The sequence below is a fragment of the Sander lucioperca genome, chromosome 22, assembly GCF_008315115.2.
Source record: "Sander lucioperca isolate FBNREF2018 chromosome 22, SLUC_FBN_1.2, whole genome shotgun sequence".
Classification (NCBI taxonomy): domain Eukaryota; kingdom Metazoa; phylum Chordata; class Actinopteri; order Perciformes; family Percidae; genus Sander; species Sander lucioperca.
Window position 1 is genome coordinate 6,772,342 of NC_050194.1, and position 72,089 is coordinate 6,844,430.

The window sequence follows — 72,089 nt, forward strand, 5'->3', positions numbered from 1 at the left end:
TGCGTTATTTGCACTTCAGATGAAGTAATGGAGAGGCTTTTATCCCACCTCCAGATTTCTCTCCTTCCTCTTCGTCTTCCTCGTCATCCTCATTCTTGTAGTAGGCATTCCACTCTGCCATTTGTGCTACTTCTGGTCCTGCCAAATGATTCAGCAGGGTCAATAACACACAACAACAGGAAACATAAAGTAGCTTGAACACTGCTGCAACATTTGATGTTTAAACTGTGTAGTTAGGACCATAGCGTTTGGACTGGATTGTCATTTGTAGCAGAAGGCATCTTGCTGTGCATTTGAATTCCGGAGGAGCAGGCCTAGTTATATACATGATCGATACTTAGGTATTGAGTTAATAAAGATAAGTAATGTTAAAACATGTTTAAGCATATTGCCCAGTTTAAAAGTTTATTTAATGGCTTACTGTGCTCCTCCAACACGTTCACAAAATAGGTATGTACTTAAGGTGGTGCTAATTCAGTAAGAGAACAATAATTGTGCAAAGAACAAAGCTATTCGAACCATTAATTATGTTTAATTAATGTATTATGAATATCTAATTAACGTTAACTGAGGTTTCAACTTCACTCAGGCAACGTTTTAGTTAGCAAACGTTAGCTTAGCTTGTAATTAGCCACTTCATTCAATCATATCTTGGGGTCGCTTAGAGAACAAACGTATCTTTCTTATTATGCACACAAGCTATATGGACTAAACACACTAAAACAATAATCTGAAGAGATATACAATTATTGTAGATGCATACAGTCACTTGCCGTGCTCTGCTTTTTCTGCTCACAAGTCCAGACTAATTTCAATGGCTGGCGCGTTCAGGTAAGACGTGGACGAGCACGCTGAAAATCGTACGCAGAACGGCTCGTCGTCTATTTGACTTTTGTCTGCCAATCCCATGGATGTATTAAGAGAACGGCCAATCCTAGTAAAGTAGGCGGGAATTGTTTGTAGAGAGGTTCGACTCCGGAAGACAGGTTCCCGCCCCCCATGCGAAGCACTTTTTTGACAGTCATGTTTTTGTTTACAGTTAGCTAGACCGTGACACAGCAGCTGTCACCCGGCTTTGGGCTATTACTTTTTATATCTATTACGAGATTTACATTTGCTACTATATTTATTACTTTTTTATGTGAAATAGTCTGTAGCCTATGTTTATATAGGTAACGTTACGTTAACAGTTCCACGATAAACTTTTGTTTTCTAGCTAACGTTAGCTAGCCAGTCGGCCAACTCTCGGTGGATGTGAGTCAGCTAACCCTGTACTAAGTTAGCTCCAGTTGTCATTTGGAAGTTATCCCTTTGTGCTACCATGGATCAAACTGACTCTTACCCAGTGAAACTGTACATTTACGACATGTCCAGAGGCATGGCCCGCCAGCTGAGCCCTCTCTTGCTAGGTGAGTTTTTGACGAGCCAATGTTACCTGTTGCGTGGCTTCATCAAAGCCGGAGACAGGGAGCCCGGGCCCGCGAGAGAAACCAGGAGAGAGCGGGGATGTTACTCAGGCCTAAGACATGCCTTTATTTTCTGCCAACTAATTAGACTGGAATAATTATTATGATTTAATTCTGTTTTTTGTTTTTTTTATTAACACAGGAAGACAGCTTGATGGGATATGGTGAGTGCAGCTTCTTATATACTTACCGGTATTTCAGTCTTCTCACTAAATATCCTGTAAACTGTGGTTAACTAATTCCCTTGGTTGGTTTTATTGGAATAAGGTGTTTTGGTATGTTATAGGCACACTGCTATCGTGGTCCATGGAAAGCAGTTCTTCTTTGTGGGAGAAGGCATCAACAATTGTCCACCTGTAAGAATCAGCTTAGTTCTTTTCTCAATTACAAGCAATGTATAAAAACCTTTGCCATTTTTACTCCTGTACAGGGAAATGAAGTAATTGATCAGGACGTGTTTGTCAAAGTGTTTGGTACCAAGACATACTAAGGGGTGTATGTGTGTTGCTTCCTAGGGTGGCACCTCCTTGGGTGAGCCTGACTCCATAGTGGACCTGGGCTCCACTGAGGTGTCTCTGGAAATATTTATGGCGTACCTGTTTTCACTGGCAGAATCCACATACAGGTAAAGGCTCATCACACAGATTTACATCCCACTGAGATCCATCCTGGAGGTCAGGGTGGGTAGGGGCCACTATTAAAAATGTATTCATTTCATACTACTCCATGGATGTAGGCTACAACTTCTTTCTTTTAGAATGTCTTTAAATACATTAATGAGACATCCTCCTAATACTCAATACAGGTGAAAAACACAAACGGTTGTGAGGCAAATTCATTGCTGCTGCACTAACCTCTCAAAAAAATATAATCAAATTATCACCTGGAAATTGCCCCTGGTTTTACCAAGACATATGGGCCTTAGTTCTTTTATTTTGAAATGATATAGACAGAATACCAGCTGAGATCAGTTGCATTGTTTTTTTAAATCAGGGCAGCAGTTTTCAGATTACATTATATGTTTACATAATTGCAAAGGGGTTCTCGACTGTTGTAGAAAGAATTGGCTGATCTTTAATGCAATATCTACATTGCCCATTATCAGCAATCATTCATCCAATGTTTCAAAGGCACATTCTGTTTACTAATCTGATATCATTTTAAAAGGCTAACTGAGAAAACATTGGAGAACCCTTTTGCAATTATGTAAGCACATAATGTCATCTGAAAACTGCTGCCCTGGTTAGAAAAACAATGCAACTGATCTCAGCTGGTATTCTGTCTGTAATGGAGTGGAATAGAAATTTCTAAGTGACCCCAAACTTTTGACCAGTAGTGTATTTGCATAGGCGTCGATTTCGGTGGGGACGGTGGGTACACGTACCTACCAGATTTCGTCATGAGTCATTTTGTACCCACCACTTTTTTTTAAAACCTCGAGCTCAATTTAGTTAAAAAAAAATAAGTCCATAACACATATAATTCTTGAGCGACAGATGCCAAAAAATCCACAACAATCTCTATCCCCACAGGGCCAGCACCGACACAGCCGCTCTGCTGCTGCGCTGGCTGCACGTTTCTCTGTTCACAACACTGCCTGTCGAGGCATTCTGCTTAACGTGAAAAAGCTTAACGTGGTTTAATGTACCTAAACAACGATCAATGATCACCAAATTTCTCATGGCCATATCTTGTAATGAACACTTAAGCCTGTCAAAAGAACTAAACCGAACTCCAACGATTATATATATCTCACATTAGCATCTTCTTCATTGGCGCCTATGGTGAGGAAAAAGCTTGTACCTAAACAATGATCAATGATTAAATTTCTCTCTCATATTGCTCCTCATAACCACTGAAAACTGTCAAAAAAATCAAACCAGAAATGTGGTGATGATTGATCGTTGTTTAGGTACATTAAACCACATTAAGCTTTTTCACGTTATGACTTTTAAACCCCATGAGAACCGTGGGGAGTCAACCCACAGCCGCTCCGCTGCCCTGCTGAAGATGTGAAGCAGAAACGCTTAATGTCAGATAACATCCATAATAATTGGACTTTGGGTTCAATTTTTTGACAGTTTTCAGTGGTTATGAGGAGCAATATGAGAGAGAAATTTGATCATGATTGATCGTTGTTTAGGTACATTAAACCACGTTAAGCTTTTTCCTTACAGTCTCTAATGAAGCAGAAACGCTTAATGTCAGATAACGTCCATAATTATTGGACTTTGGGTTAGATTTTTTGACTGTTTTTAGTGGTTATGAGGAGCAATATGAGAGAGAAATTTGGTGATCATTGTTTACGTACATTAAACCACGTTTTTATTCATTAGTAAGCTACAGGACAGCGTCTTTCAAAACATGACCTGCGCGAAAGAGAAAAAAAAAAAATGAATGCGTCATTGTACCCAGCACTTCTGGAAATGTACTTCCGAATGCGTCTCTGTCCCCAGCACATTTCAAACCAAACTGACGCCCATGTGTATTTGTATAGTTTTTTAAACATTATTTTGAATCCTCTGTACACGTATTTAAAGTCTCACACTTCTCAGTTCTTTCTGTTATCTCTCACAAAAATGCCTCTATCTATCTTGTCTTTTGCTGCTACGCACCCAACCTTCTCCACCCTATATGACCTCTCGGTCTTCTCTCTAAATGTATGTCTCTGTCTCCTCCTCTTCTCTCTCTTCTTCCTCATCTGGGTGCACAGAGTTGACACGTACAACTTGTTTGAGCACAACTGCAACACTTTCAGCAACGAGGTGGCTCAGTTCCTCACGGGCAAAAAGATCCCGTCGTACATTACAGACCTTCCATCTGAAGTACTATCCACGTAAGTCAACAAGCGCCATGAAGCTGTTCTTACATCACCAATGCTCTTATAATTTTTCTCTGTGTCTTTATCTCTGTATTTGTAGTTAAACTGCATCTTTGCATATGCAACTTTTGAACAATTTTGGCGTCCATCTTTGCAAGTTCTGTACGGTAATTAGCTTCACATTTGGCTCCTGTCACTTAGTTTATGTGGACTTGGATTCTGTTCAGGTAGTGGAGATAGTTGCTTAAGTGCTGTCAGGTGTTCTACACTGGCAGCCAAACCACATTGTAACACCAGAAATGGCCGTTGAGCACACTTTGTGTTCATTTTGAGAACACTTTTTCAAGCTAGGGGAGCCAAGGAAATGCTACATGCACCAACTCAAATAAAAGTAGGAGAGGCAAGTTGGAAAAACAAAATAGGTATAGGGAAATAGTAGATTGCATCACTTCCCTCCCCCCCCCCCCCAAAAAAAAAAGCCTGAGATGTAGTGAACATCCCAGATTGATGATGTCTTGTGTGAGAAGATGTGATGGTGGATTTTCCCACTCATACACCGCATGTACCTCCCTGAATTCACTGAGACATATTGCATTGCCGCGCATCACAACATTTATGAAATATTAATATTACGGAACAATGGCGTGCAATAGTACTGAAGTAAAATTTAAATTGTAGTTATTGTGAACTGAAAGTTTTGTCTGTTATTTGCTATTTCTAGATCTCTCTCCCTGTGTGTGTTGTTCTGAGTTGAAAGGCGGTGGTGTTGTTGTGCTCAATTGTATATTTTCCCCCGTCCTCACATTGTTTAGACTATCTTTAGGCCGTTTTTTTTTTTTTTTGGCAATCTCGGTGTAACAGTACTGTCTGCTGTGTTTCCTCTTTAGGCCTTTTGGCCAGGCTCTCCGTCCCTTACTGGATTCCATCGTCATAAATCCTGGAGGCAACAACATAACTGGACAGCGATAGAAAGGGCTGGGCACGTTCATTTAAGAAAAATACTTTCACTTAAGGGTTTAGGTAAGCGTGGGACACAACAACTGCCACCAGCCAGACCCTGATCACACCTGTGCTATAAGTCCTGTCTGTTCATATTCTGCATATTCTACACATCTGAGGTTTTAAGGTGTTTCCAGCCACTGAGGCCAGGGGACTAAAAAGTAGATTTCTTTTCTGGGTGATAAATAGTATGCAGCCACAAGTTTGTATTCATAAAGTAAGAGTACTTCCCCGTGTTTAACCAAATAATTATATATCCTCCAGATCTTACATTGATTTTTGATAGGCTGAATTTATTCTTTTCTGCACTGGTACTCTTAAGAGGCTTTTTAAATATATGAATAATAATCATGCTTTACCACGGTGCTTCTTATGATAGGCTACTATAAAGTACGTTACAATTAGATGATCAGTACACAACTTCATAATATATATTTTGGCCAAGTTATGCCTCATTCTGTACTTGTAATGTGTTAACTAAATAGGGCTGGGTATCGTTCAAAAATATTCAATACCGATACCAATTCCGTGACTTCGATACCGATTACTAAAAGATAATTTTTCAGTACAGATTTTATAAAACAAAAAGAAATTACAACATTACACATACACAAATCTTTTTATTTATTTTTCAGCTCCTACTACGTGAGCCCCGTCTCTGTGCGTAACGTAGAGTTTTTCCTGCCTGCCTTTATGACTTGTAACGTTAGACAGCCAATCACAAACATTATTAGATCTTGGTAGAAGCATGCTGCATGCTTATTGGCTCACTGTAGCTGATGAGATTTTCTCCTTAAGTATTGAAATTGGGTATTGAATGACGAGGCATTTTTCGATACTATAGAGGCAATTCGGTTGGTTCCTAAACAGTATTGAATTTGGTACCCGGCCCTATAACTAAATCTTAATGTGTCTTTAACTCCATCTGGATCTGTATCAAAATACACATAGTATTACCTGTTCTCCCATCAATCATTCTTCTTTTACCGTGTGATTTTCTGTTTTGATTTTGTTCCTGCGGTCATTAATATGTCAGGACTGCACTCCAAGGGCGAGGCCAGAGTAAGTCAAAGTTACAAGGACAGTTCTGCTGGCAGGTCTTTGTATTCAGCTGTAGAAAATACAGTTTGACCAAATCTAATGGGTTGTCTTTAGTGTACACGTGTGTAACCTCTGACATGCTTCTCTTTATCCAGGATTATCTCCTGACCACATTGTGTTTTTTTTCTTTTTAAAATACAGGACCAATCACTTGTTTATCTTTCAGTTGCTTTACCTGACAAGACTTTGAATTTGTTCAATTTGTAAAGACAGCCTGTTACATATCCAGCAATTGTACCTGGAAGCATTGAATATTGACATTTTGTATAGTTTGTATTTAAACGACTATATAGAGTAAATGATATGTACAGCAGGTGTTGATGCAAACAGCCACTTACCTGCATTACTGCAGGGCCATTAATCTCTCCTTGAAGAAAAACAAATATTTTTGCCATCAGTGTCTTTATTGTCATTTCAGGAGAGTTTCTATGGAATTATTCATTGTTACTTTGAATGTGTATATTGTTTAATATATGGCTATTCCACCTACTTGATAATGCTTAAAGAGTCTGCAGTTTGTTAAAATGTATTAAATTGTCTAGGGCTGTGTATTGGTAAGAATCTGGCGATACGATACGTATCACGATACATGGGTCACGATTCAATATATTGCAATATATTTAGATACTGTGCGTAAGGCGATATATTGGGATTTTTTTAAAGTATAATTTTAGAAAAACTAATATTTACAAAAAGACATGATGTGCATAAAAGTCAAAGAAGTTTTCTTTAGGTAAACAATTCAGTACACAGAAAATCAAACTGCCAGTTTGGGATTGTGGTTCACAGGTTCTTAGTGAGCTAATTGTTATATGCTAAAGTAGGCCAAAGTTCAGCCATAGCTACATTGTTAGCTTCTAGCAAAAAGTCAGGCACTGCTAGGCACTGTTAGGCAGGGACACTAGTGGTGTGTCTCAGCATAGAGATCTAGCGGTAGGGGGTTTAAACACAACATAAATGTGAACCACTGTCTTACATGAATATTTTTGCACGTAAACTTAAAAAAAAAAGAAAATCGATGTTGCATTTTTGAAAATCGATACAGTATTGCTAAATAGAATATCGCGATACTCCAGTGTATCGATTTTTTTCTTACACCCCTAAAATTGTCTCTAATGTAATTTTATATACATGCACAAGGGCTCTAAAGTCACTTATAATTCTCATAAATCGGACAATGAAAGTACTTAATTTTTATTAAAATATTTAATCTAAAGAAAGAATCATTACTGCGATAAAAATGGGGTTGAATAAAGAATTAAAAATGTCAGGACATATATCAGCAGACACTTCCCTTGTTGATACAGTTCTTTCTTTAATCCCATCTCAAAAGAGACTTGTCTCTGCCCTATATGGCAGGATGTTGGATCTAAGGCACAAGATCAAGGCAGCATGGGTAAAAGACCTGGGCTTTGTCAAAAGATACATGGAGTTCCGTTCTTAAACAGATTAATTCCACCTCTCTATGTGCGCGCCACTGCCTTATCTAATTCAAAGTGGTTCATAGGGCTCATATCTCAACAGCCAAACTATCTACTATGTACCCTGACGTTAGCCCACTCTGCGTTAAATGTAAAACTTCAGAAGCCTCTCTTATTCATATGTATTGGTCATGTCCCAGCCTTAGCAAGTTCTGGATGGAGGTCTTCCAAACGTTATCTCAGCTGTTTAACATCATATTGGAACCAAAGCCTCTAATTGCTCTTTTTGGGGTCACTGAAGAGGAGGTTAGATTAACTGCAGATAAACGACGCACTATATCTTTTGCCTCTCTTCTGGCCCGGCGAACAATTCTGCTAAGGTGGAGGGAACCTGCCCCGCCCACTCATACACAATGGCTGACAGGTATTATGTTGGAAACATGTTGGAAAAAGTTCTCGCTTCAGCATTCAAATGCAAGGTTTCGGAAAGCATGGGGACCTGTTTTGAACTCACTCCAGGCTTTATAAATACTTATTAATCAAGCACAGTTTAATGGAATTACAGTCTATCCAGTCACTTATCGTGGATTATCATTGTGACAGGCTGATACTGACATATGCTCACTGGCAGTGATTTGGGAAGGGATTATTTTGAGTATTTTGATCTTTCTTTTATTGTTGTTGGTTTGATATATCTGGCATACACTGTTTTTTTTATTCCTTTCATATAACCTGTCTTTAACAAATTGACAGCTTTGTGCGTTGTCATACTGAAAACTAAATAAAAAGATTTTGATTTAAAAAAAAAAAAAAAAAAAATGTCAGGACGCTAACTACAAAAGCTTTGGGTTCATGTAGTATCAGGAGCAGCCACAGGGTGGCACTACAGGCTCACTACAGCAGTGGCAGCTAGTTTCTGCCAAGATACAACAAGGCAACATACATCTTTAATGTGTTTACATTTGTGCAATTGACGGGTGAATTGGTGGTTACTGGGACATGTTTGTGATTGTCGCTGCTTGAAATCCCAGTTGGGAAAACGTTGCGGATGTCCTCTGTGGCTGACAGTGAAACAGCTCTCAATCTCCTGTCTGTTAATTATAGCACTGTTTACTATTAAAGAGCTCAAATTGGCTCTTAAAGCCATATTGACTAATTATGCTGTTTTGCTGGTAACTTGATCCAACAAAGAGCGACTGACTGCTGTCAAGTTATCATTTTGTTTTTGGCTGCGGGGAGTTTTGTCTCTTCCATGTGTTCAGCATTTAGCCGACCCAGTTAAGGTGTCTGCTGCTTAGTGGAGTGTTTTGCCCCAAAATAACCAAAAGTCCAACATTTCTTTGACACAAACACAAGTCTAACCAAAGCATTACATTGATTTTACAATCTTTAATATTTCATATATTCAAAAGTGGCATCAGTTGCTAAACAATTCTATTTGTAGAACATTTTGGGTATAAATTAGTTTTGTTGTAATTAGAAGTACAGGTACATACAGTATATACACATTTTAGCTGTCAAACCAATACACTTTGGATTTACTTGGCTTTATATATATATTTATATTCTTTTGTTAAACATATACTATAAGGTACTCCAAGACATTAACCTGCAGAGGTTCTTAGTGGCAAAGTGGGATGAGGTCCTTCCTTTGACTTGGTGCAAAGAAACTTTCTTTTGCACAGCCTATCCTTACACAGCACTAAATATCCTTTCACAATCTCCCCTCTGCATTTGCAAACCAGTTTTAAACCAACTGCTGCATGCTCACTGCAAATCAAATTACTATATCAGTCAGTACTGTGTAATCGATAATAGAAACACCAACTTGTCTGCGCAACAGGTTCTCACTCCCATCTCGTAAAATACGGACGTTTGGTCAGGTGCCTTTGTCGTTGTTATTGATGCTAAAAGTCTCCTTTAGCGTCATATAACACACTTTAACTAAACGCGCTTGGTCGGGACTATTGGCGTCCCTTTTGACGCAGTTATGTTAAGAGAAAGGTCCGTGACACGCGGGAACGGGACGGTTGAGTTTAGGAAAAGGTCGTGGGTGGGCTTACACTTCCGTGACACACTGGAATCTCCAGGGTGAAAGTCCTGTGTTTGACCCATCCGCCAACCCAACCAACCTCCCTACGCGGAATTTCCCCCTTACATACTACTCGCTAAACCCCGTGTAGCTGCTGCTCTCCCCGGTACGTTCTACAAACACGCTGAAGGGACGCTTTTTTCATCGCTTCAGACGCTGACAGCCACTGTCCAAACGTCCATATTTACAATTTCGGAGAGAGTGTCACTGTGTTTTGCCACTAATGTAAAAACCCACTGTAATAATGTGACAGACCGTACAGCAGATCTACTTTATCCTCCTCTATTGCACATTAGAAATTTGCACAGCTCAGCTAATGTACAGTAGATCTCTCTATGCATCATGTTTCATGTTACTAAAATCCTTAACATGAAATAATTTGTTAAAATCTGACAGCAATTTTAATAAGTACTCTTAGACTTAAAATGACTTAGTTCATACAGCCCTTATTCAAACAAAATATATATATATATATATATATATATATATATATATATATATATATATATTTTGTCTTTCCAATGATGTTTGCACTACATAAAACCTCACATTCGAAAAGATTGAATCATAATGTACGCAAGATGAGAAACATTTATCACAAACATGACAAGAACAGAGGGGTATCATTATTTTAGGTGGGGAAAATGCATGATTTCATACCAAGAAAAACATTGGACGCACTTGTTCACGGCAAAGAACTTAACATCTATTGCTCATTAAAAAAACAAACAGATTTTGTGTCCGAGCAACATTTGTAACTTACAACATCAAGCATTGAGAGGAAATGATTCCTGCCCAGGATCCTTTGCTGCATTGATAATGACAAAATTACTTTTGCGTCAAATCAGAAGAGATGTGTTCGTGAAAGAGAGTAGTGTTGGTTTTTTGACCAAAAGTATCAGTCACAGTAGTCCTAACGCTTCATTTTCTAAAACTTGTTAAAACGTATGTTGTAGAGTAGAAATCTGAGAAAGACTAGTGATTATAGGTTTGTGTTTGTTAATGAATGAGAAAAATGGGCTCAGTCTGCAGCAAGATGCTCGTAAAACATCACCAGTCGAGATCTGTCTTTGAGACACTGTGTGGTGCGCTATGTGTGGAATTGGGGGGGGGGGGGGGGGGGCATGTTGTGGAGAGGCAGATTTTGGCAGTGAGAAGAAAAACGGATCTTATTCCATTGTAAAAGCTCATATTTTCATATATCTACAGTATGTGTAGTTATCTGGTGCCAGCTAATAGCATTGTTCAAATGTACTTGACATCTTCTAAAAGAGAACCCGGCAGCACCTGTGTATCTGTGCGTGTCAAAGTTGACACCTGAATTTGATTTGGCCAAATATGTTGAACTTATATAATGGGCTTTATGATGTTTATATGGGTGTAGTTTAGCGGCAAAGAGGGGTTTGGTTATTTAATAGTGTTGTGTTATATTGTGTGATTTGTTCTTGGCTCTGTGTCCGATCATTTTGACTCCTAATTTAGCTGTGACAAAAGCACTTCACACAATAACCAAATAAAAAGTTCATCATAATAAAATCCGGTCTGCTCTTTCAGCACAAACATTAGGCCTGTTACAGACCCTTACGGCGGATTTCCACCAACTGCGGAACGGCTGCGTGTCGGCTCCGTGCTCCGCCGTCCTTCGTTACCCACCAGGTCCGTATTTGTTGCGGAACGGCTGCGGCCATGACTGACAGCTCAAGTCACGAGGACCCACGAGCTCTCGCGAATTCACGTGTGATCGCGCGATATAACAGGATGTAGTTTCGATAAACAGAACCACAAAACCAACAACAGTTTGTTTCAGGCCTGTCTCCGCCCATTATGACGTTTTCAAGGTGTAGTGAAATATGATCCGCTGTGAACACGGTGTATTTTATTTTGAAAATTAACCGGATGTTTTATTTTGTTTTCTGTGCTCAACTTCCTGTCCCGCACAATCTGTCCTGTGCTGAATTGCTGAGGAGCTCTCCGGCATCCGTCAAAAATAGAAGCTCTGCGTATCTGCTCCGGAGGTCTGCGGATCGCCGGAGCTGGGACGGAGTCGGAACGCAGCCGTTCCGCAGTCGGTGGAAATACACACATTAACTTTAATGGAAACCTATTGACTCCGCCGCCGTTCCGCAGTTGGTGGAAATTGGGGGTTATGGAAGTGCTTCTGGGCACACATGCAATCATCGTTAACAGTTCACTTCATTGTGCAGTTCCTGAGCGTGTTGCAGCCGTAAACCTTTGCCAACATGTCCGGCTGATGCGTTGCATTAACTGTTGCATGTTCATAGCAGCAGCTCTGCACACACTGTCCTTTGCGGTACGGGCTTCAGAGACAAGATGAGAGATGTGTAACGCTCCAGGCCTGCAAGTGCCTCAGCGAGTTCCCCTGTAATGGTGCCTGGGGGTTTCGCACACAGGCATCCACACACGTCCACACACTCTGAGTTATGACCCAGACAGCTTAGTAGTGAGAGACCCAGATCCACAGTGACTCTGTCCCTTTCCATCCCCTGAGGAAAGAAAACATGCGGCCACGTTCATTTGTTTTTCTATTTTTCTCTCTTCTCTCTTCTCCCTTTCTCTTCTTTTCTAAAGAGTCCCAGCCTCTGGCTCTAGCACTGTCCCTCTTTTTCCTCCTCTCCCTCTCTCTGGACGGGATGGAGGCTGATGGGAGCTGACATGATGGTGGCATTGTCCTCACCGTCGAGTTAATGTGACCCCAGGGATGCTGTCCCTGTATGCTTGGCCTGATGGCACAGAATGCAAAGCGCTTCATCGTGGAAAGACGGTGGGAGAGGCCGAGAGGGGTAAAAACAAAAAACAAAACAGCTGTGCATGGAGGTAGACCGAGAGATGCAAAATAGTATGGATTTTGCAAGAAGAACAGGAGGGAATTCTCAAAGAACTGCACAAAAAGGCATCTACGGGGCCTATGTATAACCTGAACTGTTGAAACCCTTATGTTCCATTCATCCTTAAAATAAGTAGGATGTGTACTGCCCTATACCACAAACCAACCATTAACAATTTTTAATTTTGGCTTCCAAATCAGACTACAGACTAGGGCTGTCCTCGACTAAAGAAATTCTTAGTCGACTAACACTTATATGATTTTGTCGATTAATCGATTAGTTGATGTAATCGACAGAGCTGTGATCTTTGAGAGGTGGTTAAGACTAGAAAAGCACAATATAAATGTAGTTAATTAACCATCTGTAAAACTGACTTTCTCCACAATTAATCCTGCAAAAGCACCACTTTAAATCTTGTGTTTACCAGAAATGTGCTCATAAGTTTCTTGGAAATGAGTAATTAAGCATGAATAAGCATAAAAAATGACTCATCAACTAAAGAAATCTTAGTCGACTAAGACCAAAACGACCGATTAGTCGACTAATCGACTAAGAGGGAGCAGCCCTACTACAGACTAAACCCCACTCACTAGAGTTATTAAGAACTCGTGAAGACCTCCAATAAAGGTAATGTTTTTATCTTTGTAAAACTTAAAACGGGGACACTGCCCCAGGGGCGCCACTAGACCTAGAGCTGCACTGGGGCATAAGTCCCCCTAGGGGGGATCCATGGGCATGCTCCCCTGTAAGAAAATGTTGTCTATTTTAATGTTTAAATGCATCAATCTGGTGCACTTTGAAAAGAAATTCAGAGGTTAGACTTATCTATGGATGGAAATATTTGTGCTTTGGCCTGAACTATTTTGCACTTCAGAATTATAACCATGCACACACAGGTGGAATAGTTTTTTCTTCATATTTTTGCATTAATGTCACTAGGAAGCATACCAGTAGAAATATGTATTCGTATTTGTAAGTGGGATATATATAAGTAAGTGGGATTGTCTGGAATCTGGCAATATAATAACCATTATGGTGGGATACACTGGCTAAGCAATTTACAAAAATGTCTGTGCTGACATAAATAGTTTACATGAGAATACATTATAATTTTGGCCCTAAGTTGGAGACCATGTAGAAATGTGTTGTTGTTGTTAGATATTTCACAGAGAGTAATGGGTGTGCAGAGATTTATGCAGAATGCAAATATGATAACATTTCATGTAAGTTGAATGTTAATTTTCTCGCAAACCATTTGTCACAGCAACTGGCGCTAATATCATTGGAAAGCTTAGATTCCGGTTGAGGATGTTGTGCCAGACTCACGCCTTTGGCTGAGTCTCTATCTGTCAGAGGGAGAGCAGGTGTGCGGTTGTGAAGAAGTTGGTCATTTCATGGCGCAGATTAACACTTTTGCATGCACTATATCCATGTCACATTCTCATAGGGGCTGAGCCCCCCTAAAGGTCTGATCCTAGAATCGCCCCTGCTGCTACTTCATACTTTTACTCCACTACACCTCAGAGGGAATGTGTTGTAATGTTTACTGCACTACATTTATCTGACAGCTTTTGCTTTATTGCTTCATGCTGGGCTTGTTTCTGCAACAGCTCGTTGAGTATCGGATATAATTACAACTATTGAGGAAATATTTTCCTTTGACATTGGTCCAGTATTAAACGAGATCGCTGCAGTCGGCAACGGCGAAACATGCTACATTGTAAGTTAATAGGACGTCAATTGTCCAGCTTGTATTTACGTTCATAAAAGTGCTTGTTTTGCCACTGACTCAGGCTCAGATTAATTAAGTGTCTGACAACATTATGGAAAGGATTTGAAGGAGGTTGACCTTTCTGTTAGAGCAAAAGATCCTTTTTTTAAACATAAAAACATCCGCGAAATTGCGTTCGCTGAAGCCACCGGACTCCATGTAAATAAACAGTAATTTTAGCATCGTAGAAATAATAGACAGTTAAATAAATGGACAAAGTGACATCGTTGTTTTCAACGGATACCAGTGAAGTATATTAGAAGCACTTTTCCAGTGAGCGTTACTGCGCAGCCTCCAACTGAGAGAGACGACATAAATGTGACGTGAGCAACCTGTCTGAAAGTTGTAAGTCTTCTGGTAGCTGTGCCAAGAGAAATCTCAATCATTCTGAATCTTGAAGAGATGGAGAGCGTAGGTATATGTAAGGAGATAAAATGGACACAGGCTAATTATTGCTAACTAAAATGCTAGTTAACATTAGTAATTAAACTTAAACAGCTAATGTAAGTCGAAACTGCCTGCGAGCTTCTCCTGTACTCCTCCTCTACTATGCGACAGTAAGTTGCGTGGTTATGACACAATCGTTAGCCTACTTTTATAAAAATGTCTGCTACGGAGCCATGACGTGAGATACAAGGTATTGGAGCCTTTTATACATTGTCGTGTTTCTTTAGAAATAAACAGTGGACAAATAGAGTCTTTAAACGCTTCAGATGTAAAGTTATTTGCTGTCAAAGTGACGTCAAAATGAATGGCAGTCAATGGAATGCTAACGGTGGGTGAGTGCTAGGTAGCATCAAAATGGGGCCATAGGAGGTACGCTTTGTGGAAGCTGGCTTACCCACTTGGGCATTCAAAAAATACTTTAAATGGGCATTCTAGAACATTTCTGAGCTCTGAGCAGCGCTTGCTCTGGCTGTCTTGAGCCTGCGCGTGTAGGGTGCGCGACTATACGTTTGGTCAATGTTTTCTTTCTTTCATTCCAATTTCGGGTCTGTCAGTCACAGTGAAAACCCAAACTGCACTGCAAAGCATTTTAGTTAAAATATGATCTCATGTCTGTGCCAAAAAGCAAATGATAAGAAGCTTATTATTCCAGTATTTATTAAAGGAATATATTCACTTTTTCCACTTCATGTTTCTGTTGAATTTCTGCTTACAGGTCCCTGTTGTTCCATGCAATGGTAACTTAGTAGTTAAGAGGAACAGTTCAGTATTTTGGAAAATATGTCTATTTGCTTTCTTGCAGTGTTAGATGAGAAGATTGACACCACTCATGTGTCTTTACGGTAAATGTGAAGCAACCGACAGTAGGCCGTTAGCATAGCTAGCATGAAGACTGGAAACAGGGAGAAACAAGATCAGTCAAGACTTCAGGAAGTTACTGCGCTCCTAGTATTTTCCTAAGTATTTTGTAACCGTTGCTAAGCTAAGCTAACTGGCAACTGACAGAAGCTTCACATTTAGCGTACAGATTTGAGAGTGGTATCGATCCTCTCTTTGCAAGAAAGCCTGTACGGGTATTTCCCAAAATGTTGAGTTATTTCTTAAAGGGGACAGAGCAGTGGGTGGGTGTAAAAGGACAACGTGAATGGTTCCTGAGGTCTAAATTTTGTAGGTGAACCACAGAAATGGATCTTAAAGGTAACAAACCACATATACATTAACATAGATGTGAATAGCTGTTTTTAATTGAAAACATTAGGAAGTATGACCTCTGGATACAGTTTATTGTGGAATGTTTTTTAACAACCAAACCTGACCATGAGCCCGGTTGCTATTTTGTAGCAACATCTACCGATGACCTACTGTTCCTAAACTTAATTGGAGTTACCGAAAACGCTCTGTTCATTCCTGCTAAATCTGACAGGAAGCCAACATGTAAAAACTTTTCACAGACAAAATCGAGTGCTCCCTAAGAGCTGGTACATGTAAAAGTGGTTCTGTTCTCCTATCCCTATTCCTGTAAGGTCTGTACAACCACAATGAAACCACAAAAGCTGTAATGGTTGAGAATCTGTAAAGACCTGTAGGATTCTGTAGGACCTATAGGAGCCTGAGAGTGGTTGATTTCCTTTCAGCCACAGTCTATATACTTTATATGAGCAATGCACAAGACCCTTGCTGGAGTCCAATAATAACCTTTAACAGCTGAGTGCATTTTCTGTAAGAGTGGTGGTTCTGCTACGCTGCTTTTGTTCTGAATCGCACTGTTCCCACTTATCAAAACCCCCCTTTTCTTCTTGTAAATCTGAATGTGTCTCCCCGTTTAATATCCCTCACCTGTTGGACCAAGTGTCCCAGACTCTGGCATTTAGCTAAGACCAAAGGTTTTTGTTAGTATGAGACATTTCAGCACGCTGCTCTCTGAAGCCTTGCCGCTCAGACGGTCACCTCAGTCGTACTGTGGGTGGAGTAGCTCTTCTGCCTGTTGTGGTGGTAGTAGGAGGGTTGAGATGGGTGTTGCCCCTGTACATGCTGCCCCTGCCCTGCCCCCCCTCCAGCTCCTCCGTGCATCCCTCCATAGGGCTGGCTAAAGAGATCCGGCATGTTCTCTATGCTCCCGTGCCTCCGGGTCGAGTAGGCGTGTCTCCGGGTGGAGTTGTGCATGGAGGAGGAGGCGTGCCCCGGGGCAGAGGCCTGTCTGTGGATGTGGCGGCTATTCGGCTCCCAGGCTTTGAAGGCCGAGCTGGAGAGCAGCGGGTGAGTGGTGGTCTTGGGGAGGCGCGAGTGCTCCAAGTGGTTGGAGGGGATGGAGATGGAGAGGGGGGCGTGGAGATCGTGGTGCGCCGACACGGGCTGGTGGACGTATGACTTCTCTTTGGGCGGAACAGGCACAGGCTGGAAGGCAGGAGGTGCCACAGGCTGGTACTGGGAGAAGTCCATGAGCGGGAAGCTCTTGTAGTAGCTACGAGACGCGCTGTGCGCTGTAACCAAGAAAGGGGTGGGTGAGAAGAAGTAACATCTATCAGAAAGTGATAGAAGAATTTCACTTTATTACAACTTGGATCTTTTTGAAGTTTCGGATAGAGATGTTCCGATACTATTTTTTCCTTCCCGATACCAATTGCGATACCTGAACTTGCGTATCGGCCGATGCAGAGTACCGATTCGATACCAGTGCGTTTAAAAAATAATAACATAATAATATTTTTTAACAGCTGTATACTGCTTTCATTGTATGGCCTGGCTCAGGTTAAAGTGTAACTCGCGCCAAAATGCAACCTAGGGTCTTTTTGTGAATGTACCCGAGTGCTAGGGGCACTTTTATGCTAGCCTCAAAATAGCTATTTTTAAAACACTAAGAAGGCTCGACACAACATGAAACTTGCTCGAAGTATGACCAGGGCATAGATATGGACCAGGGTCTCTACACCTTAACGAAAGCATTAACAACATTGTTTGTGTACACAGAGTTTACTAAAAAGGAAGGTTTTGAGCAACTCACTGTAGCTGTTGTTCTTCCGGTCGCCGTCTATCGAGCCAGTCAAAAATAGTCGAGGGAGGAGAGTAAAGATGGAAAGCTCCAAAAGCTTAGTTCCATATAAATGCACGGATAATTCGTTGTTTTGTCGTTAGTGAAACACAATGTTGACATTGTAGTTGAAAAAGGAGCCTCATATAAGAATGACATTTCCTCCCTATGGAGTCCATTCATTCGCATTCGGAGATCGCCTATTTTTGACTGGGAAAATAGCGGATAGCGTAAACAACAACTGCTAACGTGAGTTGCTCAAAACCTTTCTTTTTAGTAAACTCTGGGTACACAAACAATGTTGTCAATGCTTTCATTAAGGTGTAGAGCCCCTGGCGATACTATGAGCAAAGTTTCATGTTGTGTCGAGCCTTCTTAGTGTTTTAAAAATAGCTATTTTGAGGCTAGCATAAAAGTGCCCCTAGCACTCCCATTCAAACGTATATTAAAAGTGGCGATTCTGTCCTAAATATGCTTTTAAATGAAAGTTTGACTCGGGTACATTCACAAAAAGACCCTAGGTTGCATTTTGGCGAGAGTTACGCTTTAAACATGAACCAATACATTTAGAGAATGAATGCCATAGAACTTTCCTTTATTACCTAGTTTGACAGTCAGTCATAACGGAAAAAGACCATAAATAAACTACTTAAAAGTATATTTTTTTCAGGGCTATATTACGTGGTACCAAATTGTGCGTACTTGGCGTTACCAGCATTTTAGTCAGTATCGGAGGCATTACCGATACTGGAATAGGTATCGGAACATCTCTGCTTTCGGACATCATTTCTACTGTATGTCAGTTCATTTCAAAATGAAACGGAAGCGGCTTTGCCACATAGCCTGACACGTTTGAAAGAAAAAAAAGAATGTGACTGGTTAAATTATTGTAGTCAGTTTTAAACACCCATTACAGTTACTCATGTCCTGGTTGAACGTTGACCTACCGTACTTACTGTAGTTGTGTGAACAGTTTTTCAGTGCAATTGAGGGAGACAGACATTTTAGGTCAGTCAATTTAGATAAGTTTAAAATAATTTAGATTCTCTGGCAAAAACTGTTTAATTTCAACCTGTTTTATCATCTGACCGCTCCTTTCTTGCCCCATCATAGTTCATTGTAACAATGTTGGCATGTTCCTAAATCTCAGCAGTTAATACTATCATAATTGATAGAAACGATTGTCAAAGCGACAAAAAAAAAAAAAAGAAAAAAAAAAAGCGTGGCATTAGGTAATTTATATTTTAGCCCATGAGAGAGAGAGGGAGAAATCATTCTTTGATTTAAAGGCCCAGTGTGTAACGTGTTTAGTTGTTCATTATCAAAATCTGTGTTGCCCGTTCACAAACTTTTCCTTTTTCATGAATATTTACCACCACCATCAATTCCAAGTATTCCTTTTGGCTTGAAATTTTACATTTGCGTTCGCATGAACTGGGGTAGACGCTCCATATTCATGCGTCATCTTGAAATACGTTAGCCGGTAAGGGACATACAGGACATACTGCTCCGCCTTTCATGTTTTTTGCTGTCACATGATAAACTCACAGGTGCTGCTAATGCTGCTAATGGGTATCGTCGCTTCCCGGCCCCGGCAAGTTTGAAGAAGGAAACATGGAGGACCACACGTATTCAAAATCCAAATTTCAGGAACAGGAGTCTTCTTCTTCGCCCAGAAAAAGAAAAAGGATTTTGAAAAGAGCAAGAGACCGGCTTTTTGAAGCGTGAAGGCTACCGTAGCTGTAATACGTACTTTGAACTGCGTGGCGCGAGAGAGTTGATTGCGATATATGATCTCAACGCTAGATGGGAGAAATTCCTACACATTGGACCTTTAATGTAGTATGCTCTGTTTGTAACCTTCAACAATTAGGCCAGTATAGCAAACACATGCTATATTTGGCCTCCTCAAACTTGTTTAGAGTCATTTTGAATTTGTAAGAGTGTGATGCAGTTTTGAGTCACACGCAGACGTAGCCTAAAATGAACTGTCAGTGTGCAAACACCGAGTCTGTCATTGTAAGAACACTGATGACTGAATCACGCTTAATCCATGATGCATTTATGCTAGGACCTCCCGGCTCCAACCTGTCAGCTATGTCATCTTCTTCTGCTCCTCAAAGTATTTTAGAAACTTTTAAAAGGAGACCATGCAATTTTTGAAAAAAGAAACTACACATTCTTCTTATTACAAAGGAAAACTTGAATTTATAAACTGTAAAACCCACTCTCAATTTAATACACTCACTCGGGGCTTTTGCTTCTTCAGCCTCACTTGGTCTGGTATGACCACTAGCTTTTGGCAGCTAATGCAACCAATTACGCAACTAAACTGCATACTCAATTACATTTCGAGGGAAACGTATTTTGTCCTGGATTACATGTCCTTCCAGCGCCAGGCACACTTTGTGAAATGTTTACAGTTTTAAACACCTGGTTAATGCTGTGAATTGAAACTAAACTACTTGGTGAGGGTTAGAAAAAGATCATGGTTTGGGATTAAATGAGTACGTTTGTTTCGTTTGTTAAAGGTGCTGTAGGTAGGATTGGGAAGATCCAGGACTTAGCCAAAAAATTTGAACATCAACAACTTCTCAGTCCCTCGCCCCTTTCTGCTAAATGGTCTCCTAAGCCCCTCCCCCCACAAGAGAGAATGAATGAGTGTGCATGAGCAGTGATTGACACACAGTTAGACACCCCCCCCCCTGGCCCTGATTGGTGTATCTGAACAGGGAGCGGTGGATTTTTGCAAATCACACTACAGGCTGTAGGTGGTGCCAGAGGAGCCAGATTTGCTTTTGTAATGACCTGCTTCATGTAGTTCTACTGGAACATAGGGTCAGTTTCAGCAAATATGACAGAAAGTTAGTTTTATAAGTCTTACCTACTGCACCTTTTAAGTTAAAATAACTTTTGGTTTCACACAGGACACAAACAGCGGTCTCCTGGGTGAAAGTCCCGTGTTAGTTTTACCCATCCACCACTTGGACTTTGAATACAGACTTTGGTTAGAAACGTTTTTGTGATATGACAAAAACAGTGTTATCTGGGACAAAATACACTTCCCTCGAAACGTAATTGAGAATGCAGTTTTGTTGTATGGGAACGTAACTTTTAAGAGACTGGCAATTGTTTTCATGCTTTCGTGAATGACATTACCGAGCCAGTTTTGACTTTATGACTCGTCTCTACATCTGCTACTGTTACAGTTACTGTTACTGTTCATTGTTAGCATTCACCATCATACCATAAATGTCACTTAAAGAATTATGGGTAACACTTTACTTGAAGGTATCTACATAAGAGTGACATGACACAGTCATGACACATGAACCCTAACCCTAACCATAACTTGTCATGACAAAAACCGAATGACACTTACTAACTTATGACACGTTCATGACAGTGTCATGTCACTCTTATGTAGATACCTTCAAGTAAAGTGTAACCGAATTATGTTTCTCACTCCAAATGGCAGTGTGAACCTGACCATCAGAAGCACAACAAGATATAACTTGTTCTCCCATTATAAATAAATAAGACTTTCTTGTCCAGAAAATAAATTACTTTAAATGAGTGGAAAGATAACACATAGAGAGAATTTGAAAATAAAGCTAAGTGCGGTCAGGATGAGGGGGGAGGGTTTGAAGAAAATCAAAGGGGAAAGCTGTTGATTTAAGTATTTCCAATTGGTGTATACCCGCAAGCTGAATAGCAGTAGTCCTCTTGCTGGAATAGGAGAGGGCATAAGGTAGGGAGAGGGATGAGGAGGGAGGAAGTGATGAGTATGATGGAGGTAAAGGTATGTGTGTCAGGATGCGGGGACATTGCAATGAAGGGTTATATATACCCTCGCCCTTAGTCCAGTGTGTGTAGAGTGTGTGTAGAGTGTGTGTAGAGTGTGTGTAGAGTGTGTGTAGAGTGTGTGTAGAGTGTGTGTAGAGTGTGTGTAGAGTGTGTGTGTGTGTGTGTGTGTCATGGACTAGCATGAATGTCACAGAGAATTATTTAAATAAACTAAAAACTGAGGTCATCGCCGCTAGCTTCCTGGCTTCATGAACAGTAACATTGTCTCTGTGTGTGTTTTCATCATTTTTGTCCGGAAGTCTGAGTCCACTAACAACAGCTGTTGTTGTTGTCAAAAGCTACTATTTTTTTTTTTACCAAGTTGTTTTTAATTCAAAAATAGATACTAAAACTGATCCAAAGAAAGAAATGTTCATATGAAGTATAATATGTGAATGTCCTGTTTGCAGACAGTTTGGTAAAGCTGTATGAATGATGACAAGGACTGATCGTTACAGTATCTGACAGTTTGGAGGGCCATGTCTTTTTTTTTTTTTTTTTTATCATTTTTTCTGTGTCTGCTACATGGGTGACTAACTGGTGAGGATACTGACAAATAACCTGGGACTTTTTAACCTCAGTTTTTAAAGCATGTATGTAGTGCATATTTAGGACTCTTTAACTGGGTTTTCGTTTTATAATGAGTCACCTGAGATGATGTTTACAACCAACTCATGAAGCTGACATCAATTAGCTAGGAAGCTTAAGGTCTGTAGAAGCCTTGGGCATCTCCCAAGTGTAAATGTACTGTATGTACAGTGTGTAAAGAGGGTTGATGCTTGAAAATTAATCTCAGTCAACCTTCCATGGATAATAAAGGTTCAAATCTACCCTGACAAGCAGTGATTTGCCTTTAAGCCCCCCTTTAGAGGATTGTTTTGTTCTAATGTGATACCTGGGGTTGGATGTAGTGCCTTACACTGTTACACCCACTACTATTCAAGGACAGCATGTGTGTGTGACCTTTGCCGTCATGAAACGTTCTGTACATTCACCTGGTAAAAACCCCTACAGCCTCTTTTCCAAGCTGTAGTAGCTTCGTAGTTACATCACACATCTCTTACAAAACCACATCTATAGGTATCATAAAAGTGCAGTGAAAAAAAACATACGAATAATGACCAACAGTACGTTAGAAAAAGTGTACATTTATTAAATTCAGGAAAGTTGTTGTGCATAAAGAGAATGATAAATAATCAATCTGATTGTATAGATTTATGTCCATTTGCGATAGGGTAAAGCATCTTTTTTTAGCCTGTGACCATTACTGATGTAGTGCTGCATAATAGGGATGCACCGATACCGATGCCAGTATCGTGTATCGGTCCGATGCAGTGCGCATGTACTCGTACTTGTAGTCATAAAAGTACTCCGATACTACCACACCTGATACCAACTCATAGCAATGTGACAATAACTTCTCCATCAAGCAGGTATAGGCGACGGAAGAGGAGCAATGGCAGCCATTTGGAGATTTTTAGCTGTAAAAAAACAACTAGGTTCTTGCCCAATGCATTATTGCACTTGATGACCAGCCATTGTCAGTCGGTGTTTGGTGTTTTAAGCCCCCAACATCGTGTTCCAGGCAGCGCTGCCTGGAAGGCACTAGGATTAGGCAATCGTTAGGGTTAGGGTTAGGTGCCTTGAAGTCGACGGTCGCAGCACTGCCTTGAAGTCGACGTTGGGGGCTTTAAACACCATTGTTAATAATAGTGGGTTTCGACGTCTTGTCAGTGTACTGGAACCGAGAGATTCCCAGCCGTCACCACATCACAGAAACCGTGTTTCCTAAGCTGCTTTGTGAAAAAGCACATCAGCAGCCTGTTGCCCGTAAACTTCACCAATGATATTTGGAGTAGCTGTGTTAGCCCAATGTCTCGCATCAGCTTGACGGGCATAAACATGAAGAAAGCGATATTTCAATCTGCTCTGTCTGCATGCGGTTTCTACACAGCGCTGTTTTAACTACAGTGCTACTCTATAAATAGCGATTTTTTTATATACAAACAGGCTGAAAGGAAAGCTCTTGGTGTGCTCTCGGTGTGTAGTCTAACTGTTTTAACTGTTGTAGTTTGCCACAAGTCTTTAAATTTGGACAAAATCTTGTGAACTTAGCTGCTGGCGTAAACACACCATCCTCTCCACTGGATCGGTAAATCTACATGGGTACTTAATATGCACGTGAATGACGTCATCAGACTTTGCATTCTTCATTCTTTCTAAACTTCACTCAGTATTTTGATATTAGGAATTATATGATTTATTTGATTGACACTAGCCTGGGGACATGTCTAGGCCCAGGCAATGAGCTTTGAATAGAAAAAAGGCATGGTACTTTGAAAATACTGCTTTGTTCTAATTGACATCAATATCAGAGAAGGCCAAAATCATCTGTGTGTCTGAAAACACCCTCGGACCCCAGAGGGATTATTAAGTACTCGTATCGGTACTCATATCGGCAAGTACCCAAATGTAAGTACTTGTGCTTGATCTTAAAAAAAGTGGTATTGGTGCATCCCTACTGCATAACATATTTAAAATATCTATTAAATGTGAAGCTATGGCATTGTGAAATGTATCGCCAAAAGGGTAACACTTGATAATAGGGGTACAAATCATATACTTAAGTAATACCTAACTAATGCATGACTCACGATGATTTAATGCAGTGGTTTCCAAACTTTTTCACGTCAATGACCCCTACACTGACACAACCACAGACCCCCATTTGATTTGATTTAGTCCCACAGTCCCTCATTTAATAGGATTATTATTATTATTACAGAAAGTGTATGAAATCCATGACCAAAATAGTCATACTCTCGGTCATGGTGTTACGTATGGACTGAATTATAGTCAAAACAAATGATTCCACTTTGAAAACCACTGATTAAATGCATGAATCGGTGCAGGATGGATCATCACTTCCTGTTGCTCACTGTAACAAATCATCAAGAAAGGTTTGATTTTAAAAAATAGCTTTATATTTCTATGAGTAGATACTGTTCTGCTTTCAGAGAGGCTGAGCAAATTCATGGGTCTGAATTCATGATACATCCTGCAGTATTTCATGCATTAAATCATCATGAGTCATGCATTACTTAAGTATTTGATTTGTACCCTTATTATAAAGTGATACAGCAAAAAATAACGCAAATGAAATAGACGTGGGAATCCTTGAGGGAACTACTTGCAGTGCATACATTTTATTTTACACTTAAAATGTGGACACTTAAATTAAATGGTGGGAAGTACTTCAATTAAAGTATTGTAAATATCGGTAACAAATGGAGTGATTTCAGTTTTCCATTCCTGAACACTCATCAAAGCAGCCGACATTAGGACACATCCACTAATGAAAGCGTCTTCTAGATGCGTTAGTCAGATGCCGAAACATCTCTTCTAGTTAAATAGTTGAGTATAAAGCTACCATGTAACTGTTCGAAATAATGACAAACTATGCAAAAAAGACCAAGGTTGGGAAAGAACCTTCCTTTCAGTTAAAGTTTTATTTTTGTGTAGTTAAAATCAAAGCGAGGACAATCACCAGTCACATAGTATTCATCACGTTTGCCCAGTAGTTTCTTCCTGCCCAAGAGCTCCAGTGCTGCTCCCAGAGGTTGTGTTACATGAAATACACGTATTAGAGATGCGTCCTTTGCAATGACCTGTGCTGTTTGGTTAGACTGCTAAAATATAGTTTAGTAGTGCAGTGATCTTATCTTTAATACAATCAGTGATGATGATCATTAAAACAAAGATTCCACTACTATAACTCTGATTAGACCATTCCCTTGGCTTGTCTGTAGGCCATAAAAGAACTGTGGAAGTCTACTTTAATCAATCCATCACTCAGTCACATTTAGAGACGGTCACACCACAGGAACAGCATGGGATCCTCTTTAAGATCAGTTCTCTGTTTGCCAAGAGGCAAAGAGACCCTCGTCGGTTAACAGCTCCTGTACTGTCAGCTTACTGTACTCTAAAGGTTATTGTGTCAGTTGGAATCAGCATCATTGTGTGTGTGTGTGTGTGTGTGTGTGTGTGTGTGTGTGTGTGTGTGTGTGTGTGTGTGTGTGTGTGTGTGTCCGACTTACCCACAGCTCTGAGGGAGGTATACTTGTTGAGTCCTACTGTGCTGTGGTTGCTCTGCGGTTGTGGAAGCCCTTGGCCAAATGGCCCATAAGCCGAGTTATTCAGATGGTACTGTTCTGGTGGGAGACAAGCAGAGAGAGAGAGAGAGAGAGCGAGAGAGAGAGAGAGAGAGTTGTTGGTGGTTACAAAATGTCCAAAGTGTGTGCTGTCTCATATCGTCGCTGTTGTGGCAGAAACCTTGTATGTCCATATTTTGTCATTTAAAGCTTTAGTGCGTAACTTTTTGATATTAATGAACGTCCGTTACATTCAAGCCATTGCCAAATGAGTTGCTACTTAAGACATCAGCTCCACACAACCCTCTCTGTATTTCTCAGTATGGCCATGTTCAGAAAATGGTGTCGTCCGGCAACTTTCGCGCGCTGCAGCTTGTGTGAAGACAATTACCTCTTCTAAAGAGTCCATCATGTTTTTTTTTAATCCTCCGTGTCCTCCTTGGCTACAAGTAACTGCGTGGAGGAGGGGTGGAGGTGGTGCGTGATCCTGGCAGGCTTGCATCATGTGGATGCAACGACAGTGTTGTTGTCATTACTTCGAATTCCTCATTGGGGAGACCGAAGCTACGCACTATACAGTAGCTTTAAATTCTCTTTCATAAATCAATGCTATTGGTCAGCCTTTATGTCTGTTAGTGGGTTTTACAAATATTTAAACCGTGACAGGGGACTTTGTCTGACTTTGTCTGAGGTAAATAGCTCAAAATGATGTTTTCAATTCAGGAAAAACAACACTTTTGGACATACAAGGTTTGTACCTGACAGCAACAATATACTGTATATTTAACCTCAACCTTTCTTAGTGTTTTAAAGATGGCGTAACCGTACTGTAGTTACCATATGCAGAAAATAAATACATTTAAGAAATGGTGGCATTGAATCAAGGCTGGATTAACCCCTTAAGTAGCCCTGGAGCCTTAATGTTCTGAAGGGCACTACAGGACTAACTAACAGTTCCATCCACTCAGTGCAGTCTGTAAGCACCGTCACCTTCAAGTAGCCGGCATGTACAGCAGACTACACATGGCAGAATTATTATAATTCACTTACAGCCCCTTATCCAACCAGTACTCTCATAGTATGTTGGAATACTGCATGCTGAAAAAGGGTGCCGGTTGATTTGCGGCAATTCGACCACACACATTTATTTGGGAATATGAAAGCATGTGAGCGTAATAAACTGAAATAAAGGTGTTGGGGCCCCGGGTGCAGCTGCCTGCTTTGCCTGGTCAGGAATCCAGCATTGCATTGGACGATCAGAAACATCATCACTTAACGGAATAAAGGGTTTTGGACAATTATCAAACTGTCCCATCATCTATAAAGAGTGATGATAAGGTTACAGTGAACATAGATGTGGTACATTGCAAGAAAGCTGACAGCCTAAAGGCTGGTGTATGACCGCAACGAACTAGGTTTGATGGAGTGTCATACAAACACATTGGAACATAAAGGTAAAAATATTTTCATTGTCGATTAATCTGTTGATTATTTTCCAGATTAATTGATTAGTTGTTTGATCTATAAAATGTCAGACTCAAAGATATTCAGTTTACTGTCACAGAGGAGTAAAGAAACTAGAAAATATTCACATTTAACAAGCTGGAGTCAGTAAAGTTTGACTTTTTTTTCATAAAAAATGAATTGAACCGATTAATCAATTATCAAAATAGTTGGTGAATTAATTAGTTGACAAATAATCGATTAATCTTTGCAGCTCTATAGTGTTGCAATCGTTTGGACATACAAAGAGCAGCAGATATAACTGTGTGAAGAATGAAGAAAGAGATCTTGAGAAAGAAGTTCAATCCCTGTATACTTTCTCAATTTCGCATACCTAGCCAATTGCTGCATGAAGTGGGTGTAGATTAGTAGATCCGACGCCCTCAAAACTTGTTTAAAGCAATCTGATACCTTCAGAGATCCTTAAATACCAAGCCGGCAGTTGGCCATCGAAGCTGCTGGCTGTCATTAAGCGTCTGTGTCTGAAAATGATCTCTTCATCTTTGGGAGTCTGGGATTACTGGTTGTACTGGGAATCTCTCAGGTGGGAATGTGTGCTATGGAAGCATCACATAAATCCTGGACTAACACAAGTTTAAAAGCATCTCCCTTTTACCCGAGGCTGGTGACTTTGGGTGAGACAACGGCCCCATCCCTGACGGCCAGCCAGTCCCATGCTAAATGAACTGAGGTTAATGAACAATGGAACAAAAAAACTAGCTGAGAGAGTGAAGCTCTGGCTATTAACATTAATGAAGTCCACTGATGCAGCCAGCGCACTTGATGTCAGCCTCAGGGATGGATGGGCACACATGTAGCGCTCACGAATGTACACACACACACACACACACACACACACACACACACTGTGAAATTGACAGTAAAGCGTATTGATCTGCTCCAACATGATCTCATGGGAAGATTGAATAACTAGGACGCCACTCTTAAGGACAATTTGATAGTCATGTCTATGCATTTTAAACAGTTAAACATGAGACACGAACAGCGGTCTCCTGGGTGAAAGTCATGTGTTTGTTTGACCCATCCATCCACCCCGACCTCATCCCTACATATGGTTTCTCGCTTCTTATTGATGTGTTATTCATACGCCATTTGGTGATACCATCTGTATGCTCGCCAATCTAATTTGACATGCCAACGCATGACACCCAAGTCTATTAGTGCATAAGTGTACGTGTGTGTGTGTGTGTGTGTGTGTGTGTGTGTGCACGTGTGTGGCACTGGCAGAAGCACAGCATCAGAGACAGAAGATTTAATCACATCTGTGACTGTCAGTGCTAAGAAAGAGGTGTACATGAATACTAATCGCTTCACGCACGAGAGAGAGAGAGAGAGAGAGAGAGAGAGAGAGAGAGAGAGAGAGAGAGAGAGAGAGAGAGAGAGAGAGAGAGAGAGAGAGAGAGAGAGAGAGAGAGAGAGAGAGAGAGAGAGAGAGAGAGAGAGGGGATGCTCTGGTGGAATAAGAAAATTATACTGATGCCAGAGAGGTGGAGAAATGTCAGGAGTTAGTCTTTACAGTAACAACATTCGCACTTACAACTCTGAGCATCTACCTTAATCACACACACACATCCACACACACACACATCAAAATGCTGTAAGCTGATTAGCTAGGAGAATGTTTCACATGTCATGTGCATCATGGTGTGTGTGTGTGTGTGTAATTCAGTGCTGCTGACCTCAGCATGTGCCAGATTAGCGGATTATGAGGAAAAAGCCATTTTTATACTGTCATCATCATCATTACCACTATCTTCATCATCATCTGTTACCTTTTTATCATCATCATCATTTTTGCAGCCATGATGTTGTTGGAGCAATAATAAAGGACCGTTTTAGACACACACACTGGTACTGTATATTCACTGGTTGTCACGAGAAGCTCAGATCTCGGAAGACTTTGTCTTTTAGACTTTTATTTATACATTTTATATAATTTTTCTTATAAGATTTCTACAGAATCTTTCTCCCAGGCTTGTATCAAGTCCTGTTTTTCCAGTGTTTTTGAGATTGCTGGCAAACGGTCGTCCTTCATTAATAGAATAGCCATGCGATTAGATTTCTGTTGGCCAGCACGAACGTTAGCTGTACTCAGGCTCCCACAGAGGATGTTTAACAGAATTTGGCATTGATCTTTGAGACAAAATAAGAAAAATTGCTTAGATTTTCTCCAAAGTCAAGTCAACTTTTTTTACAAGTTTGAGCCACAGACTAGCCACGCACTCCATTAATTAACTTTACAGGGTAAAATTGGTACACACGATGCCCATGCTGATGTCCTCATGCCCATGTGCACATGCACTCACCCACGCAGAAATACAAACGTGACCAATTAATGAGTCCATCTGCTTGGTCAAACCTTTTTCGGGTACAAGGTTTCAGTAATTGCGTAATGGAGTAAGTATGTGTGCGTGTGCAAGCCAATACATAAAACAGGAACTGAGGGAATTAGGAGAGATTCTGGTTTGGGGTTGTGGATGTTAAAACTCCAGCATGGCTGCACAAATTAATTTCTCCATTGAGTACCACCAAGTGGTGGTTTAAGTGTAGAACAAGAGGGCAGGATCGTTGCTTAATAAATTAAGTGATGTCTTTTCTCTCAGTGGGAATAGTAGGCAGCGGTTGATTAAGGTCTAGGCTACAACGGCGAAGATCAGGCTTCCTTTGTATCACCTGTCTAAACGATTCAGGAGAGTGGAAACAAGCCGAGAGATCTGAGTGACAAAGGGAACGACTTGATCCACAGTGAAAGTGGTCACATCACGTGTGTGTGTAAGATGTATGTGTAAAAATACAAGTCTAAGCTCTGCATTCAAAATTCTCCTTGAGTAAAAGTACTGCCAGCAAAATGTACATCCACTATAAAAAGTACTCGCTATGCAAAATGGCCCCTCTCACAGTGTTAAATATGGAGCCTTCAAGGTACCGTTGTTCTTATGAAAACAAGATAATAATTTGTACACACCAGGGTTTTCCCTACCATAATACGGCTTAGGTGCAGCACCCAAGCCATTTTGGGGGCACCACCTAAGCCAAATTAATGTAAAATTAAGCATGTGAGTATCAAAACTAACTAAATTACAGTACGTTTCTCAGCTCTAATGATTGTAGTTGGTCCCCAGTGGTTCTTTTAGTTTAGTTTTAAAGATTTAGGAGTGTTATTTCTTTATTATCTGCTCTAGCTTTTCCAACATTTTAGACAGATATGTTAAAAACAATCGTCCAAAATGTTGTGAAATTGCATTTTGGACTATGCATCACGTAACATTTTCTTGAGGGAAGACCCCTAAACCCCCCCGCCAAATACTTGCACTTAAGTCTTCTACAAATCTAGGCAAAACACTGCACACAAGTTATTATTGTGTGCCACAAGATAATAAAAAAAAAAAATCATTGTTTCTGGACTTTAGATGCTCTTCTGTGAGTTTTGTTGTGGTGGGACATATATAAAGTACATGATGACCTCACATAAATCCCACCATCCGACCTTAGCAGGTCTAATCAGCCAAGCCTGTCTCCTAAAAACTTACATTCCCAGACAACGAAAAAGCATTCTCAATTACATTTTGAGGATGAGTATTTGCCAGCGACTGCTGCATGTTGTGAACCGATTGCAGTTTTAAACACTACTTGGTTAGGTTTAGTTAGATGATGGGTTGGGTTAAAATAATTATATTTGTTAGGTACGTAAGTGAAGTACGTTATGTACGTGACGTAGGTTAAGTATGTTATGTAAACAGAACAGCGGAAGAAACTAAATGGAATTCTATGTCAAATTAATTTATATATGAATACGCCCAATCAGCCAATATCTCCGCAACTCAGTGATGCTCTCTAAAGGTGGCCATCTTTTCTTAATAAGAGGTAGTAAAAAATGAGAAAAGAATAAGACAACTAGTTTTTTGATTGTGGCAGACTGTTGGCTACTTAATAGTAAATGATAAAGTAATGCAGCAATGCAGACATGAAACATTTTTGTTTTAGATGAAAAGAAAGATATATATTTCAGCATGCAAAGTACTAGGGTATTAATAAAATAACAGTGTTATTATACACTGTGCTGGATATTTTTACTCCCCAGCTCGTCTGGAAGTAGTTAATTGAAGTTTTAGCAGAAGCACTAATGATGGTGAGACATTTAGACTCATTTTTCAGGTCAGCAACTTAAGAGCAGTTTAAGTTTTTAGGAGTTCAAGTTTTTGGATGTAATGGGATTTCTCTCTCACACACACACACACACACACACACACACACACACACACACACACACACACACACACACACACACACACACACACACACACACACACACACCTACATACCATCTGCCTTCTGTTTGCACTGGCATGCTATTGTAAATGCTCATGACCGTGAAACACAAAGAAAAGCATTAAGGTCAACACGTGTTTTGTGCAAACTGTGTGTGTTTTGTGTGCATAAATGTGCATTCCGCGTGTGTATTTGCGTATGAAACGATACATAAAAGAATCTTAAGTGCCGTGGGCAAAGTGATACAGCAGAGAGTGCGTTGCGTGGGGTCTGTCATCACCGAGATGAAGTATGAATGTCCCGTGCGTGTTTGAGAGACAGCGACGGTACGAATAAGCAGACTTCAGTGCAGAGAAGAAAGCGAGCAAGCAGAGCGTGTACCCTGTCCGTCATCAGTGAGTTCATATGTGAAAAGTCAGTGTGCATCATCATTTCCTGCAGCAGAGTCAGAGCAGACAAACACAACCCTCTGCCTCTGACAATCCTTGCATCTGCGCAATCTGCTGAGTTGGTCGTACACATGCCTTTTTGTCAGAATAATCAACGTGACACGAGCCGGGGAGCAAAGATTCAAACTGAGATCATTATTTACATGAAAAAAGTACTTTGCCTCTCATGACCCCTAGGGAAGAGTTGAGAGTGCAGGAAAACATTTTGGAGTGCTCAAAAAGAAACTCTTCTGACAGCTGGGCTAAAAAAAGAAAGAAACATTGAAATTTGTTTTACAAAGAGTGATTTGTTACTGGGTCAAGCTGCTTCTGCAGTTGTCTTTGATAAATTAGGTCATCACTTTTTGCTTCAAGCTTTCTTTCTGCAATGAGTCATGTTTGTTGGAGAATCTTAACATAGCTGCTGATGTCATGTAAATCTCAAAACCTGTCTGACTTTAAAATTTTTTGACTTTTTGGCATTCTTAACCGTTAAAGTCAGAATGGATGAAATGGAAGTTAGAGCATCTTTACTATTGTAACATATTTCCAAATGTAATATGTGTGCGTGGTTAAATTACCAAAAGGAATTTAAATACAATCCCTCAGATTAGATTGGATGGCTCAAAAGTCCAAACGCACACGCACACACACACACACACACACACACACACACACACACACACACACACACACACACACACACACACACACACACACACACACACACACACACACACACACACGCACACACACATACCTACTATGATATTGCTCTGCTAGCGGTTAAGTGCGGTTTCATATTGTGGGCGGCTTAGCTAGTTATCTCAAATCATATTTGATTGGATACATTTTTGTCATATCCTCCAAGTTCAAGATAGTCTTCAAAAAAGTTTTACAGGAAAACAAAAGAGAGGAATTATGATCAACATAGTCAAAACTTTTGACACACATTTAGCATCTAGCAAGAAAAGTGGTCCGTGAGAGACCGAGTTTCTCGTGCCCCCTCTAGTAGATGTATTGCTTAACATCCATGCCAATGTAAAGGACCCATGGTAGTATGTGGGCAATGACGGTTACATTGTTTGAAATGGACATATTTTGTAAAGGGAGCATAAATCCCAAAGGGATTTGTTGAATAAACCAATTGATAAAATTTTTGCTTATGAATTCTTAGTAAGAGGAATATTTTGTTGTTTCTGTTTATCAAAGGTTACACAGTCTGGCTTTACAGTGAATGCCACAGAGAGAATGTCAGCAGGCCTTTTAACACTTGCCTCCAATCAGTTCAAATGTGTTCAGTTACTGTGTGTGTAGAGCGCATTGCTTTTTCCAAAGGCCTCTGTCTGCCATCTTGTCTACTATGGAAAAACCAATACTGTTCATCTGTTTTTTGCCCAGGCAATCTATGTAGTGTTCCACTTTGTCCTGTAGCTCAATTAGGAAACATTTTGCATTACATTTACACTCATACAGTGTGTGCCAGCTTAAATTCACAGTCTCGATATCTTAGACAAATAAAACACAGAGATTCCTGCAACTCTTTTTACGGAAGGAGGTGATTCATGATGTGCAGCTCCGACGTGTGGACCTTCAATGTCAACCTGTGAGCTTTCTGTAAACCGTGTTGTGACCAAAAACACATGACAAAAAAATGTGTGTATAGCTTTCAGGTGACGTGTTATACAACTGTCTTCAGGCAAAGTTGTGACTTCGAACTTAACCTTCCAAACATTACCTCAGACGCGATACAATGAGGATTTGTGTTTTGTTTTATGGGCACAAAGCAGCCCGGACAATGTTTTTTTGCCATCTGTTTTATTGGATCGCAAACTGCCAGTAGACATTTTCCTCCTCTGGGAAGAAGTGGGTGTAATGTGCATGAATATGGAATTCATTAGCATCAATAGGTGTCATCATCAACACTGATTTCTCTGCCAAATCCCCTAACTTTTGCTATTCATATTACGAAGTGGACTCACTCATGTCCCACGCCTACATTTACTTACTCCGATTTTTCATTCAATCACATTTTCTGCTGATTTCCTTTACAAGTGCTTGGAGAACATGCACATAGTATTAGGACGTCTGGCCTGGGTGAATCCCATACAGACGTTAAAGGGTGCCTTGTGCACCGGTATCTGACGCTGAGGGCCACTGACCAAGAGTCAGTATGTTGGGAGTGACAACGGGTTGATTATGAGTAATGAAACTAATTACTAACTAACTACTTGGCCATTGAGTAATAGATATAAGTAAAATAATGATGTAAAATGAATAATATGTAGGCTAATGAGCGCTTTTTCAAGTAACGCGCCCAACTTCCCATGGTACATAAATCGCACCATACCAAATTTACAAACATAATTTACAGTACTAATTTTCTCTGGACAGACACTGTACATGCCGTGTGTGCATTTTCTTTTGACCAGCAGCAGTGGTAGTCAGTCATGCCGCCACGACACAAGATTCTATACATTTTTATTCTAACCCAGTGTAACAAGCAGGTAATTTCAAGACTAGCTACTGAGATCAACTGATATGTGTCCGTTAATATTTATGGTTTGATAACTGCAAGGCCATGCAGTTCCGTAGTTTCTGAGGGTTACAGACCAGCCAATCAGGTTACACTGTGAACTGAATTGCTTTAATGTGAGTTACAGCTCGTGAATCTGCTGCCCTTTTCAAATGACTATGATCAATGAAACACTCTGGATTAAAGCGTCCACCACATGCAGCATGTCATATCATGTCATAAGCAGTGTGTGAAATTCTACATAGCAAGAGATGGACTAGGCAGGGGGCCTTTCATATTAAACACTCCACCCCTCTCCCTCCTCTGGCACACACAAACCCATGCGCACTCACATGTTCACATGCGGCCTGCTAAAACGCATACTAATCCATACACATGGGGACACACATACACAGTCAGTTGCTCTTTTGCACAAACCAAATTGAACAAACAGGACAAAATATGATGACACTTTTACTTTTAACCCTAAAGAGTGACATGTACCTGGTCAAGATCTGCGTTATATGCAGGCTGCTGTATCTGTATGTACATAGAATGTATAGAAAATGGCACATGCTCCCTGTAGGGGTGCAGCCTGCTTGCATTAACATACTAATTAAACCTCGTATGTATGTGTGTGTGTGTGTCTGTAGTGCGCCGGTGTTGCACGTGCAACAAGCATGTGTTCTATTTACAGATATCTCTTGTCCTCTCCCCTCAGCCCTACCTAAATAAGTCTCACCAGCCAGTGCCAACAATGTGTAGCAGACATTTAAAATGCTCTGCACATTGTTCTGCAATGAATCTGACTAAAATCATGGGTGTAGATGGTTAACATTTTGATGTTAAATAAATGCCCATACAACAGCCAGCAGCACTGAAAAACTGTTCGATAAAACCAAACTAACCCAAAATGAAAGGGGCTCCAGCAGTTGTCCACAGCTGCTACAAAAATGATTTTGCAGAAAAGAAACTAATTTATTTAATTGGTGTAAGATTTTGAGTAAGCTGCACAATAGGTGATTGACAGCTTCCTGCTTCTGGAAGCTCTGGGTGTTTCCAAAGCCCGTCTACGGAAAGCCTTTCCACTCCCTATTTAGCCCCATTGTACCGAATTTGGTTCAGAGTTCCACTGGGGGTGATGGCAGTCCAGTGCAAAATGAATGGGACTCTACAGAGCTAGACGGCTAAATTTGTCTCTTTCGCCTGATTGTCGTTGAGAAATCTCAGATTTGATTGTAGTTTTTGCAAGTTCAACATGGATTATAGGTCAAAAATTGAATGAAAGAGTACTTATGTCCTTTCGTTTTCTTACAGGTTGAGTCGTTGTATATGTGTATGACATCATTGACATTTTAAAAGGCTTTTTAGAACAAAAAAGCCACTTTAAAAAAAATCTAACACCCAGCAGTGTGTATTTTCTTTGCCTCCCCTTTCAAATGCAACATTCAAATTACTAGACAAAAAATTATATCCTGAGAAAAGTGGATTTTGAGGGGTATAGCTCCATAGACCACCATTCATTCCGCACTGGCATGTGAGCGCCCCCTATATGGAACTCTGATGGAACTGCAACCAGTTCAGAAGCCGGAAGTAACGAGAGAGTGGAACTTCTTCCCTTATTAGAAATTCTTTGGTGTTTCCCAGATTTTCATCTCATCGCAGAGGTTGGGTTGGTGTTTTTGAACAGTATATATACATATGATACTGTCCATAGTGCAAATAAAGAAAAAGAGAAACATCAATCAGTCATTTTTTTTGTCATTTGGCATGGGAATGTGACACACATAATGCCACTGTACTGTTCTCACTTACACCAGCACATATAGTTTTTCTACTGCAGATAGTAGCACTGGTAGTTTATTGTATGTTACCCTGAATGTACCTGTGTGTGTATGTGCCTGCACGCTCTCTCTCAGTACTCACCACTCCTGCTGCGCAGCATCCTGGCTGAAACGCCGTTAGCTCTCCCTCCGCTGGGCGAACTGGCCGTGGCGTTTTCCACCGAGCTCACCTCACCTCCCTTCAGCAGGTCTGTCAGTGTCCTGGAGACCAACACACACATACACACTCACGGTTGAATCAAGGTTACACTTTTGAGTGAAAGAAAAAACGAGCCCTGATTATTACTTTATCTGACCTCATGTACATAAATCAGGAAGACAGGGGCCACAATAAACATTATTCATATCATCCTTCAACTTGAAAAATAATAATAAAAAGGGATGAGATTATTTGTTCACATTGGAGTAGTTGCACAGCTTAATTCTAAAACTGCATCCGTCTGTCAGTGAATGAGGTAACAAACATCATCTATGGATCAGATGTGTATAGTTGGTCCCTTGAGAGGACTTTCCTGAACAGCTGGAACCCCCCTGTCCTTTCCCAGAACACACAAACACACACACACACACACACACACGCACGCACGCACGCACGCACGCACGCACGCACACACACACACACAAGCACACACGCACACAAGCAAGCACTTAATTTACAGTATGTCCTCTCATCCCAGGGTTAGGGTGTTTTCACTATGAGTAGAGCTTGCCTGTGTGTGAATATGTATGTGTGTGTGTGTGTGTGTGTGTGTGTACATCTGTGGGGTATGTGGTGGGGTTTGGAGTAACAGAGGTTAACAGAGATTGAAAGAAATCATCACAAGTCCATGCAGCCAAATCAATACCCAGAGAATTTCTAAAGCCATTTTGATATTATTATTTTTTTTGCCATTTGCTGTACGATATTGGGCAGTCCATACACTTACATCAAGGGATTTTTTTTTCATGTTTATTTGAATAGGGACAGATGCTTAGATATAGACATTTGTGCAACAAATCTCCAATGTACAGCATCACAGCATTTATAGCTATTGCTAATTTCCAATGCCCGTCCCTAGAAAGGCTTTCAAACAGTCATAAAAACAAACATTAAACATTGCCACAAATAAAATACATAAAGCACATAAACATACAAGACACCTACATCTGTACCCAATTTGAGTATTTTGTCTTTTATTTTGTATTTTGCTGGACATTAATAAACTAAGTAAATCATTTGTAACATAACATAATACTTTAAGAGCTTGTATTTGTGTATTTTAAAATACTTAAGATACATTATTTTATATGTCATTTTATTTTCAAATATCCCCAGTACTACAGTTCGCAGTCTTTGGCATGTCCTGTCGGGTCCAGTAATATGCTCATTGTGAACTACCATCATTTATTTGTGTTCCCCTGGGCTGCAGTTTAAGGGGGTACACAAAGTAGAATACGTTTTTTTTTCCTTTTGAGGTTGTTGTTGGTATAGAGACAGAGCGCATCGCGTCATACTAGGAAAGCCACGCCCACCCGAGGGGAAAACAACTCTCCGCTCTCCATTGACTTGTAGGGCCCTATTTTAACAATCTAAGCGCACGGCGCAGGTTTGTTTAGGGCGTGTCCAAATCCACTTTTGCTAGTTTGACGGCGGAAAAAAGGGTCAAAAGGGTTGTACTTATGGCGCGTTCATGCCACCTCGGAATAACAGGGACCGCCCCCGTGATTACGTTGTTTTTCCGACTACCAGCGTTCACATGGTCAGGGTGCGTGTTCTTCTTCTTCTGTTATATTGGCGTTTGGCATAACAACTTGTTGCATGACTGCCACCAACTGTTGGCCGTAGCCTAGAGCATCAGGTGTGTGAAAACCTGGTGAAAACATGGAGGCCACAATAATTTGCTGCTGTTTTCTTATGCAAGCATACAAACAGCACATCGTCAGGTGTTTGTGTTATCTGCAGGACAACGAATGGGAAAGGACACGGATAAGGTGTTGTTTTTTTTCATACATAGGCCTATTTATGAATAATCTGAAACATGTTATGTCTGTGTATGTTTCTCAGCAGAGGCGTTTGTCCACAATAAATAAGTTTATTGTCATTGAAATATGTTCAGTGAACCAAAGTCGCCTACATCAAACGTCAGCTGTCAACAACGCGTCACCAACTGGGAAACTCGGTTAGCAAAATCTGGCCCGAGTTTCCCACCTCTGATTCCCACAGGAAGGGACGTGAATGGTGACGTTTTCACTCAGAAAAACGTTTTTCCGATGTCCGTGAACGCACGGTTAGTGTCATCATTAATTCATAGGTGTGTTTTGGGCGTAACATGCAATAAACCAATCAGTGTCATCTCCCATTCCCTTTAAAAGCCAGGCTGGGCGCAGGTGCATTTGCTATTCAAACGACGGGAAATTGACAACTGCGTCGGTCTTAAACTAGAAAAGACACTTGCGTCGGGCTTTGCGCTGCGCCGGGTGCAAGATAGGGCCCGTATTGCGTGAAGGTGCCTCATCGTCAATTCTCTCTGCTAGCAAACAACAGAAAAATGCCTAAAAGCTGCTGTGTGGTGATATGCACTACCAACAATGTAAATAACCCTTAACTTTTTTTGTTTTGTGTCTTTTGCACTTCAATGGTTCAATCGGTTGCTCGTGAAGTTGGAGATCTCAGAAATGTACTCACTCTATTGCATTGGGTTGTGATGCTCAAAATAACTTAGTCACTGATATACAGACGTGTCTTTCGCCATTTTCAATTACATTTTTCAATTCAATTTTATTTATAGTATCAAATCATAACAAGAGTTATCTCAAGACACTTTACAGATAGAGTAGGTCTAGACCAGTGGTTCCCAACCTTTTTTCCTTGGTGCCCCCCCTACTTATGTCTAAGAAAAGCTGAGCCCCCCCTCCCAAACCGAAGTTGAGGTAACTGTCCCTTACTTTCTTTTTTGATACAGAGAAGTTATCAGCACTTTTACGTTTCTCCGCCATGTTTCATTCATAAAATAGTGATGCCGTGGCGGCAGGAAAAATGAGAATGATAGCAGCTATCAGCTGACTTGATGACAGCAGGGTCCCAGGTTAAGAGGTCCCGGAGGTTTGACCTACTAAGTAGCCTGCCTACAAGTTTAAACAAGAACAAATACAACAATATATAGTTTTTATACAGACTTTTGTATACATTATATATTCTAGTGTATTATCATAATTTCTTTAACGTGCAAATATTTTTTTTTTGTACCTCAACCTCAAACCAGATAAAGACTTGCGCCCCCCCTGTGATCTTTGCCGCCTCCCTTAGGGGTCCCCGGACCCCAGGTTGGGAACCACTGGTCTAGACCACACTCTATAATATACAAGGACTATATATATTATTATTATTTTTATATATATATATATATTTAAGTCTATGGGCCAGAGGGCATCACGTGACAGGCCGGGAGTTGTAATTCCACTGTTTTGGCCCCTAAGTTCCCCCAGTTGCATTTCAATTAGCTGTTCAGTTAGTCAGTCAATAATCACTTTGACTGACAGAAACCACCCTGTATGCACCCCTGAATTCGCAGCCTCCCCCCTTCAAGATATCCTGATTGACTCATATTGAGGCTACTAAATGCCTAAAATGTGATATCAGTTTGAATAGAATGTATTTTTGTATTGTCTAAATACAAATGACTTGTATTTAAATATAAAATGTTTCTCATACCACATTTTGAATTTTATTTTGATACATTTGATGAGGAAGTATTGTTATTTGTAACAAGATACTTTTTTTTGATGTACTTGTGCCCATCCATGGCCATAATGATACATTTGACTGTATTAAGCTTTACCACTTTGATGCTTAATGTCTCTTAAATTTAGTCTGCACATATCTCATAATTCCACACTTGCAAAAGCAGGTGTTGTGGTGATGAGACAAAGGAATTTTGAAGCTATTTCTATCGTGTGACCTTAAATTTAGGAAGATTACTCTTTTCCTACTGCATTTCACAGTCCACATCCCGAATGACTGGTTTGATTTTGTCAGTTTGTGCTCGCTGAAACACATTTTCATGAAAGTGGCTCATCTTCAAGCTGTGTGTTTATATGTGTGTTGTGTTCTGTGTGTCCTCTACGATAAATTCCAGTCAGCTGTTTTTGACTAGCGGCCTTTTAGCTGAGCGACATACGGGCAAGATTTCCTGCAATATGGTCATGTTTGGACTCAGGGCTTGTTGTGTTTGGATGCAAAGGAGTGACAGCATCATCACACACACACACACACACACACACACACACACACACACACACACACACACACACACACACATACACAGGCTTACTCATCACTTTGAATAAACACATTTCCGCTCCCTGTGCATTTGCTGAATTTACACTGTTGATGGCATTCACTCCCTTGATCAATAATTCAAACACTGGTGCATGTGTTTCGCTAACCAAGCTCATGTGTTCAGCCCCTTCTACCACACACACAAACAAACACAGATATGTAAAGGTACACACATCACACACAACCTAGAGTATGACCGACCTGACAACGGCAGCCAGCGGCAGCGCATTCACACTCAATCTGCCAAAGAGATAAGTGAGTCGCTTTGGCCGCTTCACTGATCGTCTGCAAAGTGTTTGTGTGTGTGAGGATCTCAGGGAGTAACGGTGTCACAGAAAGTGTCTCCTGGAGGGACTTGGGTGATGGCATGAAGCTTTTTCAGTGTCCGATATCGTAATCATGCTTGTTTTATCAGCCAGAAGTATTTCATGTAGACAAATGGTACATGTGTGTAGAGTTTGTGCGAGTGTTTACATGAATGACCTTTTGTATTTGACTCCCAAGACCCTCTTAAAACATAGTATTTCTGATATGAAGATAGCCACGGCCAGTGAATTTCCGGGTGCATTTTTGGGTTGCAGGAAATCGTAGATGAGAAATGTCGAAGGAAGGTGAACACCAAAAGATAAATTATAAATAGAAATATGACAAAAAAAACCCACTCATTTATGACTTACATTCTATTTGTGGAACCTTGTTTTGTAACAGAATATTATATCCATTCATTCAAATCAATTCAGATCTTAATCATCTTATTGTGAATCATTTTATATAGGCCTACACTGTGCATGTGTGTGTATTAGATTATGATGTGAATTTGTCCCCTTCTGAACATTTGCATTGCACAACAAAAAGACTCAAAACGATCTCTGTTCTTCTTCTGCAAAGATGCAAATCACTTTCTCTCTTCTTTCTTCTTCAGTTTTCGATTCTTTTTCCTTTCAGTCTTATTAATTCAATCTCTCTGCCCCCTCTTACCTAAACCCAGCCCTAATTCTGTCTCTTTCTCCTCTCTCCCCCCTCCCAAACCATATCGTTTGTCTTCCTCTCCTCCACTCTCTCTCTCTGTTCCTCATCCCCTCTCTGACTCATTGCCGTGCAGAGCCTCGGGCCTCCACGCACTCCTCTCTTGGCTCGCCGCTCAAACAACTTGCTGATTTGGACTTTTAATCTGCAACAAAAACTGCACCTGTCTCCGGGCTATGTAGTGTTTATGGAGCGTTGGCTGAGCTTCAGGAGAGTTTCTGCGGCTGCCTTTGAAAGAGTGAAGATGGCCGTGCAGCTGGTTCAAAGATTAGGACTCGCTGGGTGGGATGGATTGATAGAAATAGCTTGTGGTGGCTCCGAACGATGAAGTCTAAATCATTGATATTATGAATGAACAGCTGCAGGCTTGTTAATTAATGGCAGCCTGGATCAGTTTCCATATACAGTACCAGTAGTCAATACCTTTATGGTGTCATTACATCCACACAGATCCATGTATCTTCAAGTTGTTGTGAGTTTCACCAAAATTTAAAAGGTTGTTTGCATGTCTCTCCCCCTGCACCCATCCAATTTCACCTCCTCTCTACCCAGACTTGATTAGAAACCGTAGTTGTGATACATCAGAAACAAACGTAAACCAGCTCAAAATGCATCTCCCTCGAAACGTCCTGGAGAATGCAGTTTCGTTGTATGGGAACGTCATTTTTAGGAGACATCGGAAAAACGTGCTCGTTACTGATCTCACATCCTTCAAACATGACACAATTCTTTAAATTTCTGTAATCAGTCCTCTAGGAATTTGTGAGCTTTCAGTCGCAAGAATGACCACAAATTCAACCCATTCTCACATCATTCACCAGTTTGCAAATATAGTCACTATTCCCTCCATAAAATGATCATGGCGAGTGACACATAAGTCATTTGTTTAAGCAGCAATTATAACCCTAACAGTCTATGATTACGACTCATATTTACGTTTATAGTGGCGCCGCCCTCTGGTGGCCGTTATAATTATGACGGGAAAGAAGTAAATTCCGCGCAAGGAGGCAGGTTGGGGTGGTATACTAACACAGGACTTCCGTGTCCTGTTTGAAAATAAAAGTAAACGTCCATTTTTTTTTTTACTTTACAGAAAAATGGAACAAGTCAAGCAACGTCTGATTTTAACCCAAACCACGATATTTTTCTAAACACAACCAAGTAGTTTTTGTGCTTGAACCCAACCAAACTATGACAGTTTCACAATGTTAATGACGTGTATAAAAACCCCAAGCCTTTTGTTCTCTTGTTTGAGTATAGGGACAGAAAACTTTCCTGTAGGTCATATTAGGGGCTAGAAATAAACAACCTAACCATCTTACAGTACATGACTGTAAATGCCTTAAGTTACCGGGGGACATTGTTGCCCTGAATTCAGATTCTCAGGCAGAGCTCAATCCGAGACTTACTCCGAGAGTTTCTCTAAACAATCCTTTTTCTCTGCTAATGTGCAGACAAGATTTAGAAAATTAAACAAGAAAAAACTTGTTGATGCAAATTTTATATTTTAGGTGCAATTATTAGAAAAGCATTTATTAAATTAATCTATTTATTTAGAAAATGATTCCTGTTTTTTTGTGACGGAGAAATCTCTGCTCTTGGGGAAAACTTATAAACTTGATCAACTATATGATATGTATATATTCCATAAGTAACCTTCAGGTTACTTCTCCCAGGACTCTTTATTACTCTCTAACATGTTACGTCACAGCGATGTTCCCGAGATCTGTGGTCTCATCAGTACTCTCCCATCACATTACAGCCACATTGAGATGAGACTTTGCTAATGTCCTGTAACAATCAATCCACTCCACTAAAATCAGTCAGATCAGAACACACTCAGTGATCAGTTACAACTAATATTACAGTAACTCTCCAAACCCTCTCTGCAGAGTGACTCCATCGATTGATCTAATGTCATACATATACATTCAGGACATAGTGTACATATACTGTACCTATTTCCTGTACATCCTCATGTCCTGTTCACGCATTAATGCACACAGACATTATTGATCCTGTAACTGCACAAGTGGATGCCCTTTTTAGATTTTGCTTGTATGCTGTTATTTTTCTGAAAATAGCCATTACATGAAAAAAGAAGCTTGTGGAGCTTGAATATAAACACACTCTGAACAGATTTAAGCCACTATTTTTAGTGATGGATACTATCGGTCACACACATTTAAGCACACACACATACTGGACTCTTCTCTCCAGTTAGACACCATCCTTCATGTGATTTATCTTTCAGAACAAAACTTTAAGATAATCCACTGAAAAAGTAAAAAGACTGTGGCAGATATCTCCGTGTCATAATCTCTGTACGTTGTCACTGCACTGTTGTCACGCATCACTCCGTCTTTTCATGAAGAGCACAGTTAAAGCCAGTTTCGCTGTCAGTGACGATTACTGATAAAAGAGTGAGAAGATGACAACTTGCATCTTAAACACACAAAAGATTGTGACATGGATATACGCACGCACGCACGCCCGCACCCACACACACACACACACACACACCATAATGCTTTTAGATTTTTTATGCTATGTCTACCATGTTGTCTCTGAAATGTCATGTCTATTTTTATCATTAGTATTTAAAGGGGCGCTATGCAGTTTTGGCCATTTCTTCGCTGTTTTCTCGCTTTTTGCTCGCAGGTTTCTCTATAGAGATCCCCCTACAGCTTCGGAATAGATATTTGGCAGCTCCTATGTTTACTCGTGTCTGACTCCTCGCTCGGTCAGTCTGCCGTTTCCTCTTTCTCTGTTCCTCCGACAATGCTTTCCTAGCTTTTCTGCTTCTTTTTCTTCAGCCATGACGATAGTGTGAAAAACTCCATTGCTACCTTGTTAGCCGGTTCCTGAATGGGCGTATGTGTGCAGTGCCGTGAAGCAATTTGTTAAATCGCGAGACCTGATATCATGCGATACTTCCTGACGCTGAGGCCGGTGACTCGCCGGCCCAAAGTTGCAAGGGTGGTTTTTCAGCTCACAGGCGCTAGGGGGGAGCGAGACGACCACCATTCAACTCGAAAGAAAGTCATATAACCAATCCAATGACTCCGAAGCTGTTCAGTTAAGGTAAATTAAGCTAAAAAAACTGCATAATTCCCCTTTAAGGTGAGATCATTTTCTCAAAAATAATGTTGGTGAATGAAGGAAGTTCAACAATTAGGTTGACACAAACGTTTCTACTTGTACAATTTATTTGTGCACCAAATAAATGAAGTCAAACATGCTTTTAATGGGCTCATTAAACCGCCCCAAAAACATGGAGGCTATGAGGCATTTACACCTACGTCTACATCTGACTGCTCATGTGGAGAACTGTGATTATAATGTGCATGACAAACAGGATTAATGGTGACACTTTTGGTGGTTTTTCAGTTTCCAAGTAGCATACAAAGAGCACGTGGGCTATTGTTCAGCTGTTAGATGCAGGCAGAATCTGACTTGTGGTTTTATGCTAAAACAGCTAAGGTGTACAACTCATACTGTAACTTGAATTGCTCTTTAATAGTTCAGCTGTTATTGTGCAGCTAGCATCTGTGTGGCTTTGTTTTAATGCTAACAAGCAATAGAGGTATAGTTTCCCCTCTAGCACACCTTGCTACCACACACCTCACGCCCACTGCAACCTTGTTAAAAAAATGTAGGTATTATTCAGCTGTTTGATGCAAGTACCATCTGAGTGGTTTTGTTTTCATGCCTTTAAGCTCACTTATTTAGCTTCCCCTTTGAGCACAGAGTTCGGCATGTGGTTTTTCTTTTTTCCAGCAACCTTGGAAATGTAAGGAACGTGGCTGCTGGGTGTTTTTTCCATTCTCAAGTACCCTATATAGTTCCATTTAGGTAGCCTATTATTCAGCTGTTAGATGCAGGTACCATCTGAGTGGCTCTGTTTTCATGCTAACAAGCTAACGTGTAGCCTTTCCCTCCGGCACAGAGGCTGTGAAGTGATTTTTCTTTATTCAGCCACCTTGAAAATGGAAGAAATGCAGTCTTGTGCTGAATTAAAAGTTTTCAAGTAGCTTACATAGTTATGTGGGTATTTTTTTTTGCTGGTTTTCATGCCTATTTGGAGCTGTAGACAGATGGCCCATTAGAGTTTTGGGAGGAGGATGAAACTACAGGGATGGAGCTACAGGGGCCAACTCACTGTGTGTCTGCTGGTCCTATGAACTTTACTTTTGACTGATATGAGTTTGACTGTGACAGACAAAATGTTCATATTGGAATCAGCTTTTTTATACAGCCTTAAAAATGGAAATGCCACCTTCAAGGTATGAAGCTGCAACCTTTCAACTTTTCAGATGTCAAGCATTTTGGAACCATCATCCTGATAGACAGACCAACCACAAAGACAAACAGAAATAGCACATAGCCAAACCCTTGAGTCAGTGGGCGCTGACCCACATTTAAGTGTCTGTGGCTCTTGCGAAGCCCGGCAGGACTGAAGAGGAGCAAATAAAGAGGAGAGAGGAAGGTAAAGCAGCTGTAGGGGGAGAATTGTCACATCTGATACAGCCAGGGAGCTGTCAACTTATTATGCCCTTTCACTTTGGGAGGAATTGCGGCAAGTGGCGACGCAGGGGCACAAACGTTGTGCACATTTTAACACATTTACTTGCAAGCGTACATGCATGCAGACATGCTCATACACACAGGGGTGACAGGTGAGAGGTGATGGAGAGCGACAGCTCATCCCTGGAGGTAATCAGAAAGAAGGAGAGATTGAGGGGAGCTGAGAAAGTGGAGCAAAGAAGGAGGAAACTTTGAGGAAACTTGCTGAAAACTTTTGTCTTTTTTCACTTCGTTTATTTTCTCACATGGCAGGTATTTAGAGCTCACATTGGTGTGATTTGCTTCCTGCCTGGAGTGTCTTTTTTTCCTCGCTTTTAAAACGGGAGGAAGTCACAGTGAAACTAACGACAACAGAGAGGTGGAGCTTATCAAAGAAGTAGGATAGCACAATGCAGTAGATGTTTGTATCCTCAAATATGTCAATGCTGGTGTGTGTGTGTGTGTGTTTCAAAATGCATACATACTGTACTTCAGTGTACAGTGTGTACATCATGTAGGGTTACACAAGGAGCAGAAATAAACTAGGGGTAACACTTTAATTGAAGGTATCTACATAAGAGTGACATGACACTGTCATGACACATGACCCTTAACCCTAACCATAACCATAACCATAACCCTAACCCTAACCCTAACTTGTCATGACAAAAACCGAATGACACTTACTAAAAGAAGCATTATATCATAAACATTTATGACTTGTTTATGTTTATGACACGTTCATGACAGTGTCATGTCACTCTTATGTAGATACCTTCAAGTAAAGTGTAACCAAACTAGGTTTCAGAAAAAATGCCTTTGAAAGTTTATAAAATACCTGTAAATTAAAAATACGTATAGGCAAAAATACATGGCACAGTGAGCAGGTTTTATCTCTTATTTTACAAGTTTAATTTTGAACATTGAAGACTCACAAACTCAATTTCTGCTCACTGTTACTAGAATGGGATAACATTGCAATTTCCCAAATTTTTCTATGATTTGATATCTCTTATGGAACTTGTAGTAATTATAATCTTTAGTAGTGAGCTGAACCTGTTAAGTACACATTGTCACATGGTCACATTTTTACATTGGCATCACTTTTTTAAGAAGTCATACTTTATACAGGGTTTATAAGTTGAATCCTTGAATGTTAAATATGTTGGCAGGATGAGGGTTGCCAGGTTGTGAAAAATCCCTCTGGCTGGTGTGTATCATCTTCTAGCATAACTTTTGTTTTTGTCTAGCTTTTTATTTTATCGATCGTGCATGCAGGAATTGTTCAGACCATCCTGACAAAATCCATTTATCAAGAAGTTAGAACATGAAGCCCTGTTATCGCAGCCTCCTGCAGATTGTACTAATGGAGCCAACTTCTATGCATATCTGACTTCTAATTCAAAACGGAGAAACTCATTACCCTTTATAAACGACTTAATCACTTTCTAACAAGTCCTCAAGTCTGCCATTATGAATGTAAGTCATTATTAAGGATCATGACTTTCTCACTTTCTAATAAGCCATCAAGAGAGATTAAAGAGCAGTCAAAAAGACAAAGCCAGTTATACTGGATGAGGATGTTCACCAGCCAAAGGACTTTTTTCGAACTAAAAGCTGTTCTTACTAATGCTTATTGCTAATTTATAAGCCATTTATTAACCATTAATAAAGCAGTTAGGTACAACTTTGAAAACCCTTTATAAAGCATGAAAAAAGTGGAACCAACATATGAATACACAGCCTGAAGGTGTAGCAATTGTTTCTTAATGATGTGCCGTGTAAGTGATGTTATGTGCAGTGCAAAAAAATTATTTTACTGCTCATTAAATGTGCATCAGTTTCCCCCGAACCGTCGCAAAACATCCCATCAGAAGGCCACCCCTAAAATATTTACCGTGACACTATTCTGGTGTCACTATAATGTGTGTATCAGAGAGAAAAAGAGAGGATGACATGGAAAAGTGATCCCATTTGTTGCGTGCAGTTGTGGTCCATATGTTTGCTGGCGATGTATTGAGTATTGCTTATCTGTCTGCCTCAAATCAGGACAGAGCAGTCAAACCCTTTCAGCGGCACTGTGCCTCATTACATAACATGATGGCTAAGAAGCCCATCACAGTGCACACACACACACACACACACACACACACACACACACACACACACACAGGAGATAAACTACATTCAAACGCAGTCAAACATATAGATTTATATAGAGGTGACATTTGGACACCGAGACTGTTTGAACAGATTTTATGACCATATGTTGCCTGTATTTGTCCTATATTATATTGGAGATTCAAGTTTTCTTTCACACCAATGGCCAGGCACATACATGAACACACGCTCTTGCATGAATGCACTCGCTCGCGCACATTTACGTATGCGCACGCACGCACACACACACACACACACACACACACACACACACACACTGTTTGAGCCATGTTACCTCTGCTGCCACCATGTTGGTCCTCGACCTCTCACACTTGTGGACATCGTATTGCAGTGCATCTCTCCTGACTATCCTGACCCCTGACTGTGGTGATCTCATGCAACCTTCATGCCACTACTATCTTTCTTTTTGTTAATTGAACTATAAATCACTGCGAGTGCGTGTGTGTGTGTGTGTGTGTGTGTGTGTGTGTGTGTGTGTGTGTGTGTGTAAATCATGAAGGTCATCGGTGTTTGTTTACTCTCTGGGTGTAAAGCCAGCCCCTCTTCAGTTGAGGACTTTCATTAGACGTGACACGTATGACCTAAGGCGGTGCTCTTCGTTCCCTTTGTTGGCCGAGGATAAGGGCAGCATGCAACCACACTCAGCCTGGTTTGATTGGGTTCATGTATTAGAAGGGGTGTGTGTGTGTGTGTGTGTGTGTGTGTGTGTGTGTGTGTGTGTGTGTGTGTGTGTGTGTGTGTGTGTGTGTGGGAGGAGGCTAATCTGAGAGGAGGATCACTTTGGATTTTAACTTTCAAAGCTGATTTGGGAGAAGTGGTGGGATTTCAGTGTGTTAATTATCGTCTGCTCGCAGGATGTTAAGACGAAGTGAAAGACGGTAGGAAAGAAAAGAAAGAGAATTTTTTTTTTTTAAAAAGAGCAGGTGCATGGCAGAGTGTAGAAGTTGCCTTTCGTGCTTCCGACTCTAAAGTGGCTGGGTGTATGTATATATTTCACCTCATGAAGTGCGTGCAGTACATGGGGTCTTAGCTGCACGTACACTTTTGGACCAGGGATTTATGTCAGCAGCTAATAACTAAATGAGCATGCAGGCAGAGCAGTCCAGAAATGGTAAAGCTGTAATCTTGGTGAAATTTCTTTAATCGCGAGGAGGAGCGGTAATCTGTCGAGATGGGCTCACAGAGGGAGGGTGTTTATGCAGCCGGCATGTTTCTATTTCAGTGAGGTGTTACCCTGCAGGAAATATTAATCCTGACTGTGTGTTATCCGCCGAATGAATTCTGCGGCTCAGGTTAATGGGAGGCGCAGAAGCAGAGCTGCTGGTCGATATAGAGGTTTTGGTGAGGAGAGTCTGTGTGTCCACTTTCTCAATTAAAATGCAAAAAGACACCAGTAAAGGGGAGGAGAGGAAGAGACGAGTAAGTTGTGAGACTGATGGAAGAGAAGGGAGGAAGGCTGGCGGGTGAAATGGAGGAAGAGATGGAGAGAAAATAGAGGAGTGAATATAAGATGTGAGTGGTTGAAACTGGCCCCTGCCTCAGCTGTTTGGGCCCCACAGGAGACAGGAAAGGGATGAAAAGAGAGAGGAAGGCTGCAAGAGAAGAAAAGCAGAAAGGATGGATGATAGCTGGAGAATGAGGGACGGAGGAGATGTGGAGGAAGGCCAGTGAAGAGGACTTTAAAGGTCCAGTGTGTAACGTTTTCATTCTCAAAATCTGTGTTCCCCGTTCACAAACTTTTCCTTTTTCATGAATATTTACCACCACCATCAATTCCAAGTATTCCTTTTGGCTCGAAATTTTACATTTGCATTCACATGAACTGGGGTAGACGCTCCATATTCATGCGCCATCTTGAAATACGTTAGCCGGTAAGGGACATACAGGACATACTGCTCCGCCTTTCACGTTTTTCGCTGTCACATGATAAACTCACAGATGCTGCTAATGCTGTTAATGGGTATCGTAGTTTCCCGGCCCCGGCAAGTTTGAAGACGGAAACATAGAGGACCACACGTATTCAAAATCCAAATTTCAGGAACAGGAATCTAATTCTTCGCCCAGAAAAAGGATATTGAAAAGAGCAAGAGACCGGCGTCATCAGAGAAAAGCTTGAAGGCTACCGTAGCTGTAATACGTACTTTGAACTGCGTGGCGCGAGAGAGTTGATTGCGATATATGATCTCAACGCTAGATGGGAGAAATTCCTACACATTGGAGCTTTAAGTAACGTGTCATTTTGTGACAAAGAAAGTCAGGATGAGAGGAACAAATGGCACGTGATGAAATAGAGATCGGTGAAAGAAAACAAGACTAGAAACAAGAAACTCTGAGAGATAAGAAGAATCAGCTCCAGATGGAGAAGAGAATGAGGAGAGGCAGCTCGCGAGGGTTAGAGAGTTTGGGATGAAAGCGGGGGAGATTTGAGCCCATGCTGTGCGCTGTTTGCTGTAATGACTTCCTGTGGCGAACAGATTGAACCCCAGACCACGTATGTAGCCCGACTGCAGCGGGCTAGAGTGTGTATTTAAATGTGTTTGTGCGTGCTTGCTTGTGTAGCAGACGGAAATACTAAACTGTAAATGCTAAATGTCGTCTCTACACAAGGTTGTGTGTTCATTAAAGTGGGAAGTAATCTGTTTTTCAGCTAATGGAGACAACATTAAATAAATGTCCAGCCCAATAATTATTGGTTCATCAATGCACAAGTGTAAGAAGTGATTTGACATGTGCTCATTGAATAATATTGCACACGTGAGGCAAATTTCCACAGAAGCACAAAGACGTACTTTACACCTACTTAACACCTACTGCAGCAAAAACGGTTTGGGCAATTCTTTTTTTCTTCAGTTGTTTTGTTTATTTCAAATAGAAGTCATGCTTACAAGCAAAGCAAATGGTACACAAGGGGTGAAATACATAAGCATATGAAAGAGAAAGAAAGAAAGAAAGAAAGAAAACAGGCACAAAGAAATAAAAACAAAGAAAAATCCAAAATTAGAAACATTAAAAATGATGAGCAAAAGCAAAATAATGGTGTGATATATGAGTACGTAGGGGTGTAGAGACACCTTGCATGTATGGTTTCATTCACAACATGATTACACACACCTGATCACTGAGAATTACATCGCTCATAGAGCTTTACACTTCTATCTTAAAGTGCTCATATTATGCTCAGTTTCATAATTGTATTTAGAGGTTATATCAGAATAGGTTTATGTGGTTTAATTTAAAAAAAAAAACCACCATATAGTTGTTGTACTGCTCATTGCTGCAGCTCCTCTTTTCACCCTGTGTGTTGAGCTCTCTGTTTTAGCTACAGAGTGAGGGATCTCACTTCTATTCCATCTTTGTTGGAGCTAGGTAAGGACTACTAGCCAGTCAGAAGCACAGTATAAGGGCGTGCCACGCTAGCAGCTAGGCGAGCATTATAACGCGTTACAAAGTGATGCACGGTCGTCACGGAAGTAAAGGCTGGACTACAATAGAGCTATTTGGAGCAGTTTGTGAACAGTGTTTTCTGTTGGAGATGGTAAGTCCCTTTGGGGTGGACTTTGGGCTTTTTCACTTTGTAAACCTATAACGTGCACAAAAAAGATATAACACTAAAGAAAAAGGAAAAAGCCAAAAAGCATAATATGAGCACTTTAAAATACAAGATCGACAGGGTGTTGCCAACTTTTTCTCTCAGTTATCCAGTCCTCTCTCTCTCTCTCCCTCTCTCTCTCTAACTCTCTGAGTTTGAACTTCAGGTCGACACTAAATTCGAAAAACTTTCCAGTTACAGTTACACTTCCAGGACGTGTGACAAATGAGACTTCTACTCTGAACAGGTTTTTGTGAGGTAGGGGTGAGCTGGTCAAACTTGTTGTTAGAAAAGGCTTGGAGATTGATTTGTACACGTGCAAACACACACACACACACACACACACACACACACACATGCACATGTTAGTAGGCCTACAGAGACACATTCAAAGTTGGAAGTTGTAAATTACAAGTTGGAACATCTTTTTTTCTACTCTGTATTCCAATTTTTTTTGGTCTCTTTTGTGTTTGGGGTGAAGTCAGAATTTACAACTTTCCAGCAGGCCTGCAATGCATCAGAAAACATGCATGCAAATAGATACACATACATGCATTCACAGTCACACGCAGACATAAATATAGCATGTACACACACACACACACACAGAATTCTTTGCATGTGAAATGTTGACAAACGGACCCCCTCCACATACACACGCTGACACCCCCTGTCATGCTCCTCACCTGGAGTTGAGGTCAGTGTTCCCCGCCCCCGCTCCGCTTCCTGCACTTCCTCCGCGGCTCTTCTCCAGGCCCAGTTTGGTGAAGATGCCCACCAGCACCATGATGGCTACCACGCCGCAGATGATGTAGACGATGAGGTGTGTGCGGTCCCGCTCCCCGTCCTGGCCCTCGGTGATGGTGGCCACTGGTTTGCCGGTGTTGGCCCAGATGGGCGTGTCGTAGTTGGAGCAGATGCTCTGGTCCAGCCGCTGCTGGCGGAACTGGCAGCAGAAACGGTAAAAGCAGGTACCGCAGCAGTACATAAAGACGCCGGCGTTGCAGTTGAACGGCGGGTCCCATTGGCCCATCACGTCGTAGTAACCCTGGCAACGTGTCCCACCGGTGGGAAGGACGTCTTCGTCATCCGCATCGCCGCCACTGGTGGGAGTGGACAGCCCTGTCTCCGGAGGAGTGTTCTGAGTGGTCTGCACGTAGCTGGGAGTCGTCTGGTTGGCCAACGTGGTGGGGATGTTGAACGGGTCACCTTCGGTTACCGTTACCGTAGTGGCGGATGGGTCCTGGGTGAGAGCACGCTGAGTTATAAGGAAGGAGAGGAGGAAGAAGAGGAAAAGGTGGCAAGAGGAAGGGTTGGTCGCTGCCATGCTGCTAGGAGAGCCCGTTTGTCCAATGTCACGCTTGCAGGCTTTGGACAGGAAACAAAGGGGGGTGAGGTTTGGAGACAGGTGTAAAGAAAGGAAAGAAAGAAAGAAAATTACTTTCAGATGCATTTATTTTTTACTATTACAAACGCGTTATAACATGATGTACAAGTTATTTCATGATGATATGTCATCATATGAGTTTTGGAGATACACTTACGCTACATATGGGAGCGTTCTAACAATCAAAAACAGATTTGAATTGTCTCTGATGAAACTCCATAAAATGGATTTAAGCCAGAATGATTAAACACATGATGTATCTATTGATCTAACAAGCTTATGGAATCAATAATAAAACGCGGGTAGAGGACGTTTGAAACAGGTCAGTCAGGATCCCTATCGGATACCGTTACCATACAGTGAGACATGATCATTACCCAAGTTTTTAGGTCAAAAAAAGAGTACTCGAGGCAAATTGAATAGTCTGAATGAGCTGTCCTACTGAAAAATGATGAAGTAGATTATTTGTGAGCCAATTGAGTCATTGAAAACGAAACAAATCATAGAAACTGAAGCATCAAAAATAGCACAAGATGCTCTTACCTTCGAAATAAGAGATTACAATCCCATTATTTTCTTTTGAAATCGGGCAGTAAAACAGACAACAACAGAACTAATTGAGAACTGAGAGTAGAAAAATCACTGAAAGCGTTCTCACCTTTTTCTCCTTGCAATCTGCACACAGCCAACGGTCCTCTGCAATTTCTCCCCTAAAGTTCAAGGGCTAAGAATTCCCTTTAGAAATATCCACAAACTTTACTCAGCAGCATTTTCCCCCTGAGTGTCCCCGCAGAAATCTCTCGCTCTATCTTCCTCATGAGTTCTCCATCGTCAGCTGAGGGCTCGATCCCGGGGATTCAACAAACACAAAACGACGCACTCCTCTTATCCTTTTTTCTCCTCCTGTATCACCTGTTCTTCTTCTTCTTCTCTTCTTCTTTAAGCGCTGGTCAGTTTGTGCTGGCAGGCGTCCAGAGTCCAGACTGGTCTACAACTCTTAAGATCTTCTGCGTGCGTGTGTGCATATGTGTGTGTGTGTGTGTGTGTGTGTGTGTGTGTGTGTGTGTGTGTGTGTGTGTGTGTGTGTGTGTAAGAGAGAAATTGAATGAGAGAGTGTGTGTGTGTGTGGCTGCACTGAGCACTGCAACAGTTCAGGAACCAAATGAGATCTCCTCCTCTGTTTACCTCTCCTCAGTGCCAGATAGGCAGAGAGAGGGAGAGAGAGGGGAGGGAGAGTGAGTGTGTGCATGTATGTGTGTGTGTGTGTGTGTGTGTGTGTGTGTGTAGGGGGGGCATCCAGCTGCATCTCCCATCATCCCCGGAGGAAAAAAGCCTGGGAGGAGAGAGATGGAGAAAAAAATAAAAAGAGGAGGGAAAAAGATGAAATGTGGACTGTAACTGATTGACTGATTGGTCTTTTTATATATTTTTTCTTTTGGTTTCTCTGTTTCCATCCCTGTGTGTGTGTGTGTGTGTGTGTGTGTGTGTGTGTGTGTGTATGTGTGTGTGTGTGTGTGTATATGTGTATGTATATTCAAATCACTTTGTGTGGCAGAAGGACAGTCAACATCTGCTGCGGTCACTCCTGCTCATCTACTACTTATTGCTCATCCTGTTCCTGTCACACACACACACACACACACACACACACACACACACACACACACACACACACACACACACATACACACATGTACAAGAAACGTCCCCCCCCTCCCCTCCCAATCCCTCATCTCCCACTTCACTATCTTTCTCTTCTTCTGATGTCTCTTAGTGTGTCTTTTCCTGCCCCTCCCCTCGCACCTAGATAATAGTTAATACACTTGTTTGCAGATTTCTTTGTTGTGTGTGTGTGTGCGTGCGTGCGTGCGTGCGTGTGTGTCTGTTTGCGTCAGATTCTGAATTCAGCAACTCCAACTCCAGCTTTGCCTTTTCTTTTGTTTAAATCCCAACCTGTGCAAGAGATGCCCAAACCAGGAGACTGGCACACACTGCTGAAGACTGCAGCCCATGAAGCACGCACGCACGCACGCACGCACGCACGCACAATGAGGCCAATTAAAAGAGCTTTTCTCAAAGTGAACTACCACATGTACAGTTTTTAATGGAATTATAAGCCAGATTGACAAGGGGCTTTTTGTTTTGCTTTTCGCTAATCGCCTCTCCTAAAATCCCCTCCTTTATGTCTTGTCATTCCGGAGCAAACTCAACACTTCCTCCACTTTCTTCTGACTATTTGTGAGAAAGAGAGAAAGCGCGAGGGAAAGTGTAATAGAGAGAATGAAAAGAAGAGAATAAATGTAGGGCAGTGGGGAGGAGGCCCGACAGGAAAAGATAGAAAGAAGGAAGGAAAGGAAGAAAGTGGGGGAGGGAGAGGTGGAACAGTGAAGGAGAACCGATTGGCTGAGTACCAAAGATGAGAGACTCACAAAGGGAGAGAGATGGGTTTAGAGGAAGAAGTAGGAGGGAGGAAGAGAGTTTGGGGATGAGGATGTAGGGAGCACAGCAGCGACAGGTACAGGGTGGAGGAATGAAGGGAGAGATGATCAGAAAGAAGGGAGGAAGAGTTGACATGGGGGCAGGGGTGATGATGGGAAGAGCAAATGAAATGATAGACGTTATTTATTTTTTCACCATTTTATGCTGATAAGACTCTTTGTGATTGGAAATGGAAGTGTACATATGGTAATGTATAACCACAAAGATGTATGTTATGTAAGAATGTGCAGTGAGTATTGATTGGACCGTTATTAAAACAGGAAACTATTTCCAGCTGAAGGCAGCTACGAGAAGTTATTTAAGTCCTTTGTACTTTGTGTGTGGAAATATGAATCATACTGTATGCAAGTATGCATGATTTGGCTATGCGTATTCATTACTGTAGGTCTGGTGAAGAGATGTTGAAGCTGTGTGATTACCTGAAATAATTGTACACTCTTTCAGCCAATCAGAATCTCTGTAATAAACAAATTAATGTTTTTCTTGTAGGTTTAACGATTACTTTTATATCTGAATGGGTATCTACATTTAGCCTGGTCCTACCAGACTCTGGTACATTTCCTTTGTACAGAGAGTCTGGCCACTCTCCATTGACAAGTGTTAACTTCCTTGAAGGCGGGTACTGGAAGTTTAAAACTATTGGATCTGGCCAGAGCCACTCTGGATCTGCCATAACCAATCGCTAACGTTTGGTCGTGACGTCGGCTTAGCATCGCTAGCGTTCGCCTTAGCCAACTCCTTTACCACTAACGGAGCGAGCTGGAAAATCAAACTTCTCCCGAACCCCGTGGGGAGGAGGGCCACAACATCATGGCCACCAACACAACTCAGCAAAGACTGTTCTTGCTCGGGGTTTAACTTCTGGATATTCGGCGGCCTTGCCACAACGGACTGAACGGCTTCGCTCGCATCTTTCTCCGCCGCCATTACGGAACTACAACTCTAGCACACGTCCTCAACGTCATCCTTCTCAGCCACTCCCTCTGTTCGCTGATTGGACCGGTAAAGATTGGCCGGAGAAAACCCGCGAATATACCGCAAACCCAGACGTAGTACTGAAGGAAAATGAAAATTGAGCGGAAGTACGTAGGAGGGTGGAGCCAGGCTAATCTACCTTATAAATCAATCAACAGCTACTTGAGGTTGAGGTCAGTTTACATGTTACTATGGAATATGTAGGTCTGTGATCTACGCTTGTGCTGATGAGATATACTGTAAATCTCCCTGATGTTCTCATGACAATGGACGCTATTATTTATGATGGTTTGACACCTGGTGTCTTTTTCAGGACATTCCAATGTGATCTGATTTCGTGTCATGCCAACGCATTTTACGGTTTTCGCGTGTCATTTAAGGCTCCATTCTCATTCCCAATTCGTCAGTTCTAAACACAGTAATTGCATAAACAAGTACTTGTTTAGGGTTAGGAAAATATCATGGCTTGGGTTAGAATTAGTACGTTTGTTACATACATTACGTTAGGTATGTAAGTTAGGTAGTCAACGTACAGTAAAAAGTCAATGGTGACTTTTGGTCTCACACAGGACAGAAACAGCAGTCTCCTGGGATAAAGTGCTGTGTTTATTTAACCAATCCATCTACCCCATTGTCCTGTGTAAAAATGCAAAAATGACTTAAGAAATTGTTGTTATTTATATGCAATTTAGTGATACCAAGCTGCTCTATCTAAGGTTCGGTATGTTTCTTTGTTAGTTTTTAACCACGCTAATAGTGGTGTGGCTCTTAGGATGCCGATGGTTTTTCCATTACGTTGATGGCTTTGTGTACATCATGATTCCCACTCGATGTATCCTAACGCCATGAAATACTTTGGTTTATGACCAAATATCTGCAAAACTAACAAACTAATTTCCATCAGCCGAAGCTTAATTATCTCCAATGTTGGGGTAATTGCATTACCTGTCTAAGGGACCGTATTTATAGAATGGACCACCGGAGGAAAATAGGGGAGGGTCATGTCTTTTTATTCTTTGTTGATGGGAAGGTCATCAATTTTTTTTAGTCTAGGGGGGAGGGTCACCCAACGTTTGTATTCATGAGAACAGCAAAATTTCAAAGTGGCTTGTTTGGTGCATTTTATCCATGTAGCTCTCTCAGTCTCGGCCCCTATTGCTAGCAGATGGGTCCCTCTCTGTTTAGTCAGCCAGACAATTTGAGCTGTAGCTTAAGAGACCGTGGGATTTCCCAAACTGAATAAATCCCGCTTGCACATATAAACACAAAACTGCTTTGCTAGCTCCATTGTGTTGTAACTAAGACATTAGCGGAAAAAAAGAATTGTATTCATTAGCATGATTGCCGTACTGTTTAGTTCAAAAACATCAAAAACACCAAAGTACAAAAACATACCAGACGCAAGCTTTTATTTTGAAAAGTCGAAGCTTGCAGACAGCACCAGCGGGGACGGCAGGCATGAGACGGGAGGTCTCCAGGCTGCAGCCATACCCGACTCAAATATCCTTTCGGTCCCGTTCGGCCTTTTCAAGGCATTTGAGAAGGAAGGAGTGGTACCATGTGAGCTCCCAAATTGACGCTCGTCTGAGAAATGGAGTTTTGGATAATGTTCAGCTTCGGGATGCTAAAATATACAATGACTGAGGAAGCCTAGTGACGAGTCCATAGCAACCAGTGTTGAATTTATTATTTCCCAGTGTCCTTTGTTGAATGCTCTCAATGTTTTATTGTTTTATTTCATATGAATACTAGTTTACTAGATGAGTAACTTAGTATTTGAAGTAATGCAGTAATACAGGAAGTGTGCATTTAGTTGCCATGCTTATTGTGTTTCCACAACTATGTTAGTGAGTAAATCTACTGAAATGTGTGTGTGTGTGTGTGTGTGTGTGTGTGTGTGTGTGTGTTGTGTCACATCACATCAGGTGTGCTTATAGATAATTCATAACCCCACCTCCTTTTATGAGAGACATTTGTTCTGTGTGTACGGCATGTCTCCTGTGTGACCGGAAAAGCTCAGAAAATAAATGGAGTGTCTGCAATAGGCATGAGTGTGCAGATGCTTTGACTTCTTTGCATTTACACTACGCTATTTGTTTTTTTGGACAACACAGTCTTGATTTGTGGTTGTGTACTGTACAATAGTGTGAGAAATGTTTATAGTTTACATGCACAAATTGCTTTCTCACTTTGTTTAAATGGAGAGTGCAGAAAAGATAATTTGCTTCCAAAGAAAATGTCGCTGTTGCATTTCTGTTTTCACCAGCTTAGCACCTTCACGGAAATAGAGGTCAAGGTATCTAAATGAGAAAGCATACTGTGTTTTTGTGTCGCATTTAATAGAAACAGAGAAATGAAGATTGTGTGTGTGTGTGTGTGTGTGTGCAGGTGTGCAGGTGTGCAGGTGTGTGTGTGTGCGTGTGTGCGCGTGTGCGTGTGTGTGTGTGTGTGTGTGTGTGTGTGTGTGTGTGAGTGTCGGTACGGTTTAAACGCAGAGGCAGAGGGGCTGTTGTCCCCGACATGAATTCTAAATAATCCTGTTGAATTAATGTTCATCTTGAACTAGATTCACAAAGTGCCTGCAGGTCTCTGATTTACTAGAGCAATGTTGCCCCCTCCATTAGGAGATGCTTTGAATATCCCGAACGTGTTGAATATTTCATTTTGTGACTTCACAGCGTCTATGAATATTCATACTTTGGCTTTGTGTGCTTCCACTGATAAGTGTTAATGGGAAAATCTTAATCCTAAAACACATGTTCACATCAGCGGCATATTTTGTGGTGTGTGTTTCTTTTTGTTAAACTTTTCTCATTCGTCAACACAGAGACAGTGCAGCATGACGATACTTTCCAGCAGAGAAGTTTGACGGCAGAGAAAGATGTCAGGTGTTGGTGTCAGCATCTGAAACCAAAGTGCTTTTTTGTTGAGGCCCTGCTTCAGACCAATCATACAGAGAGAAAACCACTAAAGAAGAAGCAATGCAGCCTTGGAGCATGTTACTGTACGTTTTGGGTGAATGATCAAACACAACCTTCGCATTTCTTGCTATTAGAAAAGCTCCCTCTCTTGCTCTTATTATGTTTATCACTACCACTTTCCTCTCTTATTAGGATTCCTCTACAAACCTTGAAGCGTAACTCTCGCCAAAATGCAACCTAGGGTCTTTTTGTGAATGTACCCGAGTCAAACTTTCGTTTAAAAGCATATTTAGGACGGAAGCGTCACTTTTAAGATTTACCGTATTCTCGTTTTTCGGTCAAATGGCCTTTTGCATGGGAGTGCTAGGGGCACTTTTATGCTAGCCTCAAAATAGCTATTTTTAAAACACTAAGAAGGCTCGACACAACATGAGACTTTGCTCCAAGTATCACCAGGGGCTCTACACATGAACGCAAGCATTGAGAACATTGTTTGTGTACCCAGAGTTTACTAAAAAGAAAGGTTTTGAGCAACTCACTGTAGCTGTTGTTTTTCCGGTCGCCGTCTATTGAGCCAGTCAAAAATAGTCGAGGGAGGAGAGTAAAGATGGCAAGCTCCAAAAGCTTAGTTCCATATAAATGCACGGATAATTTGTTGTTTTGTCGTTAGTGAAACACAATATTGACCTTGTAGTTGAAAAAGGAGCCTCATATAAGACTGACATTTCCTCCTATGGAGTCCGTTCATTCACGTTTGGAGATCGACTATTTTTGACTGGGAAAATGGCGGATAGCGTAAACAACGACTGCTAACGTTAATTTCCCCCCAAAGATGGTTTCTGTCAGTTCTTATCACACTGATGTTTGTTCAAGTGTTCATTTTTCTAATAAGTTTGGTTTATACAGTAGTTATTTAACGCTATAAAGCGGAGTAAAACATGATTGACGGCTGTGATTCACTTTTGATTGGCCGAGCGGGTGCAATAGTTGGGACTTAGATACCAACATTATTTGGCCAGTGACATGAAGTTATCTTTATTCAAAGCTAAAAAAAAGAAAAAAAAAAAGCTTGTAAATGTACCTTACATTAAGATTTTTTATATTGAACCAATATTTTCAAGGTCAAGTCAACTTTTTTGATTTACATTTGAATAGAAGCTTAAACACATTAAGCAGGACAGATGACATACATCCCAGTGTGAGAGGATCAGTCCTAAATACAATTAAGCTCTAGATCTCTTAAAACTATTTAAAGGTCCCATGGCATGAAAATTTCACTTTATGAGGTTTTTTAACATTAATATGAGTTCCCCCAGCCTGCCTATGGTCCCCCAGTGGCTAGAAATGGTGATAGGTGTAAACCGAGCCCTGGGTATCCTGCTCTGCCTTTGAGAAAATGAAAGCTCAGATGGGCTGATCTGGAATCTGCTCCTTATGACATCATAAGGAGCAAGGTTACCTCCCCTTTCTCTGCTTTGCCCGCCCAGAGAATTTGGCCCGCCCATGAGAAAGAGAGAGAGACATCATGGCTTGCAAACAAAAAGCAAAGTGGCAGTTGGTCAAGGCCACACCCCCACCCTCCACCTTGCCCCCCCCTCTCTCCTCCTCAATAGCATTTAAAGCTACAGACACAGAAATGGCACATCCTAAGGAAAGCTCATTGTGGGACTGGCTCTAGTGGCTGTAATTCTGCACCAAGGCTGAATTTTGGGAAAGAGACATTAGATACAGTATTAGGGGACCACTAAAGCCTATATAAAAGCATCCAAAAAGCAGCATGTCATAGGACCTTTAAACATTCCTAGGCACTTCATTCTTTATTGTCTTGCAAGTGTTTCTCATGTTGAAAAGACGATGCAGATAACACATTTAGGTCCCTTTATGTCTTATAAATCCAGATATGAGAGCTGAGCAGATGTAAAACAGAGGACCAGCAGAAGGATCACATCTTGCTTCCATTAGAAAGCATTTTAAGAGGATGTGTCTTACTTATACTGTATTTGCTGATTCTAAATTGTCGCTGTTGAACGCTGGGTCGTACAGTATGTGTGTGTGTGTGTGTGTGTGTGTGTGTAGGAGAATGTTTTCAGTGTGTGCGCATTAGAGAATGAGTACTCCACTTGAAGCTGAAGAGCTGTGCAGGGCTGTGATCAGAGGGAAGCCCCTTAATGAGTTGATCCAGGCGAGGCTTTGATGCTGCTCTTCTTGGGGGACCCTGGGAAATAAAAAGGGTGGAGGTGGGATGGCAGAATGTGGCAGAACCTTTAAACTTTTACAGTTTTACATCAGTAAAACTTGCGCATACCTTACCAAAAGCCAAAATATTACGTCAAGCAATATGTTTAGGAAATCTCCTTTTGCTACAAAATTCATCCAAAGAACTTCCTGAAGCCATTCTGTCTCTTAGAAAATATTTTTTTGCTTATGCCAATATGTGTAAACTAGGGATGCACCGAATCCAGATTTTTAGGGTTCGGCCGAATACCGAATCCACTGGTTAAGATTTTGCCAAAACCGAAACTGAATACCGAATCCTACTCCCATCCTCAGTCCATTAACACAGTAAACACATTAATGAAATAAACAAATGGTTAACACAAGATTTTAGCTGTGACTGTCCTTCCTTTGCCGTACCTGAAGTTGCTGCATTTTGACTGCTGTCTGTAGATTCCTTCATGCACAACTCGTATTCTTTCGGATGTTTCATATGCAAATGTTTTAACAGCGGCGATGTTGTGTATTGTTTAGGGTCCTTGCCACCACGAGACAAATCGGCATTGCAAATTGAACATGTAGCTCGACTTGAATCACCTTCTTTTGACTGAAAGTACTGCCAAACAACACTTTTTTCTGCTCACGAGTTCCAGTTTCACTTTCTCACAACCTACTGCATTGAACGCTCCACCTACGTAAACACCTTCCTGTAATCAACGGCGCCGTCATTACGTCGACCAGCGTAGCGCGCGCAGTGCTGAAGCTGAATCCTGGAATCGGTGCATCCCTAGTGTAAACATTTTTAGACAAGAGTTTGAATATACTATCACTTTATTGTGTAGCCATGCTAGTGGCAGGGCTCAAGGCATGAGAACATTGGTTGGTCCAGCACTTTGGTCCAGACTGAACAACTATTGGATGGTTTCCATGGAATGTTGTACAGATATTCATGCACCCCTCAGATAAATTTGTAATCATTGTGGTGATCCCTTATCTTTTCTGGGAATCTGGTTTATGACCAAATACCTACAACATGTGCTATCCCCATCGGCCTCAGCTGTGCTTTTTGTTTAGTGTGAATTAGCAAAATGCTAACGGTCTAAAATTAGAGTAAACATAGTAAACATTACACATACACCTGCCAAACATCAGCATGTTAACATTGACATTGTGCGCGTGTTAGCATGCTGACATTAGCATTTACAGTTTAGCCTCACAAAGCCGCTAGCAGGGTTGTAACATCATGTTTAGGCTTGTTTTAAGCTAGCATGGGTCACTTTTAGAAAGTTGTAAAATGGTAAAACAGTAAGATCTGCTGGAACAAACTTATATTATTTAGTCAAACATCTGACTGTATGGATGCACATGTGTAGAAGGTACCAAAATACAAAAAACTAAAGAGTTCCAGACATGGATTACAGATTAGGAAGTCAACACTATGTGTTAGCTTGCAAATTTAAATGTTTTAAATGTAACTCTTTATTAATATAATGTTAATACTGTGAAAAGATAGTTGGGTACTGCCAGTGATACCATGTAGTGACCACCTGCATCTACAGCCTCACATCAGTCAGTGTTGTATTTGTCTGCACATATTAAAGACTTAGAGTGCCTCTGTTACAGCTACAAGTCAAAACAAAGTGTGCGTGGGTGCCTCTCTGTGACCGTCTCAGGCAGTCATTCCTGGCATTTCTTTTTCATTGCATGGGTGATGATTGTGCATCCCGACATTTACAGGTGACTAACGTGGCAGAATCTCAGTGTGTGTGCATTAACACAGCATAAAGATCAAAGGTTATGCAGAGAGTTAGCCAGCATCAAGCACCATCAACTGATCATGGGTGAACATGGGTCGTATATTATAAAAGTCCTATTTTTTTAACAAATCTGCCTGTCATATTGCTGGACTGTGGCTCCACGACAGTGAAATAAGGGTGTAACTATTTTAGAAGCAATGGCGTAAAGAACATGTGACATAGGCCTACTGAGTACAACCACAGACACACACTCACAGAGTCACATATTTGTATTATATGTATCTCTCAGCTTTGGGTCAGGCGATTATAAGGTCAGCTCCTCCGGGAGAAACAGACTGCAAACTTCAAACAGGAAGCCGATGGATCACAAACATCAGCCCATCGATCTCTTCTTACAGAGCGTAATGTCATGCAACTGCCTCATGAGTGGAGCTCCGTGGTGTGCCTGCGTGTGTGGACTAATGTATTCAGCAACTATACAAAGGGCGTGCGTGACTGTCGTGGTTGATACATTTACATGTTTTTAAAGTTGTATTGAATGTTGTCTAGCTGGCTAACACTGGCATATTTACAGTAATATTGATTAATGTGCGTTGTCCTCATAAATAACTAAATGAAATGGGATTCGATTAATGGAAATGACTGTAAACAAATGAGACCACAGTGGAAATGTGGATATATAGCCTGATGGCATGCAGCTAGTAACACTGGCACTTATTTAGACCACACTTCCCAGTAACCCTGATATATAATAGTACATATAGGTGACTTTTTTCACTCTTTTTACCTGTTAGCTGTTTATCTTTGGTCACATGAAGCTCAGACCATTAACCGTGTTAATGTAAAAACACAGAAGCTGTCAGTTATTTCATTAGGGTCTCAAAAGTCAGATTTTAACAATATAGTTGTGTTAAATATAAATATTTTCAGATTTAGAGAATATTCTGTGCAATAGGCAAGAAGAGCTGCAACTGCACATCAGAGGGCTCATTTCACTGCTCAGTAAAACTACAATTCCAAAGTTAATATTCTATCGGACAATGCAATTTGATAAAGCCTTTGCTCATGCAAGTGTCTTTTAATGAATAACAATTACATATGTTAATTCAGGCAATGCTTTATCTGCGTTTATATGGTCACGACTACAAGTGCACAGTGTGTGTCTGTGTATGTGTCTGCGTGTGTGCGTGTGTGTGTGTGTGTGCTCTTTCATTGTCTCAATGGACCACATTCTAAATAGAGAGTTTATACTCCAGGGAGCTGGAAAAGGTAATTACAAATTAAAATCACCTTTTCAGGCATAGGGTGGTGGTGGGGGAGGGGGTTCTGTGTGTGTGTGTGTGTGTGTGTGTGTGTGTGTGTGTGTTTTTTGTGTACGTCTTGTCAAATTCATGAAGTCTGTTCAGCTTTGTGTGTGCCTGCATTCACGCGCGTACACAAAATCAAACTTGGTAGGAGAGGTTATAGTATGATTTTCAGTGTTGTGATGATGCTGCATCATAGGGATGTTTGTGTGTGAGATTTATTCTCTTATCTCTTTTGCATTGGCATACAGTAAATGCTTGATTTTGCCGCGTCAGTTGTCAACCCTTGCTTTCTTATCTGCTTTATCTGCTTACTGTCTACAGTGTGTGTGTGTGTGCGTGTGCGTGCGCGTGCGTGTGTGTGTGTGTGTGTGTGTGTGTGTGTGTGTGTGTGTGTGTTCACTCTGACAGCCCATGTTGTGAGTTCACAGCAAAAAGCTAATGAGCGAGTGTGATGTTTCCGATGCTGCAGGACTGAACCCCTTTGACTCCTTATACACACAACAGCACAGCAGAGAATCTGACAGACTGACACAATGTTAAGAGTCAAAGACATTTAGCGCTCCACATGTTTTGACCAGAGTAAATGTTGCTGACTTCACAGCACTCCTTGGGGTGGTGGGCTTTGATTTGTTGATATGAGATGTGACATTGGAAAATGTTTGCTCCGGCTCCATTTAGTTTGCCTGGAGAATAATTTAAATCTCTCCCTCTGTTGCTGTCTGTTCCCTCATGCCTTCCCAATGCAGAGGGCATATAAGGTCATGTGTTGGCTGCTGCTTTAATAAGGGAACTTGAGGTGACACATTTATGCTTTATTGCTTTTGGTCGTTAAGCACCAAAAGGGAAGATGTGGTCATTGTAGGAGTCCCTGAAAATTAAGATATTGTGACACAAGACAAGATTTCATGTAAAATCACACTACTGTTACAAAGTGCAACAAAGACAAGCGTCACATTTATACTAATTGAGAATGTGTCAATGTAAATATCCCCTCCAGACAGGTTTTATTAACTGACATACTCTACTTTGATTAATAACTTGTGGAAGATGTGTCTTCTTACTTAGTTTATGTGACCTGAAGGGTTCAAGTTTCTCATCACACAAGTTCCATATTGGATCAGAATTGGCTTGCAAACTAGTTTTAGGGATGTTACAAATTATGCTCATATACACGTCTTGAACTAAGATTTAAAGTTAGCACAGAGAAACTTCAGCAGATAAATGTAAAAGGAACTTTCTAATGTCAAACTCTGCACAAACATCGTTCGGCACAGTGAAGCAAACAACCCATTTTTGAATGAAGGGGGACTGCAGCAGTGATTCAGCAGTTGAGACATACAATTATTTGGCTTCATCATCAGCATAGCATATCATGCGTATAGTTTTATTATGCTTTTATCGTACATGAATTGTCCAGAATGACCTTTAAGTTGAGCTCCATATTGATCACTGACTGGCTTGTATGTCTATCACTTGTTGGTTAACACCAGGCACAACGAACAGAATGGCTGCACACAATCCATAAAACAACTGTGACATTGATTGTTTTTGCTGAGTGCATTTACCCTGATATTGAAGTAAAGGTTGATGTATGCAAACTGTATCCTGTTTACAAGGACTGTAATGAGCTAATATCTTTTATTTTCAGAAAAGCATAGTTGGAATATGTAAAACATTATTGAATCCCAATACCATTGAATATTGGACTGGGTAACTGAACTAACTGAATTCATAACCTAAATGCTACATTTCATTAGTGGAGCCAATGTTTAACAAACAATTCTTTAAATCAGGATATATAAAAGTCTTGATTTTTTTTTTTCTCCAACAAATTTGTTTGCAGAAATGCACAAAAGATGACACTGAAGTCTAGCTTTCAAACAAGGCCACCACAGTGTCCCTACATGCCCTGAAAGACACAACAGAAAAAGGTGTTGACAGAGATGGACAGCAGAGTTATTAGGTGAATGATTAGTGATGCTCCTCTGACTGTTTGGCTGCACTCAGTTAGCCAATTAGAAAAGCAAAGACAAAGAGGACAGCGGAGCCCAGAGGGCCTGAATCAGAGAGCAGGACTACCACCCACAACATCCCCTGATACACACAAACACAAACACATTATTGCATGCTATTTGGAAACTGAAAAGCACAAAGAGTTTGAAAGAAAAAGAAGGAAATTAAGTGTCTCTATGTGTGTGTGTGTGTGTGTGTGTGTGCATGCATGTGTGCATGCGTGCGTGCGTGTGTGTGTGCGTGTGTGTGTGTGTGTGCGTGTGTGTGTGTGTGTGTGTGTGTGTGTGTGTGTGTGTGTGTTTCTGCTCAGTCCCCCCCAGACCTCTCTGTCAGCAGTGACCTTTACCAAATCAAAGGAGATGCAGATATCCGGCTTCATTTGGGCCTATTACAACTCCACTCACAGCGACTTATAGAAGTGAATGGGCTCTGTGCAGACACCCAGTGAGAATAGCTGTCAGTCTTCTTGTCCGGCTTTGATTAGCAATTTGAAGGTCCTCGGTCCCTGGCCCCGACTTTCCTCAACAGATACAAATCAACCCTGACGCTGCCTCGTTCATTACTGGCATCATTTCTAGAGAGAATTGAAATTAATCCCTGTTTCTCTCTCTCTCTCTCCTACCTCACAGCTTTCACACCCATGTCCTTTTTTTTTTTTGCTATGTGTTTTTTATATTTTTGCCAAAAACATACACTATAAAAAAACATTTTACTGCATGTATACTATGACTTCAATGGTGGTAAGTACATGAATTTTTTGTCATTTTAATACATTAGCCAAAAAAATACAATGATGCAACCTTAGACTAATAACTGCACCTTAGACTAACAAATGCAGATTAAAAAAAAACATTACCTGCCAGTTTGAACAGTGGGGCCGGCAGAATTTGCACTAATGTTAACGATACGACGCCACCATAAAACTATAGCCTACCGCACGCATTTCAAATACCGCTAGCTAGCTTGGTTAGCAGAACGCTGAATAAGGCACGTCTAGCTCATCAAAATGTACCAACTAACTTTGATAAAGTGAAAACACACAGTGAGAGGGTCAAAGTACAAGATGAAAACACCCAAAAACAAGTTCACAGCTATTTTAATGTACACAGTGCCATGGTTAGCATTGCTAAGCCTCTACCATGATTGATAGGTCGGCGTGTAGCCACCCATCCCTTTTTTAATTGTCTATTTTAAAATAAATGGGACCATAATTCAAAAAAATTAACAATTTTCAAAAAATTTTCCTGAGGTAATAAATCAAGTGAGAAGTAGGGTCATTTCCCCATAGACTTCTATAGAAACAGAGATCTTTTTGCAACCAGTGGATTCGCCCCCTGCTGGAAATTAGATAGAATGCAGGTTTAAGGCACTTTTGATTGGCTTCACTTCTCAGACCTTGAAGTTTTGTCCACTAAAGTGTGTGGACCATGCATGCACCATTGCATTCCCGTTATTGGCAGGGAGATGACAGAATGGCTCCACTAATCCAGAACTCCCTCCTGTACAAAATCAACAAAAGTACAGTGTGTACAGGATAATGGCTGCCTTTGCCACTGAGTTTGAACATATACTGGATATATTTCTGTCCTACAAGGCCACAGTCACAATGACCAGCGTGCAGCACTAGACATTAAAGTATTACATCACCATAAATCTACATAACTTCTTATATCACCATACATTTGAATATGAACACCTAGGATATGCATAACAACACCCAGTATCAATGACTTTGACTGGGCACAGTGCATTTTTGGGAGTTTCCTGCACAGTCCAAGTTAAACAGCTTTACATTGTATGTTACATCATACCACACACAAAATTAGCAGGTGGGATTTCTTAATGAACAATGTCAGAATTCAACTTCAGGATTCACAACATCCCAGAGTGTGTACTACATAATGCTGCTTGTTCCTGTTAAAACGTCTCTGTTAGCAGAGGTGCTAACACCTGTTGTGCATTTGAACAGGAACAAATCACACTTTTTTAGATCACATCTTTAACCCAAATATTTCAATACTGTTGCTACTGTGACTACATACTACTACTGCCTAGTTAAACATTTTAAATTTCAACCGACATTCATATATTTTGTATAAGCAAGACTGAGGGTCTACAGCCACGCTAGCAGCTCAGTGAGGCTGTACTTAGTCTATATCCACAACATTCCACTTCCGGGATTGGTCAGGCACTGCCGGAAATTCCGCGGGATGTCTTTCATTTCAGCCGGATGTCCATTACCTTCCTCTTTCTTTGTGTTGGCATTTTAAACTCCGGGGGATTTCTGAGGACTATGGTTAACTGCTCCTCAGATCTCTGCAGGGTAAATCCAGACAGCTAGCTAGACTATCTGTCCAATAGGGGTGGGTGATACTGGGAATTTTGGTATCGATCAGATACCAAGTAAATACAGGGCTAGTATCGCCGATACCGATACTTTTTACTTGTAACGTCACGATCATTGAATGATTTTGTGATTTTGCCTTTAGTTAGTTGATTATGATTATGATAAAACACAGGACAAAGATTTTAGGCAAATCTAAATGTTTTTATTTACTAACTAGAACAATATAAAACAATGTAACGGTATAAAAATAATAAAATAATCTAACAAAATATAAATATAACAAAGTCAACAACACAACCAAAAATACCTTCCATTACACACAAGTATCTGTGAAAAATAAAGTCAGTTGTGCGAAATAAGTAAACAAAAGCCACAATGTATATATATGAATATAACAATATAAACAACAAAAAATACACTGCACACAGATATTTGTGAAAAAAATAAAGTCAGTAGTAAAGTAACAAAGTCAGTTGTGCAAAATAAGTAAACAAAAGCCACAATGTATAAATATGAATATAACAATATAAACAACACAACAAAAAATCATCACGGGCTTCTCTCACTGTTCTGACTCTTCGCTGCGCTGTTTGCACACTGCGCACAGACTTGGAGAGACGCTGTGCTCGCATGAACTCGGAGAGAAACTGCAACAAAAGTATCGATCTCATCACGACAGTATCGATCCGATACCAATACTCATCTTGGGATCGATACTATCGATATTTAGATCGATACGCCCAGCCCTACTGTCCAATCTGAGTTTTCTGTTGCACGACTAAAACAACTTTTGAACGTACAAAATGTTCCACCCAAACAAGTTCCTTCCCAAAGCTATTTTGCAGAGGCGCCGATTGTGATTGGTTTAAAGAAATGCCAATAAACCAGAGCACGTTTTTCTCCCATCCTGGAATGCTGTGTAGACTAGCCAGACCCTTCTCCGCAGCGCTGTGGAGCAAGGTCTGGCAATGCAAGACTAGGCTGTACTAGGCACCACTGTGCTTTGATTTAAATGCTTACATTAGCATGATAACATGCTGATGTTTAGCAGGTATGATGTGTACCATGTTCATCATTCTATTTTCACGTGTTAGTATGCTAACATTTGCTAATTAGCATTAAACACAATACAGCTAAGGCTGATGGGAACTGCATTACTTTAGCAGGCATTCGGTCATAAACCAAAAGTGTTGGACAAATTGAAATTTTTGTGTTAGCTGCAGTTGCTTTACAGTTCTGCAGGAAATACATTGTTAGCACACACGCATCACACCATATACAGTACACATATTCAATAATGTCATTGAGATGGAGGTCTTTGGTATGTTTGTGTGTGTGAGACAAAGAAAATGAATTAGAATGTCAGAGGGGGGGGAAGTTGCACAACTCAACCTTACTATATGAGACATACAATCAATTGATGAAGTCAAGCCATTGATTTCTACTCAGCCAGAGACTTTTCTTACCTGAAGCTGTAAAAGGTCATAGTGTCAACTGTTCCCATTACATCAGCCAATCACTGGCCTCTTTTTTTGTCAGAGCAGAAATATGTTGTTTTGTCCTCAGACAGCTTAGTGTGTGTTAGTCTGTCAGAGACTGGTGAATATAGAAATAGTTTATTAGATCAGAAATGGACAAACATCTAGAATGTATATGTGACAATGTTATTTATAGTGTAAAAATGTTAAAGGGAAAAATTTTGTGGAAATATTAGGAGGGACAGCCCATTGGACAGTCTTGGATTAAATCTGATCCCCACAAGGATAGAGTTAAAACGAACACTAAAACACTAACAAATGAAAGTGACATGGGAGGAGGTTGAGAAATTTGGTGTGTGAGCGAAAATATAACAGAAGAATGAGGCATGGCTTATTGGATGCGTGCAAAGCTTTGGTATCTGACAGAGCACATTGTGATTAAGTGAAGAAGCAGGAACCTTAAAACCTCCAACAACTCCTGCCGAGAGATTTGATGCTCCTGCCTAAAACTCAAAAACATAACCTGTGCAGAAATATTCTCATGCTGTGTGTGTGTGTTGCAAAATGACAGGAGGCCAGGTCAATAACAATTGTTACTAAACAAAGATTATGAAGGCAAATTAATTTGTCCATTTTTCATTGAATTGCCTGTTTTCAAACTTTCAACATTTGGTTTACCCACTAATCTTTAACAAGAGGCAAATCCAGTCGGAGCAGTCCGCACAGCACAAGTGTATGCAGGGGCGTTTCTAGTTTTAAGGACATTTGAGGCTTGTGGTGGAAGGGGGGAGGGTGATTTTTTATGCACTCTGGCACCTTATTTACATAGTTAAAGTACAAAAATGTCCAGTGTAAATCAATTTATTTTCATTGTGAATTAGAAAATGGTCAGCGGGCCACCTGTTGGGCCATGAGTTGAGTATCACTGTTCCAGAGGCTACT

General features: G+C 40.9%; 3 protein-coding genes across 6 annotated transcripts in view; 1 reads left to right on the forward strand and 2 right to left on the reverse strand.

The window, feature by feature from the left end:
- The window catches only part of xrcc6 (X-ray repair complementing defective repair in Chinese hamster cells 6), a 9,575-nt gene extending 8,669 nt beyond the window's left edge, over positions 1–906 (reverse strand). Inside the window, exons 1-2 of one of the 3 annotated variants that reach the window (XM_031297925.2) lie at positions 764–906; positions 49–138 (exon numbers count right to left, since the gene is read on the reverse strand). In XM_031297925.2, coding sequence (XP_031153785.1) covers positions 49–121 — 73 coding nt within the window. In that variant the 5' untranslated portion in view covers positions 122–138; positions 764–906. Of the gene's footprint in view, positions 1–48; positions 143–763 lie in introns of all 3 variants that reach the window. The other 2 variants (XM_031297926.2, XM_035997636.1) reach the window with 2 other exon arrangements.
- Positions 907–989: 83 nt separating this feature from the next.
- desi1b (desumoylating isopeptidase 1b) lies at positions 990–5,856 on the forward strand. 2 transcript variants are annotated; one of them, XM_031297923.2, is made up of 6 exons: positions 990–1,409; positions 1,609–1,630; positions 1,753–1,822; positions 1,982–2,091; positions 4,180–4,302; positions 5,175–5,855. In XM_031297923.2, the coding sequence occupies exons 1-6, from the start codon at positions 1,322–1,324 to the stop codon at positions 5,254–5,256; spliced, it is 495 nt and encodes a 164-aa protein (XP_031153783.1). In that variant the 5' UTR covers positions 990–1,321; the 3' UTR covers positions 5,257–5,855. The 2 variants fall into 2 exon arrangements, with proteins under 2 accessions (XP_031153783.1, XP_031153784.1); XM_031297924.2 differs by having other exon boundaries at positions 1,305–1,409; positions 1,734–1,822; positions 5,175–5,856.
- Positions 5,857–16,112: 10,256 nt separating this feature from the next.
- shisa8b (shisa family member 8b) lies at positions 16,113–54,850 on the reverse strand. The gene is made up of 5 exons (XM_031297922.2): positions 54,295–54,850; positions 52,936–53,617; positions 36,652–36,770; positions 25,936–26,049; positions 16,113–17,444 (listed from the first exon to the last, which is right to left on the reverse strand). Exons 2-5 carry the CDS (start codon positions 53,574–53,576, stop codon positions 16,900–16,902), a joined length of 1,419 nt encoding a protein of 472 aa, XP_031153782.2. The 5' UTR covers positions 53,577–53,617; positions 54,295–54,850; the 3' UTR covers positions 16,113–16,899.
- Positions 54,851–72,089: the final 17,239 nt, after the last annotated feature.

Excerpts from the sequence above, each read along its gene's own strand:
- desi1b (XM_031297923.2), top strand. The coding sequence starts at position 1,322 with ATGGATCAAACTGACTCTTACCCAGTGAAACTGTACATTTACGACATG. Across the intron at positions 1,410-1,608 it reads GCTGAGCCCTCTCTTGCTAG|GAAGACAGCTTGATGGGATA; the intron begins GTGAGTTTTTGA and ends TTATTAACACAG. Across the intron at positions 1,631-1,752 it reads AGACAGCTTGATGGGATATG|GCACACTGCTATCGTGGTCC; the intron begins GTGAGTGCAGCT and ends GGTATGTTATAG.
- shisa8b (XM_031297922.2), bottom strand. The coding sequence starts at position 53,576 with ATGGCAGCGACCAACCCTTCCTCTTGCCACCTTTTCCTCTTCTTCCTC. Across the intron at positions 26,050-36,651 it reads GATGCTGCGCAGCAGGAGTG|AACAGTACCATCTGAATAAC; the intron begins GTGAGTACTGAG and ends GTCTCCCACCAG. Across the intron at positions 17,445-25,935 it reads TACCTCCCTCAGAGCTGTGG|CGCACAGCGCGTCTCGTAGC; the intron begins GTAAGTCGGACA and ends TCTTGGTTACAG.